Here is a 72,089-nt window from a genome sequence, read left to right as displayed (position 1 = left end):
TGGAAGGATTAATATAGTAAAAAATGGCTATCTTGCCAAAAGGATTCAATGCAATCCTCATCAAAATCCCAACTCAATTCTTCATAATTCTTCATTTTTCAGAGTTAGAAAGAGCAATTCTCAAGTTCATCTGGAATAACAAAAATCTCAGGACACTTAAAACTATTATTAACAGTAAAAGAAGTGGATATTAATTAGCCCAGAAGCCCTGAATATCCAAGGCACAAATTGCATAACAAATGACTCCCATGAAGAAGTATGGAGAGGGTCCTGATCCTGGAAAATATTGATCTAGCATTGGAACGGAATATAAGGACAGAGAAAAAGGAGGGAGGTGATTGGAGAAGGGCTGGAGAAAAGAAGGTTTATTGGACATATGGGGAGGGAGGATCCGGGAAATGGGAAATCATTTGGAATGTAAACAAAGAATATAGAAAATAAAAATATTTAAAAAAACAGTAAAAGAACTGGGACAATCAGTATCCTGGACATCAAGCAGTACTACAGAGCAATACTGTTGAAAACTGCATGGTATTGGTACATGACTGAATAAAATTGAAGACCCAGAAATGATCCTACACACCTATGATCATTTAATCTTTAACAGAGGAGCTGAAACTATCCAGTGGGAAAAAGATAGCCTTTTCAATGAATGGTGCTGGTTCAACTGGAGGCTAGTAGGCAGAAGAATCCAAATCAATCCATTCATTTCTTCTTGTACTAAGCTCAAGTCCAAGTGGATCAAGGATCTCAACATAAAACCAGACACACTGAAACAAATAGAAAAGAAACTGGGCAAGAGCCTTGAGCACATGGGCACAGGGGGAAGTTTCCTGAACACAACACAAGTAGCTCATGCTCTAAGATCAAGAATTGACAAATGGGTCCTCTTAAAATCACAATCTTTCTGTAAGGCAAAGGACAATGTCAATAGGAAAAATGGCAACCAACAAATTGGAAAAAGATCCTTACTAATCCTATATCTGACAGAGGGCTAATATCCAATATATACAAAGAACTAAAGAAGTTAGACTCCATAGAGACAAACCATATTAAAAAAAATGGGGTACAGAGATGCACAAAGAATTTTCACCTGAGGAATATTGATTGGCTGAGAAGTACCTAAAGAAATGTTCAACATCCTTAGACATCAGGGAAATGCAAATCAAAATAACCCTGAAATTTCACCTCACACTGGTCAGAGTGACTAAGATCAAACAACCAGTAGAGAGCAGGTGCTATCCAGGATGTAGAGAAAGAGGAACTCTCCTCCACTGATGGTGGGATTGCAAGTTGGTACAAACACTCTGGAAATCAGTCTGGTGATTTCTCAGAAATTGGACATGATTCTGTCAGAGGACCCTGTTATACCACTCCTGGGCATATACCCATGTGATTCTCCAGCATATAATAAAGATACATGCTTCACTATGTTCATAATAGACATATTTATAATAGGCAGAAGCTGGAATCATACCAGATGTTCCTCAATGAAGAAATGGATACAGGAAATGTGGTATATTTACACAATGGAATACTACTCAGCTACTAAATACAATGAATTCCTGAAATTATTAGGCAAATATGTGGAAGTGGAAAATACCATCCTAAGTGAGATAACCCAATCACAATTGAGCACACATGGTATGCACTCACTGATTAGAGGATATAAGTCTAGAATCTTGGAATACCCAAGACACTATTCACACATCAAATGATGCCCAAGAAGAGGGAAGAACAAAGTATGGATACACTGGTCCTTTTTAGAAGGGGGACAAAATACCCATAGAAGGGGATGCAGAGACTAAGTGTGGAGAAGAGTCCGAGGGAAAGAGTATCCTGAGACTACTCCACCTAATGATCCTTCCCATATACAGTTACAAAACCCAGACACTATTATAGATGCCAACAAGTACTTGCTGACAGGAACCAGATACAGCTGTCACCTGGGAGCTGATAACAAATACACAGTGCATGACAAATACACAGGGGGACACTCTCAGCCAGCCGTTGAACTGAGAACAGTTTCCCAATGGTGGAGATAGAGAAAGCACCCCTGGAGCTGAAAGGGTGTGCAGTGCCACAGGAGGAATAAACAATATGAGCTACCTAGTACTTCTCAGAGCTCCAAGAGAAAAAAACCAGCAACCAGATATACTCATGGTGTTACCCAAGGCTCCAGATGCATAGGCATCAGAGGATGTCCTTGTTGGACATCAAAGGGAGGGGAGGCCCTTGGTCCTGAAAAAGCTCAATGCAGAAGTATAGGGGAATAGCAGGATAGTAAAGGAGGAGAGGGTTGATGGGGGAACAGGGGGAGGGGAGATGGCTTCTGGGATTTTTGGAGAAGCCAAATAACCCTATTAAAAACGGGATAAGAGCTAAACGAAAAATTTTCACCTTAAGAATTTCGAGTGGCTGAGAAGCACCTTAAGAAATGTTCAACATCACTAATCATTAGGGAAGTGCAAATCAAACAACCCTGAGATTTCACCTCACACCAGCCAGAATGACTAAGATCAAAAACTCAGGAGACAGCAGGGGTTGGCAAGGATGTGGAGAAAGAGAAACACTCCTCCACTGCTGGTGGGATTGCAAACTGGCACAACCACTCTGGAAATCGGCTTGGCAGTTCCTCAGAAATGTCACCATGACACTTCCAGAGGACCCTGATATACCACTACTGGGCATATACCCAGAGGATTCCCCGGCATGCAATAAAGACACATGCTCCACTATGTTCATAGCAGCCTTATTTATAATAGCCAGAAGCTGGAAAGAACCCAGATATCCCTCAATGGAAGAATGGATACAGAAAATATGGTATATTTCCACAATGGAATACTACTCAGCAATTAAAAATAATGAATTCATGAAATTTCTAGGCAAATGGTTGGAAGTGGAAAATATCATCCTAAGTGAGGTAACCCAATCACAAAAGAATACACTTGGAATGCAGTCACTGATAAGTGGTTATTAATTAGCCCAGTAGCTCTAAATATCAAGACACAATTAACATATCAAATGATTCCCAAGAAGAAGGAAGGAGAGGTCGCTGGTCCTGGAAAGTGATCCAGCATTGTAGAGGAGTACCAGCACAGAGAAATATGAGGTTGATTGGGGAAGGGAATGAGGGAAGAGGGCTTATGGAACATATAGGGAGGTGGGAACTGGGAAAGGGGAAAGCATTTGGAATGTAACCAAAGAATATAGAAAATAAATAAATAAAGTGTTTCTTAATAATAGTGACCAGTTTGTTCAATTTGTAGTGGTCAATAGTCAACTGTATCTGGAGAACAATTGTGGGTCTTAACAGGGTTAACAAGCCTGAAATTATCTATATAAGAGCAATACTTCTCAGGTAAGGCATCACATAGCCCTCCTATTCTGCAGTATTACTTCTGATAATGATGTCAATGATTCTTTAAGGTGGCAAATGGGAGTGTCTATTTTCTCCATATCTAAATCAATGGCTTGCTTCCCTGAGACTTTCATAATTTCCCTTTTGTAAGACCAGAGCAGAGGTCATTGTAGCTGCTCTGGCTATCACCAACCCAAACAGAAGGGAAAGAGTGAGTACTGTAACAGGTTTAGCAGAAGGGCACATAGGATGGGGGAAGGAACCAGAATACAAAGGTACCACCAGGTGGTCATGTTCTAACTGTTTTCCCTGATGCCTCCTTACTTTGATCCAGTCACCAATCTGGAAGTGGTGAATGGTCTCTGGAATACCTGGAGCATTTAAGGTAGACAGTTTGGGCTAAATCTCATGTTGTCAGATACCTCTTGGGAGGGCCCAGTCGACACCAAGGGAGTTGGGATACAAAACAGGATCTCAAAAGTGTTCAGGTTAAAATGGTAAATGATGTTCCAGCCTCAGAACAGGGCCAAGGATAGGGGCACCACCTGTTTGAGCCAGTCTCCAAGGTCAATTTAGTTAAGGTCTCTTGTAGGGTTCTGTTAATTTTCACACTCTGTCCTGACCACTGAGTATGGTACACACAATGGCACTTCCAATTAGTCTCCAATATCTCTGATAATCCCTGACTTACCTTCGAGACAGAAGTAGGACCATTGCCCGATTCAATTACCTTGGCCACTGCGAAAGGAAAATTTTGTCTAATATATTCTTTAGCTATCATTGTAGATTTTCCTGCTTGGAGGTGAATGTCTTAACCCATCCAGGGAAAACATCTACAAGCATTAGAAGGTATTCATAACCATGTTTTCCTGCCTTAAGTTCTGTAAATTTTCTCAATATATTATAAGCCGTTCTTTCCTAAGTCTTTTGCCCTCCTTACTCTTTGCTGCATAAGTATTCACTTGCTGGCTCAACTTACACTGCTTTGTTATATCTCTGGCACAAAACATGAGTCTTATAAATATGCTTGGACAACCTTTTTAATCCTCTAAATGAGTCCATCTGTGCATTTGGCCTAGTAAATCTTTTGCTTACTTTCTGGGGAAGATAGTTCTCCCTTCTTGTGTTCACCATTATCCTGCCTTGGTAATAGTTGGTAGGGTGGCTAGCAGTCTAAGTCATTTTTTTCCTCAGCATATTCTAAGTTAGACCATTCCTTAGACCAGTGCCCTTTCCCAGTGGATGTCTGTTGCAGGTCCATAACCAGGATATGCTCCTGCATAGCCATTTCTGGAGCCACTTGATCTGCCTAGTTATTATCCACTGAGTCTTTTCCCTTCTGACATCCTGGGCAGTGAATAATATTCACTGTTGCTGGCTTCATTAGGGCATCTAAGAGGTCTTTGGCTTCCTGTTTGTTTCCACTGATGTGAGCAGTCCTCTTGGCATATATCCCTGAGGACATGGATTGTGGCAAAGGCATACCTGCTATACATGTAGATGTTAATTTTCTTGCAGGCTCCAATTTCCAAAGACTTGGTGAAGGCAGTTAGCTCTACTTTCTGTGTTGACATGCCAGGGTTTAGAGGTTCTGTCCAGATGACATTTGTGCTGTCCACCACAGCAGCACCTGATTGTCTTTGAATTTCATGGAGAAAACTGCTCCTGTCAGTAAAGTAGGTAGTCTTGGCTTTCAGCAGGGGTCAGTCAAATTGGTCTCTTCTTTTGTGCCAATTAGCTGATGTCTGTTGGGCAGGAAGTAAATCTGGATCCCCATTTTGGAGAGTATGTCTTAAGCCAACAGGGGGTAGGGACAGTGTGGGTTGACCCTGAATGAATGGGCTACGCAACACATTCTTAGAACCACTGTTCTTCTCGTAGTCCATAAACACATTTTCCCAAGTGGCTTCTTTGACCCAAGATCTTTTCTTGGAAATGTGGCCATTGGCTTGGAGGACTGAGTGCTGATTCCCTCTGTATACAAATAATTGAGTAGATTTCTCCTCAATTGAGTGGGAGGTGCAAATGTTCCATGACCTTCCAAAGCTCCTGAACTGACCCTTTCAGGTGTCACTTGGAGATGACTTCTGCGCAATTTTTCCCTCTAAGAACTGTGTTTAGATCTGTTGCACAAACAGATGTAAATAAAATTAAATTATATAGACAATAAGCTAACAAGAAATTAAAAAAAAACTTTCTGAGAACTATGGTCTACTGCCAATACAATAACAGAACAAGAAATTACACGCACGCACACACACACACACACACACACACACACATACACAAACATAATCTTCCTAGGATGAAAGAAAGTATAAAAAAGGAAGGTGAACTGGTGATACACACCTTTGATCTTAAAACTGAAGAGGCAGAGGCAGAGCAAGAGGCAGGACTTACTTTAAGAGACTGGCCTGGTCTGTCTTGTATATTTTTGCACCAATTAGAGAGATTTTTGTCTCTCATAAATGAATGAATACAGAAAAATATATTCATCCTTGTTTACATGCATGCATGTGCTATGGCTCAGACGGCAAAGCTGCTGGCTGTTAATATCTATGTAAAATATTAAGGCCTAGATGTAATGTTAAGGACTAAGGAAACTATTAAGGCTAGATTGAATGTGAAGGCCTATGTACTATTAGTTAAGGGCTAAATAAATCTTAAATGGCTAGCCTGCCATTTTGTGCTGCTACTAATATAAGAACACTGTCTCATAACTTGTTTCTGCTGTTACTGCCCAAGCTGGTTATATATTCTGTTTGTTTCTGTGTCCCTGGAAACTAGTCACTATAGAAGCCAATTGAAGTAACTACTTTGTTTGTTCTATAGTTATCCCCAATATGCTTGTACCTGAACTGACAACCCAGCAACATTTCCTGCACCCACCTATTTATAAGCTTAATAGTATTTTCTCTTATATGTTGCCTCAGGAATGGACCCCTAACACAAGAGAGACACCTGCATCAATTCAGTGTAGAAACTATTTGGAATCAGACTTCTATTTTGAGTAGGGTTCAAGTAAAGTCTAAGTTCCCAAGACCTCCCTGGCAACTAACCCTCCATATTTGGTAGAAAGAGACATGTATGCCGGTGGGTAACTGACTTCCTGGTTGGCAATCTGAGGCATAAATTTTAGACAAGGCAAATCCCGCTACCACAGCCGAGTACCGCAACTAATATGAGCAGGTTAAGTATATCACAAAGACATGTTTCTAAATAATTCTCCTATCCCTAAGTACAGATTGGTGGAATAAATTGGTATAGATGTGTCTTAATCAGGTTTTCTATTCCTGCAAAAACATGACCAAGAAGCAAGTTGGGGAGGAAAGGGTTTATTCAGCTTACATTTACACAATGCTCTTTATCACTAAAGGATGTCAGGACTGGAAATCAAGCAGGACAGTATACAGGAGCTGATGCAAAACCCATGGAGGGATGTTACTGGCTTCTTCCCCTGGCTTGCTCAGCTTGCTTTCTTATAGAACCCTAGACTTCCAGCCCAGAGATGGTACCACCAACAAGGGAATCTTCTGCCTTGATTAGTAATTGAGAAAAATTCCCATAGCTGGATCTAATAGTGGCATTTCCCCAACTGAAGCTCCTTTCTCTGTGATAATTCCAATCTGTGTCAAGTTGGTACCCAAAATCAGCCAGTGCACGATGTTGGTAGATTTTAGATATAAAATCCCTGTAGGATTTTCACAGTAGGTCGCAGTTCAGTTCTGGAACCTGAATTGTGGCCCTGAATGATAAGTCCTGGAGCAAATGCAGTTCTGGACACCACCCCCCCATGCTGGCCAAGATGACTGATGACTTGATTTTTTTTAGTGCATGTGTGTGTGTGTGTGTGTGTGTGTGTGTGTGTGTGCGCATGGGTGAGCTTTGCGAAGAAGGTAAGGGCATATGACCTAATTGACACCTGATCTTATTAGTGTGTTGAGGGTGGGTCATAGTGTGTGCATATGCTTTTGGGAGGAGGTCAGGCATATTCCCTGACTGCCTTCCTATCTGTCTTTCTGTGAACTGAAGGAAAGAAAAGAAGTTTCATAAGTAGCTGAAAAGCAAGGGTTTTGGAATATGAACAGGAAGCTTAGTGATCAGAGTGACCAGGCCTACTTGAGACTAGCCAAAACAAACATAGCTCTGTTCTTGAGAAAAAAACCCCTAACCCTCCCCCATTGATAAGTTCTGAGAAAGAAATTTTTCAGTCTAAGCTTCTCTGAGACCACCCAGTTCTTCCCCCTGTAAGGAACTTATAAGCCTGGCGCTCTCTCTCAAGGGCTTTTTGAAGCCAGGTGTGGTGTGAAATGAGAAAAATTGACTAACCTAGCTAAGAACAACCCCTTGAGTAAACCAACCGATTCCTGAAAAGATCCATTGTCTTGTATTATACCAATCAGAGTAAGCCAATTAGCCATGTTGCTGGGGACTGCTCTCTGCAAAGTATAAAAAAGTTTGTGCTTTCTTTGTTCCTGGTGGTTGCTGTTGCTTCTCCCTGTGAAGTGGAGCAACCCCATGTGTGTGGATCTATCAATAAACCTCACACTTTTGCAGTGATCTCTCTTCAAGCTGTGGTCTGTCAGGTTGGTCAACTGAGCTGAGACCCTGGATTGTCTCCTGAGTTACAACAGAACCTTGTTTATCTCTGATGCATACAAAAGCCAGATGAAGTGGTCAGATCTAAAATTAGAGTTCTGGATAGCTGTCAGTCTTGCTCTGTGGGTGGTAGGACATGTACCTATAAAAGACAGAAACAGGAAAGGCAGGAGCAGAAGCAGGGTTTTTGATAAGCTTCTGTCATCTATTTTTATGTTACAGATTTGTGCCTGAGGACCCTCCTAGTTACATGAAACAAAAACACCAGTAGGGAAAACCATACCTGTGTGAGCTACTTTTCTCATTTTACTTAAAGGTACTTGGTCATCTCTAAGGTATGCAGATAAACGAAAGCATATTTCCAGCTTTCTTACAAATAAACAAGCAGCCACCACCACCACCACCACCACCGCCACCACCACTACCACCACCACCACCACCAAAAACAAAGAACAAAAGTATGTTGGGATTGTCAATTTAACAGCCACTTCCATCATTGTGGTACACAACTCTCTAAGCTTTTGTGTAATTTCTTTGATGATCTCTTTACCCATACCACATGTGTGGGTATAGATGCTTGTAAATCCATACTATGTCTGTCTGTGTGTCCGTGTGTGTGTGTGTGTGTGTGTGTGTGTGTGTGTGTGTGTGTGTGACCATGGTCAAACTAGGGTCCACCACAGATTTTTGTTTCTAGGATCCTTTTTTATTTCTTGTGCCTGGCCTTGTGTAGGTCCTAGACCACACTTCCTGAAAACCAAAAAAAACCCAAGCCAAACAAAAATCAACTAATGAAACAACTAAGCAAATAAGTATGCCTGCTTGCCTGCTTATCTACACAGAGAAAAGACATCTCGAATCAACTAACACTACCTCGTAAATTGGCCTGTTTTTCTTTGTTTTTTCTTTCTTTTCTATTTTATTACTTTTCTACTTTCCTTTCTTAATATATTTTTATCTTTTAAATACTTTTTTTTAGTGTAACCAGCTCTGGCTGTGTTGGACATACTTTGTAAAACAGGCTGGCCTCAGTCTTGTAAGAGGCTGCATCTGCTTTTCAAATGCTGGGATTAAAATTGTACACCACTATGACTGGCTAAGATTCTCATTTTGTTTTTTAATGAATCTATCATTTGCCAGGCATTGAAGGTAGCAGAGGGAGGTAGATCACTGTAACTTTGCAGCTAGCCTAGTCTACAGACCAAGATACACAAAAGGAATTCCAGCATGACTGATTATATTTATCTTTTATTATGCATTTTAAATGGGAATTAAAAAACTCAAAATGAATGATTCAAAGTCTAGCATTTACAATATTATGCAAAATCAGGAGAAAAATATGAGGCTATGGATGCTGTGAGGATTCTGGCTGCATTTGGGTGACACCATTATGCACATGCAACTGTGCCACCTAGAGTCTGGTAAAGGGAGGAAAAAAATTGACCTTGAACAGTTGGTCAAATGGCCAGCCACCTCCATCTTGGTGACGTTTGTCAGTGGCTAAGATGGCTCCAGTCCACATGTTGTCTTTCATCTTGGTGAGACCAATACACAATGAAGTAACAGAAGAAGAAAGTAGAAACATACTGACATATGGACACAAAACCTTCCAAGGTTTCAAGAAGGAAATGAGAGTTGGTAATGTAAGTGCATGACTTTAATCTAACTGTCCCTAGGGGCCAGAGAGAGATAAGCTGAGTTCCAGAACAGTGAGTTCCACATTCAGAGAAAAATTTCTGTCTTGAGTCTGCCACTCCCCATTCCTCCTCAAAATGATTCTTTCTGTTCTTTCAGATTTATGTCAGAGGAGATCCCCTGGATAATCAAAGTGAAAACATCACACAGATATGATGTAGAAATCTTTAATCCCAAACTGGGCTCCTTATCCAGTCTTAATCATTCTGTTTTTGGTGGTAGACACACAACTTTTACTATTTATAGTAAGCCTTACACAGCAGTAGAAAAGCTAGATAGATACCTATCCCCTAGGCTTATTAGAATTTCCTTTATTTTTCCTTTTTAAAATCAAAAACCTCAATTTTCAGTAACTGTGTGGTAGGATCTCCTAGGGTCTGGTGCCTTCTTCTGGCATGCAGGCATAGGCAACAGAAAGGACACACATACATTGGACAAGAAACAAACTAAGCAAACTGCCAACAAACAATAACAACAAAAAAAAGAGTCTAATTTTCACCCAGGTGTGGGTGGCATTGGTAAGCAAAGCAGACCCCTTTGAGTTTGGGTCTACCCAAGTCTACAGAACAGGTTCAAGGACTGCCTTTCTGTAGGAAACTGATGCTATACATTTCATCATAGGACTGATTTTATTGTGTAACAAGGTTTGTGTAATGATTTGTTTTTTTTTGTTGTTTGTTTTCATTTACTTGACATTCTCTCTCTCTCTCTCTCTCTCTCTCTCTCTCTCTCTCTCTCTCTCTCTCTCTTGCTTTATTTTTCTCTCTCTCTCTTGCTCTTTCTCTCGTTTTGGCTCTCTCTGTGTCTTTCTATTTCCCCCTCTCTATTTGAATCTCTAGTTCAGAAAGATGAAATGTTAATCCATAAATCTCCCTTTTTCCTTAAATTAATATTCTCCACACCCATACACCCCTCCCTTGCATGTGTGTGTGTGTGTGTGTGTGTGTGTGTGTGTGTGTGTGTGTAAGAATAAGTTATGGAGATCAAATAAAGCATATTTCTGGATATACTCACAAATTCCTATGCAATTACCAGCACCAGCAGGAAAGGAAGGGGTAACAGAATTGACCTAGAACAGTAGGTCACATGGCCAACCACTTCCATTTGGTAAGGTCAGTAAGTGGCCAAGATGGCTGTAATCCATATGTTGCCTTCCATCTTGGTGAGGCCAATGTACACAGGAGTGACAGAACAAGAAAGTAGAAACACACTGACATACAGTCGCAGTACCTTCCCGGGGTTCAAGAGAGAAAGGGAAGTTTGTTGTGGAAATGCATGGCATTAATATAACTGTCCCTAGGGGGCAGAGAGGAGGCACACTGTATTCCAAAACAGTGAGTTCCACACTCAGAGGAAAATTTTTCTGTCTTGAGGCTGCCACTCCCCATTCATCCCTCATAATGATTCATTCTACTCTTTTAGATTTATGTCTGAGGATGTTCCCTGGTTAATCAAAGGAAAAACAACACAGTTAAGTTCTAGAAATCTTTAATCCCAAACTGGGTTCCTTAGCCAGCTGTTGTAATACTATTTTTCTGGGTAGAAGACACACAATTTTTATTATTTATAGTAAGCCTTAAACTGCACTAGAGGAGCCAGTTAGATATCTACACTATAGGGTTATTAGAATTCCCTATTTTTTCTTTTTTAAATAAAAAACCTCAATTCTCAGGAGTTGTGTGGTGGGTTCTCCTAGGTTATCATGCCCTCTTCTGACATGCAGGTATAGGCAGCAGAAAAAATACACATATACATTGGACAACAAACAAGCCAACTAATCAACCAACAAAAAACAACAAAAGAGTATATTTTGCACAGCTGTGCATGTGGCTGGGGTAGGCAGGCAGTGCAGACCTCTGGGAGTTTGAGCCTCCCCAACCCTACAGAACAATTTCCAGTGCTGCATTTCTGTAGGAAACTGGTGTTATATATTTCCTTATAGGACTGATTTTACTGTGTCAGGGTTTGTGTAATGGTTTGTTTTCATTTTCATTTACTTGACAGTCTCTGTCTTTCTGTCTTTCTCTGTCTTTCTCTCTCCTTCTGTATCTCTCTGTGCCCCATTTCTGTTTGTCTCTCTAACCCTGAAGTTCATAAAGATGGAATGTGAACCCATAAATCTTTCTTTCTCCTTAAATTCCTGTCCCTTACAGCCCCTCCCTTGTGTGTGTGGTGTGTGTGTGTGTGTGTGTGTGTGTGTGTGTGTGAGAGAGAGAGAGAGAGAGAGAGAGAGAGAGAGAGAGACTAAGTTATGCAGATCAAAGAAAGCATACTTCCAGGATATACTTACAAATACACAAGCAACCACCTGTACCAGCAACACCACGACCAACAACAACAAAACGTGAGAAACAAGAGCAAAATGTATTTTGGGATTATCCATTTCTTGGCCTCTTGCTGCTGATGTAGTAAATCATCATGATTCATGACATTCCAAGCTTCTATAGCACCCACTGCTGCAGCATTCTGCAATTTCTCCTCCATTGACAGAGTAAGGAGACATTCATGGAAGGGAATGGAATTTGTTTCATGTTCCTCTTGGCCCACATGTGTGCGTGTATGTAGCTGCTTGTAAATTGATACTACATGTGTGGGTTTCCATAACAAAGCTAGGATCTACCCCAGATTTTTCAGAGATTTTTAGTTATTTATTTCTTGAGCCTCAGCTTGTGTAGACTTTAGACCCCTCACTTCCTAAAAAAACAAAAGAAAACAAAATCAACCAACAGATAAACAAAACAAACATGTTTACCTGCCTTCCAGCCTGCCTCCCTAGCTGTCTATCAGGGCTACTCAGACAAAAACAACATGTCAAATAAACAGAAACTACCTAAGTCTGTTTTTCTTTGCCTGTCTATCTGTCTGCCAGTCTGTCTGCCTGCCTGCCTTCTCACTCCCTCTCTCTCCCTCTCTCTCTCTCAATCTCTCTCAATCTCTCTCTGTCTCTGTCTCTGTCTCTCTCTCTCTCTCTCTCTCTCTCTCTCTCTGTCTCTCTCTCTCTCTCTCCCTCGGTTTCTTTTCTTCAGACAGGATTTCTTATTAATAATATTTATGTTAACATATTTTTTACCTCATTTGTCTGGTCCTGGCATAGAGAAGTAATTCCAGGATGACTGACTGTATTTATCCTTTATGAAGCATTTCAATAAAAAAATTAAAATATTTGATTCCTCTGGCACTTAAAAACAGAAATAGCAGATAAGATGGTACAAGATATTTTGGGGTGCCCTTTCACCATTCTGCACATGCAAACTGGGTTTAATTAAGTTCTGTTCTGCTAGAGGCTGAGAAAGGAAGGGGAAAACATAATTCACCTGAAACATTATGTCATATGGCTGACCACCTCCATTTGGTGAGGTCAGTCAGTGGCCAAGATGGCTGCAATACACATGTTGCCTTCCATCTTGGTGAGGCCAATGCACAACTGAGTGACAGAACAAGAAATTAGAAACACCCTGACATGCAGGCAAAGTACCTTCCAGGGGTTTCTCAAGAGAGAAAAGGAAGTTGGTTATGGAAGCACACGACTTTCACCTAACTGTCCCTAGGGGGCACAGATAGACAAGCTGAGTTCTAGGACAGTGAGTTCTACACACAGAGAAATATTTCTCTGTCTCAAGTTTGCCACTCCCCATTCTCCCTCAAAATGATTCACACTACTTTTTCAGATTTATGTCTGAGGATACTCCCTGGTTAATTTAAAGAAAAACAACACACAGTTAAGTTTTAGGAATCCTTAATCCCAAACATGGTTCCTTACCCAGACTTAATCATTCTGTTTTGGGGCGGAAGGCATACAACTTTGATTATTTACAGTAAGCCTTAAACATCACTAGAAGAGCCAGACAGATATCTTCCATCTAGGTTTATTAGAATTCCCTACTTTTTTCTTTTTTAAATAAAAATAACCTCAATTCTCAGAGGCTGTATAGTGGGTTCTCCTAGGTTCTGGTGTCCTCTTCTGGCATTGGATAACAAGCAAACCAACTAATCAACCAACAAACAACAAAACAACAAAAAAGAGTCTAGCTTTTGCCCAGAAGTGTACGTGGCAGGGGTAGGCAGAGCAGACATCCATGAGTTTGAACTTACCCAAACCTACAGAACAATTCCAGGGCTACCTTTCTGTAGGAAACTGGTGCTATACATTTCCTCATAGGGCTGATTCTACTGTGTCAGGTTTTGTGTAATGGTTTGTCTTCATTTTCATTTACTTGATGGTCTCTGTGTTTCTGTTTTTCTCTCTCTTTCTGTTTCTTTCTGGGTCTCATTCTGTTCCTCCTTTCTATCTCTCTAACCCTGAAGTTCAGAAAGATGGAATGTTAAACCATAAATTTCAGTTTTTCCTGACTTTCCCTCCCTTACCACTTTCCGTGTGTGTGTGTGTGTGTGTGTGTGTGTGTGTGTATGTGTGCATATGTGTGTGTAAGACTTATTATGCAAGTCAAAGAAAGCACACATATGGGATACACTTACCAATATACAAGCAACCACCTGCACCAGCATCACCACCACCAACAACAACAAAATGTGAGGAACCAGCGCAAGAAGTATTTTGGGATTATCCATTTGTTGGTTACTTGCTGCTGGTTTAGTAAATCATTCGGATCCATGACTCTCCAAGTATTTATAGCACGCACTGCTGCAGCTTTTCTCAATCTCTCCAACATAGACAGACTAAGAATACGTTCATGGAAGAGTATGGAAATTGTTTCATGTCTTCTTGGCCCACATGTGCGCATGTATGTAGGTGCTTGTAAATTGATACTACGAGTGTGTGTTTCCATGACCAAGCTAGGACCCACCTCAAATTTGTTTTTCAGAGATGTTTACTTATTTATTTCTTGAGCCTGTGCTTGTGTAGATACTATGCCCCTCACTCACTTCCTGAAAAACAAAAGAAAACAAAATCAACCAACAGACAAACAAAACAAACAAATTTACCTGCCTGCCTGCCTGCCTACCTATCTCGCTATCAGGGCTACTCAGAAAAAAAGACCTCTCAAATAACAGAAACTACCTATGTCTGTTTTTCTCTATCTGTCTGTCTGTCTGTCTGTCCTTCTGTCAGTCTCTCTGTCTTTCTGCCCTCCGGTCTGTGTGTCTTTGTGTCTGCCTGCCTGTCTTACCTCCCCCTCTCTATTTCTCTCTCTCTCTCTCTCTCTCTCTCTCTCTCTCTCTCTCTCTCTCTCTCTCTCTCTCTCATATATATATATATATATATAAATTCTTCTTTCTTTTATTCAAATAGGATTGATTATTAATGACATTTATATTGATATAAATTTTTATCTCTTTTGACTGGCCCTGGCATACAGAAGGTGTTACATGATGACTGCCTATATTTATCAATTATTAAATGTTTTAATTGAAAAATAGGAAGTTTAAAATGTTTCCTTTGAGCAGGGCAGTGGTGGTACATGCTTGTAATCCCAGCACTCTGGGAGGCAAAGGCAGGTAGATTTCTGAGTTCAAGGCCAGTTTAATCTACACAGTGAATTCCAGGATAGCCAGGGCTATACAGAGAAACCCTGTCTCCAAAAAAACCAAATTCAAAAAATCAAAAAAAAAATGTTTCCTTTGTCACTTAAAAAAAAGTTAGACAGAACTAGTAGATGACATGGTATGAGACGCTTTTGTGTGCCCTTTCACCATTCTCCACATAAAAACTGTGTTCAATTATGTTCTGGTCACCTAGAGCCTGGAAAAGAAAGGGAGAAACAGAATTGACCTGTAACAGTAGGTCACATTGCTGACCACCTCACTCACTGGTGAGATTAGTCAGAGGCCAAGACAGCTGCAATCCATATGCTGCCTTCTGTGTTAGTGAGGTCAATGTGCAACTGAATGACAGAACAAGGAAGTAGACAGAACAAGGAAGTAGAAACAAACAGACATGGAGTCAAAGTACCTTTCAGGGTTTCAAGAGAGAATCAGGATGCTGACCATGAGAGTGCATTCCTTTAATCTTCTAATAGTCCTTGCAGGGAAGAGAGAGAGACAGGCTACTCCAGGACAGTGAGTACTACACTCACTAAAAACCTGCCTCTAGTCTGCCCTACTGCACCCTTTTCAGATTTATGTCTTAGGATCTCCATGCTCAACCAACCAACCTCCCTTCAGACCCTATTATGTGAAGGAAAAACAACATAGTTATGTTGTAGAAATGTTTAATCCAAAACTGGGCTCCGTTCCCAGCTTTGATCATTTCCCAGCTTTTGGATAAAAGACACATAATTTTTATTATTTACAGTAAGCCTTAAACAGCACTAGAAGATCCGGGCAGATGTCTAGCCTCTATGTTTATTAGAATTTATTTATATATTAATTTAATTATTTATTCATCCATCCATTCATTCATTTATTTATTTAAAATAAAAAAAAAAAAAACTCGATTCTCAGGAGCAATATAGTGTGCCCTCCCAGGTTCTGGTCCTCTCTTCCAGCATGCAGGCATATAAGCAGCAGACAGAGTACACAATTACAATGGAAAACAAACAAACAAATGAACAAACAAATAAATAAATCAGAAAAAAATTCTAGTTTTTCTCTGGCTGTATGGGTACAGGCAGAGTTGACTTCCTTGAGTTTGAGGCTATTAAAGCCTATAGAGCAAATTCCAGGGCTTCTCGGGCTACAGAAAGAGAAACCCTATCCTGAGTGCTTGTGTTGGATATTTTTTTTTACATTTTTCTCTAATTATTTACCTGGGTACTGAAGAAAAATTATTTGTGCTCTTCCTTCCTTCCTCCCTCCTTCCCTCCTTCCCTCCCTCCCTCCCTCCCTCCCTCCCTTCCTTCGCTCCTTCCTTCCTTTCTGTCATCCTTTCTTTTGGTACAAAATTAAAGCTTTATATTTTCTCATAGGACTGATTTTCCTGTGTGACAGGACTTGTGTAATGATGTCTTTTCATTTGCTCTGTCTCTTTCTGTCTCCCTGTTTCTCTGTCTCTCTTTCTCTCTCTGTCTCTGTCTCTGTGTGTGTTTGTGTGTGTGTGTGTGTGTGTGTGTGTGTGTTTATGCAAGTCTAAGGTGTGCAGATCAACAAAATTATATTTCTGGGATATACTTACAAATAAACAAGCAACCGCCGCCACCGTTACCACCACAACCACCACCATCAACAACAACAACAGCAACAATAGCAACAGCAAATTTTGAGGAATAACACCAAAATATATTTTTGGATTGTCCATTTCTTGGCCACTTGCTGCTGGAATAGCAAATTATTCTGGCCCATCACTCTCAAAGTTTCTATATCACCCACTGCTGCAGCTTTCTTCAATCTCTCCTCCATTGACAGACTAAGGAGACATGCATGGAAAACTTTTCATATCCTCCTTGCCCCACATGTGAGGGTGTATGTAGTTGCTTGTAAATTAATAGTACATGAGTGTGTGTTTCCATGGCCAAGTTAGGACCTACCCCAGATTTGTGTTTCATTTTTCCATTCTTTCCTAGAGTATGTATTGAATCACTAAAATGCTCCAGAGGTGATGTCTGAAAAATATTGAGTATTATTATTGTGAATGCCAGAGATATTGCCCTGCAAGTGACTGGAATCACCCTTCAAAATTTATGTAATTCTTTGATTAAGAATGGTTTGATGGCAGAAAGCAAGCTGTTTGTAAAAGCAAGAATCGCTTGGCACAGGTCATTCTTGGAGTAGAGGCACACCTATACTCACCAATGTGTCTGTGGAGGCCAGTAGGGCACATTTTATGAGGTCTAAAGCAATTTGTTATTCTACTACAGGGTGCTCTGCATTGCTCTGTTTTGTTTTGTTTTGTTTTCTGGATGACCTGTCAATTGGTGAGAGTGAAATGTTGACGTGTCCACTACTAATTGGTAGGGTTCAATGCGTGATTTCAACATTTCTTTTAGAAATGTATTTACCCTTGTGTTTGGGGCATAGATGTTCAGAACTGAAATTTCATCTTGGAAGGTTTTATCTTTGAGTATATGGTGTCATTCCATTTATTTTTTGATTAACTTTAGTTCAAAGTCTATTTTATTTGATACTACAATGGATAGTTTAGGCTGCTTCTTGGATCTGTTTGCTTCAACAACTTTTATACAGTCCTTTGCTCTGTAGTGAATGTTTATCTTTAGTTGCTGAGCTGTGTTTTTTTGTATGAACCAGAATGTTGGATTCTATTTCTGTATCAATTCTTTTAGACTGTTTTTTTTTTTTTTTGAGGAAGTGCATCTGACTTGAAGATATTAACAACCATTGATTCTTCATTTTTGCTATTTTAATATTGGATGTGTTTGTGTATGTGTGTGTGTGAGTCTCTCTTTCTCTCTCTCTTTCTGTGTGTGTGTGTGCCTTACTATGAGTCCTTCCCTTTGTTTGATTTTCCTGGTATGAAATTACTTATTTCCTGTGTTTCCCGGAGTATAGTTATCTACTTTGGATTGGAATTTTCCTTCTAGTATTTTCTATAGGCCCAGAATTGTGGATAGATATGGTTGAAATTTGGTTTTGTATGGAAATATCATGTTTTCTACATCTGTGGTTGTTGTGCATAATTTCATAAACATGTTAGCTCTTTGCTATGGTGCTATGTCACACTCTCTGACCTCTCACAATTCTCCTTGCTTCAACTGCATCTCAACCATTCCCAAACCTGGGAAAATCAGAAGCTCCTGTCTGAGCTAGACGAGCCTATCTCAGCTAGCATCTCCAAGCAACCAGTTAGTTATCTCCCTATCTTTTCTTTCTCTCCTGCCCACCTTAGCTTTTCAGAAGAAGCACTCTAGGCAACTTAATTACTTTAAAACTAACCAGATAGAATAATTGCTGCACTATTGTCAGAGAACCAATTCCAGCCATCCACTGGTGGTGAAGGCTGCCATTGCCAGCCACCAAAGATCTTACATGGACATAGCTTCTTTCCCAATACAAAACCCGGCCACAATCCCTCCTTGTCCAGACCTGCAGGACAGTCAACAGGGTTACTGGAGCTACCTAGGAAGAGTGGGGGGGGGAGCAAGAATCACAAAGAGGCAGACAGCAAGTCAGTCTTCCAATCAAGCTGTAAAACTTTAATTTTCACACAAGGCGTTATAAAGGCAAGCAAGCAGGTATGGGGAGGGGTGAAGGGGTAAAGTCATTTGTATTCAGGGAACAATCTCAGGGGGCTAGCATCATATCTCAGGAACAGTTTCTCAGAATTGTCTCTCAGGATCTCAGTGAAGATTTGGCAGGTGTAGTAGGAACTTGGCATCATATTTTGATCATGAGGAGGTAAAGTGGAAAGGAGTTGCTATGGTTACTTAGCCACAGGTGAGCTTCATTTGTTTGAGCCCACTCAGGTGATTTCAGCATGTACTGACCATCTAGCTCACATGGCTAATCTTTAAACTAGTACATTTCTTTCTAAAGGCAGCCTAGAGAAAGCAAGCTGGAAATGGCTGAGAGGAGGGGGAGGTTGAGATCTCTGTGAGAATGGCTCCTGGAATCCCTCCTTCTCTGTATTAAAGAGAGCAGAAGTCAGACAACCATTGATGAGAAGCAGATGAGGCACCAATATAATGGAGCAGGGCCTCTCTTAGGATCATACCAGTCTCGCTAACCATCATCCTTCCCTATCCCTGGTTGTCTCTACCAGCCTCTAGAGACCCCTGTCTTAGGTGGATGAGGTCCTGGGAAGTTGCCTGTCATCAGCAATTGCTCAGTATCTTTATTGTTTATTGGTGACTCCAGCCTGTGGGCTCCTTCTGGAGTCCTGGCTGCAATGGCTGTGACAGGAGCACTATCTCTGACCAGGCACTTGAGTATGCTATTTGGGATGTTCCGTAATTGCCGGGGGGGGGGGAGGGGGGCTGGGTAGCCATCTCTTGATCCTCCATAGCCAAACAATGGTAATATATTTGAATAGGCTTGGCTGCCAAGTCATCTACCTGCTTTTTAATCAGGGCAGTGAGGTGTTTAGAAGCCCATGGTCCAAAAGAACATAACAATAATAGACCTACAAAGGGTCGTAGGATACTAGGCAAAAGTGTAGTGAGCCATGGAGAGGTGGAAAACCAGTTTTTATACCAACTTTCATTTTGTTCTTTTTGTCTCTTACATTTTTCTAGTCTTTCTCTGACTGTTTTCATGCTATCTCTTACAACTCCTGTTTTACTAGCATTGATTGCTGTTTTAAAACAAGAAACAAATATTTCATCAGGTTCTTAAAACATTCTTTTAAAATATCTTCATGATTTTATCTTATAACACTTTATTATCACACCAAATCTTTATTGGAGGATGTTAAAACTTTGCTTGTAGAGATTTTACATTAATGTTCTCTTTGTTAAGGAATGGAAGTGAACATATAGAATAAACTGTTGACAAATACTTACGGTAGTTTTCTCCAAGTTATGTCTCTCAATATTTATTTTGCATTTACCTTGAGAACATCAGATGCTAAAATCCTCTTGTGGCAAGCTTAATGCAGTGTCTTAGCCAAAGAATTTATCTTAACACCTTTGAAAAATCATTTAGTTAAAAATTTTAAAAGTCCGTTGTAAAGAGCAAGCCATTTCTTGAGGAAAAACTTTGCAGGATCCACAAAGGAAAAAAAAAAAAACCCTTTAAATCTAATATAATCTTGTATATAGGAGGCAGGCCAGATTTTAATGCCTTCGCAATGTCTTTATATCTTTATTGATCTTTCACAGATCTAAAGTTGAACTTTATTTTGAATTACATCTATATAAATCTGTTAAAAATATTCTTTTAGCCAGAAACTCTCTAGGTGAGGCCTGCAAGACAAGGCCAGACCTACACTCACCAGTCCTTCATGGAGCAGCCTGTAACCAGACCCCATTGTAAGAAGGTCAAATAGCAAAAGAAACCTGTAATATTAAAGTATAACTACAGTTTTTGAAAGCAAAACCCAGTTTTAAACAATCTTTTCTACTTAAAATTAATGGCAAACACATTATCTTCATATTGCAAAGTTTGTTTTTCAGCTTGTATGATTGAATGTATGACAGTTTAACTTATTGAAGAGACATTATTTAAAATCTTATTTCTTATAAGTCTGACTTTTAGGATAAGAACCACATAAACCATTATACCAATTTAGAAATATCTTAGAGGCCAGCTTTAATGGAGTTGTCATAACACCTGTTGCTTAAGATAGCTCTAACCCTGAATTTTTAGTTTTAAACTTACCCTTGTTACCATCATTATACCTTTTAAGTTGTGTATAATAACTTATGAGCTAATAGTCTATAATCAAGACATGCAAAACATTTATACCTTTAAGACCAATTATAAATAAAAATGAAGCAATCACACGAATCTCATAAATTTAAACCAAACACAATTTTTGATTTTCTTTTCAGCTGTAATTTCAAGAGAATAAAGCACTTTGAACCCAATCTTAACCATTGTAGAAAATTTTTCTAGAAGTATTTATTAGTCCTCTTGTCCCAGAACTGCTGGCCCTTTAAGTAGCGGATTTTTTTCCAGCTGTTTTTGACTCTTAATTAAGAATGTGAAGCACCTTATATCAGCTTCCACCTTGTAAACAGCAATTGGCAGGACTGCCAGCAGATAATTGTTTTTTAACCTTTTTTTTTTTTTTTTTACTTTTTAACATCAAACATAAATACAGCAGTCATTCAGCCAATCAAAAAGACAACATAAATTGACATATATATGGACAAGTTTTGGTGCACCAAAGACAGACAATAGACAGAGAAGGAACTTGATGTCCCAAAGAGATCCAAATATCCTAAACAGAACTAAGGATATCTCCAATAGGATCCAGAAGGGGAGCAGGCCATCTCCAGCTTTCCTTTCTTCCCCAGGAGAGTTTTGAAATAGCTTTTAACCATTTTTTTTTTTTGATACCACATCCTGCAGGTGGAAAAACTGCTTTCCTGAAACCTGTTTTTTTCTCTCTCTCCTGTTTAAGGTTTAACTCTTTGATTTTTGTTTCTTCTCGGAATTCTGCCAGAGAAGGAAAGGGAAGCACATTGGTAGCCACTGATAGTTACTCCCCAGCAACCTGCTTTTTTTTTTAAACTTCTGCTGTGTTCATAAAAAAAGAAAGAGGTTTAAAGAATGTGGTATATAGCAGTGGAAGGAATGTGGGGTGCCTAGGCAGACACAAACAGACGTGGTATAGAATAAAGTTTATTCAGAACGTGGGATGAGAGTAAATGGGGTAGTGGAGGCAGAGAAAAATCACAGAGAGTGTAGATAAGTAGAGACCAATCATGACCATGTGGACAGAGGTGGGAGGGGATGAGAGCCCAGGAATTTTTTTACTTTCGGTTTCTCCGGCTGCTGCTTCAGCAGCCTCTGACTTCCAAAGAACAACTTCTCCCCCAGAGAGCTCAGCTCAGGCAAGCTGGATAAATTCCTCAGGTGTGAGCATGCCCTCAGTGGAAGATTCTAAGTGCCAAAGTGAAGGGAGCAGTTCACCCATAGGCTGTGACTGTGGACTTCAATTTTTCTAAAATTTTAAAGTCAAGGGGCTTGTAAGAGTCCTGAATTTAGAATGACCACCCGTCTCTCTAACTCTTCTAGCTCCTTTAAGAGGGCTACTTGCTCCTTGCATCTCTCTACCATTTGTCAGAGAAGAAGTTTCTTCAATGGCTCTTCTGCTGGCAGCTTTCTCCTCCAAGTTGGCTTCCTCCCTGGTGATAGAGTATCAGCACCTGAATTATGACTAGATTTCAAAGTTTGTAGAGAAAGATAGACTTTGGTCTTTTTGAGAAATTAGGGAAAAGAGCAGACATAGAGAGAGACCATTTTAAATGTCCCTCCTCCATAACTATCAGAGGCGGGAGGGATAAGAGAGCACAGAGACAGTGTCCAGACAAGCACTTTGTCAGAGAACTAGATCCTGGAAGCAGGGGGAATTCTGAATAATGTCATTAATAAGAGACCAGTAGTTAAAGGCAATAACTGGAATTTTTTCCCCAGACCAAAAGTTACATAGTAATCTCTAAAACAATTACGTACCCTAGCCCATGTTTTCTTATCTATGGTTCATTCCTCTGGGAACCGGTACAATTTTTCCGACATAATACTTAAGACCCCAAGTGCTTCTCAAAGAAGTATCTAAGATCTCCTTTTCTTAACCCAGCCCCTTGTGTCTCGAGCCTTAAAATAGGCTGAATAAATACTTGCCCCTTGGGGTCTCACCTTCCGAGACGACATTGCCATGGAGATTTTCACCTGGCCAAGAGCAGGAGAGTCAACCATGCCTTGACCTAATCCACTCCTGGAACTGAACTCAAAAGGTCCTTCTTTCTTTCTTTTTTTTCTTTTCTTCCTACGGCCTCCCTCTTCCCAGTCACTCCACAGGTACCTCACTGTTGGGCACCAGAGTGTCCCAACGTGCAGGACAGACAAAAGGGTTCCTGGAGCTACCAAGGAAGGGGGTGAGGGGGCACAAGAAACACAAAGAGGTGGACGGCAAGTCAGTCTGTTTGTAATGGCAGTTATTAAAATGACTGGGACCAAGCCTCCTATTCTTAGATGAGTTGCACAGGCACAATGCCTATCAACGTGTAACTCTTAATTATAAATCTTGTATCAAATATAAATCACAGCAATGAAAACTGTAAATCTTCACCAATCTACAAATTGCGTACCAATGTAAAATTATAACTTAAATTTGCATTAATTATAAAAAGTCTACCAATATAAGAGATGATTATGCAATTCCTTAAGAGTAAATTTAATAACCTATCTCTATTTTCCTACTCCTCTAATTTGTATGATATTACTATATTCCCTTTTTTCTCTTCCAACCTCTTTACCCTACCTAATAAGGAAGGATAGAGAAGACGAAAGTAAAGATAGAATCCCTGAGCTTAAGTTCTCTAGTTCCTTCTCTGTTCAAAGCTAAAAAATTGTAAAGAATCCCTTAAAATGGCAACACATCTATCATTCATAAAATAGCCATAACCATCCACCACAAATACAGGAAATAGGGCTGACAACTCTTCATAATTTTTTGTGGCTGAACAGACATGACAAAATATCTTTTAAGTGGGAGGGGGGATAAAAATAGGATATTTGGTTAGACCATATAAATCCAAGCCAGCAATTGTTTCTAGGCATCAGAGAAAGCTCAGAGCTTGACTGAAGTTCTGATTAGTTCCATCTGAAAGGTTGAATGAGGCAAGACAAACTGGAATCCAAGACATATGTAATCCACGCAGATGGGTTCAGAATATCTGAGGAAGAATCTCATGAAACTGTATCCATTTTTATATGTAAATCTCAAGACAAATTTAAGTACCATTGAGATATCTGCATAGATTGTGTTAGTCTCTGTATTGTGTACATACTATTAACAATGAAGTTCTGCTCCTTGTTTTGGAAAGTGAAAAATAGCTGTCTTCTTTTATCAGCCAATTTTAATAATAACCAATTGTCTTAGTCAGGGTTTCTATTCCTGCATAAACATCATGACCAAGAAGCAAGTTGGGGAGGAAAGGGTTTATTGAGCTTACACTCCCCTGTTGCAGTTCATCACTAAAGGAAGTCAGGACTGGAGCTCAAGCAGGTCAGGAAGCAGGAGCTGATGCAGAGGCCATGGAGGGATGTTTCATACTGGCTTGCTTCCCCTGGCTTGCTCAGCCTGCTCTCTTATAGAACCCAAGAGCACCAGCCCAAAGGTAGTACCACCCACAAGGGGCCATCCCCACTTGATCACTAATTGAGAAAATGCCCCACAGCTGGATCTCATGGAGGCACTTGCCCAACTAAAGCTCCTTTCTCTGTGATAACTCCAGCCTGTGTCAAGTTGACACACAAAACTAGCCAGTACACTGATCATAAGTCTACATGTATGCCAAATGAAGGGTGACACAATGAATCTTTATCTGTCCTGCTTGATTCCCTTGATGTTTTCTAGTTATTCAGGGAGTCTCCCTCTGCCATATCTGATCCATATAATTCTGTACATGGTCCAGAGTCTAATCTCCTTTTCTGTGAAGAGAAAAGTAGAGCCTTTCTTCAAAAATAGCATGTCCTTGAGCAATGCCATCTTCTTCAGAACTGCTGGTCTGAAACCATAAAGAACAGATTTCCTTCCTGCACCTATTTACCCTTCTATCATTCATTTCATCTGCAAGCCAAGTCTTCTGGGACAAAAGCAACTGATCTGTTCAGTCTGCTTTCCTCCCGAACTTCCATTGTCTGGTACCCTCTAAAACTGGATCCCTCACCCATGTATGCAGGCCATGTCCACCTAGTGAAAGATTTCTACAACTCTATGTGTTTCACTGTCTATATCAAGGATACATACCAGACACCTACAACACCAGGATCATTGAGTATAACTGCCCCCCACCCAAATAACTAGTTTAACAGGAACATCCAGGGAGAACCTGATGGCTTAAGGTGCACGAAAGAACACAATAAACAAAATCCAAGGAAATATATCTTGAGAGAACAGCTGTTTTTGATTCATCTTATTTTATTTCCAAGTAAAGCTTGAAAACCCTATTATGAAGCACTTGATGTTACAATAAAGAATTGTTGGATAGAATCATGAAATTATTTTGGAAAAGAAGCTGATGTATTCTTTATTATACAGCAGTTAAACTGGTTATTGCAGACTACTGATATTTGGGCTATGCATGTGCAAACTTTTCTTGCAAAATTGATAATCATTCTCCAAAACAGTAGATGTTCCAATTTGCCTCTTTGTATGCTTTTGTATTTCCTGTAAATTTCTGGATGCAGTCCATAGAAAATGCACTCATTATATTTACAGATGGTTTATTTAATGGGAATTCACCACATGTATTTGGATCACTTGCTTATTCTCTTGACTTTCCCCCTTCTATAACACAAATAATTGATTTACATGTTGAAGCCACTATTTTTGAAATGTTAACAAAGGTTTCAATTTGTATACTGACAGCCAATATATAACTCATGGTTTAAAATTTCTTGAAACTGTTTCTATTTTAGATACATCTAATTCTCAAATTTTGCAATTATTCATGCAAAAACAACTGAATATAAGAGGTCCCACTGTTACTTACTTTATATGACATTTAAGAACTACAGGATTGCCTGGAGCTTGCTGAGTACCTTGACAATGGTGACAAGGAAGATAAATTGGGAATATGTTCCTGATCCAGCTTAGCTTTTCTATATCCCAGATTGGACAAGCCACCTTGCTTCAAGCTTATTAGTCCTTTGGATACAGATTACATGGAGACTGTGGAAAGTGCTTTAGAAAAATTAATCAAAAAGGGAAGTTATAATGACTCTTCTCTTTCCTTTAATATGACTAGTTATTCTAACTCAATCATGGATGTATCTAGAAATCAATCCAATTTTTGAAAATAAGAAAGGGAAATCTTTATTTCGAAGGCTGGTTCTGGACATTTTCAGAGACATATTTTAAAATTCACAACTGACTTGCATGATGTTAGGTTTGCATTGGATAAAATTGGGACTGGGTCTAGATTTCTAACAACTCTTGGTGCATGTGTTAAGGCTCCTATTGTTTTACTAATTGGTCATGATAAAATTACTCTTGTTTCTCCTACAGTATTTAATATAAGTTGTATTGATTGCATACTTTCTAATAGTCTTAGTGTATTGAAACCCAGTATGCCAGTTATAGTCGTTTATCAACTAACTTTTGTTTTGTAGCCTCTGAGCATTACAGGATTTTGGTATTCTAAAAACAGATTGCAAATACAAGAAGTGAATCAGGATTAAAGCAGAAGCAAGATGGTAGTTCCTTGAACTAGAAATGATCTTAGTATTTGCATGTACTTAGAGCAGTATAAAAGCAGGCTGGAGAAAAATACACTTGATTCAGCCTCAGCACTGGCTGGAGTAATGTTATAGTGTTGTCTATTTGCATATTTCTTTTCAATCCTCACTTCCTCTCTTGAGAATAGTTCATTGACTAAGCTTGTCAGGTCCTATGCTGCGTCAATTTTTGAAGTCACGTATTCAGGGATACAGTGAAGGACTCAGCTATTAAAGAGAATGCAGAAAAGGAAATTGGGACAGTGGTTTATAAACCCATGAGAACTTTACATAAACAATTCACAAGTATATATTCTAGTCCAACCATCTGTTTTACTTGCACATGTTCCAAAAACAAGTGCTTGGCTCCCTCTAAATCACAATCCTGCTCTATTTCTGCAAGTAAAATTTAACATAGTCAAGATTTGGGCAACAACCATAGTTCTATAAAGTCCAAAATTTCTAAATGGTATTCTAGACCATTCCATTCATGGATTCATCTCTAATGGGAAGAATAAAATGATCTCTGATAAATAGAAGTGAGTATAATATGGAATTCTGCAAGCAAAGCATGCCCATGTCTCTGTAGACAACTCTCCTAAATATGACATGGACAATAGCCCAATTTGGAGAGAAAGGTATTCATATTATATCTAACACAGGATTACCTTCCCTCTATATTTATTTAAGAAAATCAATACTGATGATAGCCCCGCATAACTGTCTCATAAGCACCAGGACTTTAAGTACCTTTTATTTATTTTGTGTGACTATGAATTCATGCCTCAAATACCAATGATCTCCCTGCCTATTTATAGAACCTCTGTCCTTCAAATCTCTCTCCAAAATAAATATTTCAATTATTTTTTTAAAACAATTAGAAAGATCTGTGGTGTGTTAAATAATGCTTGTGATTTATACCAAATATTTTTACTTGCAAATGTTCATTTCAGTGAATTATTAGTGTGGTTCCAGAGATCTGGCATCAGCTACACTACTAACATATCTTTCTCACCAGAACTTCTGTAAAATATTCTGTAATTTCCCTTCATCATAAAATACTGCAGCTTTTGTTTGGTAGAAGAATTCTCTGTACAAACATCAGAAGTTCATAGGAAAAATAGATTGTCGGGTAGACCTACTCTACTTGCTGAATTTCGGCCTGCTTTCTAGTGGGTGGGTCAGCCCTCCAGTAGCTTTCTTGAATCTATCATACCAGGATCTCCCTTGATTTTCCAAGATGAACAGTAGAGACATATATTCTCCCTGCAGCTGCTGATTTGGATGGGACTGGCATTCTTATACTTTTATCACAGGGGCGAATTTTCCTGGCCCACAACTACAGGTCTGCTCTCTCAATACAAAGCCAGGCATGGTTCAGAGCCTCATTCCTTAGGGCTGTAGCCTGCATAGTGCAGGTCCAGATCTTTTCTATCACAGTGGTGAGAGGTGGGACCAGCTCTCCAGAATGCTGGAGCTAGCTACATCTTTTCAGATCACTCTTTCTCATGCCCTAAGAAACTACCTCTCTCAAAATGCATAGGCAAATGGGAGGGACAGGTCTTCATTGTGTCTCAGCCTGTGCTGAGTGGTTACATCTCTGTGCTATGTCTCTGACATAAGCATGACAAAAGGTAATAGCCCAGAGCAGTAATATTTTCATATCCTTTGGTGGTCCATTTACCATGGACAATGACATAGACCTCTTCTGACACAAGGTCATTGACACTGACATGGCTCTCGGTGGCAGTATAAGACATCACCATGTACTCAAGAAGTAGTTCACATATATAACCTTTTACACTACCCTTCAATTCCCAGTTGTCTGTTTTACTAGTGCTCCAAACATTCCCACTTCTCTTTCTCTCTAAACTTTCTACCACACTTGAACACCATGCTGTATTCTGCCTTCCTGCAGTGCATGGTGATGGGCAATGTCTTATATACAACATTTTTTTTTTTACAATCTTGCTAAGTTTGAAAGAAATGTGGAAGGTGATGTAACTCAAAGACAGGTCATTAAAGAAAGCAAATTCTGCATTATTCATGCTCAATTTACAAAACCAAAAAGAATAAATAGAAGGCTTTGACTACAGGGCATGGTAAGTACAATTATATAGAGTATTGTCCTCAAGAAAAATTTTAATTGTTTCAGAATAACAACAATTCTACAAAAGGTATTGATTTTCTAATAATTCAAAGGATTACATTCCATTGCTAAATTCTACCTGCTGCTATACATGTTTCTCACGTTTGAGAGAAGATGTGTGCTATGTCATAGGTTAAATATTTTGTCTGTATCATTTGAGAAGACCATACTGCAGATTCATTGCCTGCAATTAAATTTTGAGATGATTCATGTATTAGCATGTCTTGGAATCTCCATGTAGAATTTGGAAAGAGGAAAATGTCTTCAGTTCAACAATCTGAAAAACAAGGAATATTTTCATCATTCAGGGATCTGATGCATGATCTAAAATGACTGGATCATGTGTTAGGTGATGAAAACACGTTTTAGGAGGCTTCATTTGTAGGTTATCAATGTCCATTCATTGATGCCAAGCTGCCTGAGCAGCTATCTGTACTTTGGACCTCCATTTTTTGGCCACAACTCTTCCCACTTCCATGAAAAATATTGACCTGGAATCATACAGTTTAGATTTACATCCAGCACCCATGATGCCTTTCTATAGCGCCTCTGGGATAATCCCTGATGCCCTGAGTAGCTTTCTGTCTCTTAGACTTTCTTTGCCTGGATACATCATTGCCTACCTTCTTCAGAATTTCTGATCTGGAACAATAAAGATTACATAATCTTCCTGTACAAATGTATGCTTCTAGAATCCATTTCATCTGTATCCCAAGACTTTTGGTGCACAAACAGCTGATCTGTGAAATCTGCCCTCTTCCTGGTCTTCCATTGTCTGGTAACATCTCTAACAGGTTCACTCACCCAATTACCTTCTATTCATGTGCCGAGGGTCATGTACAACTAGTGAAAATTTTCATAGTTCCCTGTGTTTTATTGTCTATATCAAGGATACATATCAGAAACTTACCATACCAGTATTATTAAGGATAATTTTCCCCCACCCCCACCCCCAATACCTGCTTCAGTAGGAACATCGAGGGAGAACAGAATGGCTTAAAGTGCATGAAAGAACACTATCAACAAAGTCCAAGGAAATATTGTATCTTGAGAGCACATACTAAACTTTAAATTGGAAATGAATAAATTCCTAAAAGAAATACAGCAAAATACAATTATACAATTACAAGCCTTTAAAAGGGGAACAAATTTCTTAAATAAATACAGGAAAATAAAACTATACAGCTGATAGAAATAAACAGAACTCTTGAGACCCTCAATTGGAAATAGAAGCAATAAAGAAAACACAAACTAAGTGAATTTTTAGTTTACCAAAGAGCAATCAGAATGGACCAGAAAAAATCCATCCATAAAATGATAATCAAAACAAAGAAAGAATATTAAAAACTGCAAGGGGAAATATTCAGGTAACAAACAAAGGCATACCTATCAGAATACACCTGAGTACTCAACAAAATCCCTAAAAGCAACAAGGACATCCCCAATAACACACAACTTGTAAAAATCCACTGATTCTATCTCAGACTCCTAAATGAACCAAATTCTCAATGGTAAAAATTTAAATATATACACAGAAATATACACATTCTCTCTCTCTCTTTCTCTCTCCCTCCCTCCTCTCTCTCTCTCTCTCTCTCTCTCTCTCTCTCTCTCTCTCTCTCTCTCTCTTCCACACACACACACACACACGCACACACACATTCACACACACACACACACGCACACACACACGCACATGAATATGCACCTGCACAGGCTTGCACACACATATACACACTCCAACAACACCACATTCAATATAAAAAATAGGAATTATCAGCTACTGGTCCATAATATTTTTCAACATTGTTAATTGAGTTCCCAATAAAATCAGCGGCTAACCAAATGATTTGAAAACATGATCACGCATCCTGTTCCATACAATAAATATACCTCCTCAGAATACAGGGCTGACAAAACGTTTTCCAAGGAAATAGACTAAAGAAGAAAACTGAATAGCCATTTGAATATCGAATAAAATGGACTTTCAACTAAACGTGATCAAAAGATGCATGGAAGGGCCCTGTCATACTCATGGAAGAGAAATATGTCAAGATGATACCTCATTCCTGAACATTTATGTACCGAAAACCAGGACATCTAAATTTTCAAAAGAAATATACTAATATTCTAATCAAACATTAAACATCACACTTAAATACTGTGAAACTTCAACACCTAAATCTCACCAACTGTTCTTGGGACAAAAACTAAACATAGAAAACAATGAAACTAATAGAGGTTATAAATAACAAGGACCTTACTAAAAGCTACAGAGTATTTCACCTATACACAAAGAATACACATTCTTCTCAGCACATCATAAATCCTCCAAAATTTACCATACAGTTTTCCACAAAGTAAGCATCAACAGATAGAAGCATACTTATATAACTTATTGTATCTTATCATAACACCATGAAACAAAGCTGGACTTCAATAAAAACAAAAACACCGGAACACCTGAACAGGTGTGGAAACAGAACAACTCTCTATTTTAGGATATCTTGGTGTGGGAAGAAATAAAGAAAAAAATATGAAACTCTAGTTTTCAATGAAAATGAAGGCACACTATTTTCAAATTCATGGTACAAAATGAAAGCGGTTTTTAAAGGAAGTTCAAACTTACTTGGGCCTTTCCAATTGTTAACTTTCTTGAATTCTGTGGATTTTATCCTGGGTATTCTCTCCTTTTTTGTTTAATATCCACATATAAATAAGTACATACCATGTTTTTCCTTTTGGGTCTGAGTTTCTTCACTCAGGATGATATTTTCTACTTCTATCAATTTGCCTGCAAAAGTAGTGATGTCCTTCTTCTTAATAGCTGAGTAGTATTATATTATGTAAATGAAGCATATTTTCTGTTTCTATTCTTCTGTTGTGAGACATCTTTGGTGTTTCCAGCTTCTGGTATTCACAAATATGGTTGCTATGAACATACAGGAACACATGCCTCTGTAGCATAGTGAGGCACTTTTGGGTATATGCCCAAGAGCGTTACATCTCGGTCTTCAGGTATATTTATTTCCAGCTTTCTGAGGAACCTCCAGATTGATTTCCAAAGTGATTATACCAGTTTGTAATCCCACGAGTATTGGAGAAGGGTTAGTTTTCTCTGCATCCTCAATAACATGTGCTGTCACCTGAGCTTTTTTTTTTAAATCTTAGCAATTCTTATTGGTGTATGGGTGAAATCTCAGGATTATTTTGATTTGTATTTCCTTGATCACTAAGGACTTTGTACATTTTAAGGGCTTTTCAGCCATTTGAGAATCCTTTTTCTTGTGAATTATCTGTTTAGTTCTATATCCCACTATTTTATTTATTTATTTATTTATTTATTTATTTATTTATTTATTTATTTATTTATTTATTTATTTTTGGATTGGGTTGTTTGTATATTTAGCGGTTAGCTTCTTGAGTTCTACATATATTTTGAATATTAGTCCTTTTTCTGATGTCAGGTTAGTGAAGACTTTCCCCCCATTCTGTAGGTTAGCAATTGATCCTATTGACTATATCCTTTTCCTTACAGAACCTTTTCATTTTCGTGAGCTTACATTTACCAGTTCTTGATTTTAGAGCCTGAACTATCTGAGTTCTCTTTAAGAAATTTCCCCTCATGACAATGTATTTAGCACTCTTTCTCACTTTTCTTATAGTACATTCAGTGTATCTGGTTTTATGTTCTTGGTCCACTTCAACTTGAGATTTGTGGAAGGTGACAAATATTTATCTATTTTCATTTTTCTATTTACATTCTTCCAGTAAGACAAAAAAACATTTATTGAGATTTATCTTTTCCATCATATATTTTTGGATCTGAGTCAGAATTGTCCCTGTCAAGGGGAACTGCAGGGATAAAAATGGAGAAGAGCCTGATGTAGAAGATGTCCAGTGACACGCCCAGATTAGAATGCATCTCCAGTGGAGGTTCAAGTGCCTGGCAGTGTTACTGATGCTATAATGTTCCAAAATATGATAGCATGGCATGGCTGCCCTCCAAGAGGCCCAACAAAGAGCTGAAAGAGTCTGATGCAGATACTTACTCCGACCCAATGGACAGAAGCTGGATCCTATGGGTTTGATTTAGGGTAAAACTGGAAGAAGCTTAGGTAGAGGGATATTCCATAAGACCACCAGCAGTCTCAAATACCCTGGACACTAGTAATCTCACAGACACTGAGACACTAACCAAGCAGCATACACAAGTTTGTATGAGGCTCATGACAGTTATATGGAAGAGGACTGCCTGTTTGACTTCAGTGAAAGAAGATGCACCCAACCATTGAGAGACTTGAGGACAAAGGACATGGGTGATCTGGTGGGTTTGGGGAGAGGTGGTGGAGACATCTATTTGAAGATATCAGAGGAGGTATGTTATAGAGAAAGGTGGGAATTAGTGAACTCAGAGTGAGGTATTGTTGGGAATGTAAAGGAAGATTTAATGATAGTTATCATCATCGTTATCATCATCATCATTATCACCATCATCATCATCATCATCATCCATCATCATTATCATTGTCCTACCAAAGCCAATGGGAGACAAAAAAGAATAGTGCATAGCACTGTGTGTTTCTACAGAGGAAGCATAACGTTCTCATACCATAAATTGAAAATATATATGAAAGCGCTAGAAAAAAAAAGAAGCAAACACACAAAACAGGAATAGAAGGTGGAAAATAATCAAAATTAGTCCTCAAATTAATCAAATAGAAACAATGGAAATAATACAAAGAATCTAAAAATCTAAGACCTGACATCTTCAGAAAATCCATAAGAAAAAGAAACTCTCAGTCAAAGTAACTAACAGATAAAGAGACAGACAAAATCATAATGAGCAGGGTGAGTTAATTATAGATGACAAAGAAATACAAAGAACAGTCTGTTTTACTTTAAATATTTATAAAATGGATGGTTTTCTCTAAAGATACCATGTGCCAAACTTAACTCAACATCAGATTAACCATTGAAGAGACATATAACCCCTATGAAATAGAATTTTGAGAATCAAAATTCTCAAAATAAAAAAAAAGCAAAGGGATAGATACTTTTAGCACAACATTCTACCAATGTTCAAAGAAGAGCTAAAACCAATACTCCTCACAATATCCCACAAAATAGAAACAGAAGGATTACTGTCATATTCATTTTATTAGGCCATAGTCACTATGATTCATAAAGAACACCTAGACTAAACTAAGAAAAAGAACTTCACACCAGTATCTTCTATGAATACTGATGTAAAAATACTCAATTAAATGCTTGAAAAAAGAATCCAGAAATACAGCAAAATATAGTTCACCACCATCAAGTAGGTACCATTCTAGGGATGGGCCATAAGTTAAAATCCATCAATGTAATCCAAGATAAAAACAAACAAAAAGAAAAATACCACAAGACCATCACATTAGATGTTGAAAGTTCTTTGACAGAATTAAACCGTCTCTCAGGTTAAAATGCCCTAATGAGTGTTGCTACCAATTCCATCCAGCAGAATAAGGGAGGCTACACAGGAGACTCTTCTCGAGGCAGTTTATTCAGGAACGTTACTTAAGGAAGCCCCCGATCCTAGCCCGTTGCCCCAGTTATATATCCCAGCCTGCACCAATCAGCGACTGCAACATGGAGGCTCATGATAGGATCGAGACGATGGCCCGAGAGTGGCCTAATATGATGTCAAAGGGCGCATGCGCACTTCTCCAGTGCATATGTGACTCTTAAAGGGGAACGTGGGGGAGCGTTACTGAGTCATGTGATTTGGCAACCAGCCCAGGTGCCATTTTGGAGTGGCAGCCATGCCTGCTCCCCACATTTCCTCCTTCTCTATTTTACAAAAATGGCAGAGAGAATGCCTGACTAAGGTTTTCCCATGCAACACTGTTCCTTACCTGTCATCAAGATACAAACAGCATTGGTTTGCTCTCTGTCTTAGGTTGGTAAGATGTCCACGAGATCTTACCCGTCATTGACTACTTCTCTAGCCTGCCAAGCCACACTTGAGGGGATTAACCCACCTCAATAGCCGCGAAGGCTTGCACCATTAGCGCTTGTTATCTCGACTGTCTCGTCCTCATTTTACACAGACACCTCAACATGAGGAAGCTAATCAGAGTCAGGCATATGGCTAGGGACCCAATGCCTGCCCACTCCTTCAGATGGGACATGGCTTTGGTCCTGAAAGGCAGCTATATCTCCATCAAAAGGTAAGGCAGGAAGCATCAGTAGGAGCAGTCCCACCAACAATATCCATGGGTTCATCTTCCTTGTGCTGTGAAATAGGTTGCTTGGCTATTACATACGTCAATCTTTCAGGGATCCACAGTGGTTTGTCTTGATGCTGTGGAAAGACACAAACAGACCCTCTTGCCCAGATTAATACAGGGTCAGGACCATGTCATTTGCCCGTCAAAATATCTTCCACATCATTTGTCCCTTTTCAGTGGTATCAGGATAAGCATGACGCTCAGCAGCGGAGCGCCCTTGTATATCCCATTGAAAAAATTTCAAAGTCAGAAGAGCAAAAGAGACACGTTCTTTAGGGGTTCTGCCTTGGCCAATTCCCCCTTTTTGTTTAAGAAGACATTCTTTGAATGTGCGATGGGCACATTCGATGATACCCTGACCCTGAGGATTATAGGGTAAGCCATGTACTAAGGAAATCCCCATAAATGGCAGAAGGCAACAAAAGATGAAGAAGTATATGCTGGACCGTTATTGGTTTTCAGAGAGCTGGGCATACCCGATGCACTCCAAGCCTCCAGGCAGTGAGCAATAACATGTTTAATAACCTCCCCACTATGGAAGGAGTCAAAAATTACACCAGAGGCAGTATCTATAGAAACATGCACAAATCTTAATCTTCCGAATTCTGGTATATGAGTCACATCCATCTGCCAAACATGCAAAGGGCACAAGCCTCGTGGATTAACACCCAAAGAGGCTTGAGGAAGTAAAGGGGCACAGGAGGTACAACTTTTTACTATATCCCTGGCTTCTTCCCTAGTGATCTTAAATTTAGCCATTAACGTCTTTGAATTTACCTGAAAATTGGAATGAAACTTTTGAGCACAATCAAAAGGAGTGGAATTTAAAAAAGTAAAAATAGAGCAAGAGCCTCTATCTGCCAAATCATTACCTTCGGCCAATGGTCCTGGAAATCCAGTATGTGCTCTAATATGTTCTACAAAAAACGGATGATCTCTTTGCCAAATCATGGCTTGTAACTGGACCAAAAAAATCCCCAATAGTACTTTTGAAATTTATTTGTCACGTAATCTCCAAATGTTTTAAAATATTGACAACATATAAAGAATCAGAAATCAAAGTGAAGGAATCGAGAAACCGTTCAAAGACACACATTACTATTTGCAGCTCAATTACCTGTGGCGACGCAGATGGAAATGAAATAACTACTGATGGCGAGCCAGAAAGAACATAAGCTCCTGCCCCTGTCTTTGAGCCATCAGTATATATTACAGGGCTATCTTTCAAAGGTATGGTGGAAATCCTTTTTGGAAATATTATGGGATATTCTTTAACAAATTGTAACCATGGATCCTTGGGATAATGATTATCAATAGTGCCACCAAACATACAGCGCACTATAGCCCAATCATCAACTGTGGCTGTAAGTACTTCAAATTGTTGAGAGGAATAGGGGATAATTAGACTCGCAGGCTCTGATCCAAAATACTGCAAACATTGTTGAATTCCCATTAATGCGAACTGAGCAACAATGGTAGGATATTGAGACAACGTTTTAGCTGGAGAAATTTTAGGCTATACCCACAAAGAGGGAGCACATTGCCATAGCACTGCTGTAGGCTGTACTTCAGTTGGTAAGAAATATTATGCTAATTTAGAAGTATCTTAGAGGCCTGTTTTTCCTGGGTTGGGTCATGCCATGTGTTGTTTAATATGACTCCAACCCTGAGTTACCAGTTTTAAACTAACTTTTTTGTTACTAATGTAATAATTTTTAATCAAGCCCAATAACTTATAAGCCAATACTCAATAGTCAAGACATGCAAAACATACTTACACCTTTAAGACCAATCAGAAATAAAAATGAAGCCACTACATGAATCTTATAAATTTAAACCAAAGTCTTTTTTTTCTAGCTGCAATTTCAATAGAAAAAGCACTTTGTAATAAACATCTGCCTACTTGCCCTAGAACTTGAGAAGCTTCTGGCCCTTTTAAAAGCAGCTTTTCTCTAGCTGTGCTTGACTGACTCCTAGCTAAATGTAGGGAAGCTTAAATCAGCCTCTGCTGTGTAAACTAAGACTGGATCAAGAGATGGACCTCTAGTAGATGAAGATTTTACCAATTTTTCTTTTCAACCTGAAATAAAGTTTTTACCATTTTTTCAACATGAAACATAGGACAATCATTCAAACAACAAAACAAGGACAGACACATGTCGACAAATTAGTGCACCAAACACAATACATAGAGAGGAAAGAGCACTTGTAACCAGTACTAATAATATCTCCAGTAGGGCCCATAGAGGAAACAGGACGTCTCCATGTTTCCCATTGTCCCTAAGACAGTTTGAATCTATTTTCCTTCTTTCTTTCTCTCTCTCTTCTATGTTTCTAAAATCTGTTATTTTGTCTTTTACTCTTTTTATTTTATTTTATGCCCCATTCCTCTATCCAGTCTGGTAATTGGCAAATCGGCCCTGTCCTAGAAGCATCAAGGTGGTCCTGGGGCTGAGGGCGACTTTCAACTTCACGGACTCCTCTTTCACTTGCTCAAGAGCTGCACTTCCTCTTTCAATCTCAGCTGCACACTTCCCTTCTTGATTTACAAGGCAAGAACAAACGAGCTTCCATATTGATTGTGTAACTAGACATACAATTCCTTGCTCCCTAGCAAAATCTATATCCTTTCCCAACTTATCCCAGCTAGGGAGAGTCAAATGTCCTGAGACAGCGAGCCAGGGAGCAACTTCATTCACAGCCCAAAGAAAATTCTGCAATGTAGATTCTTTCAATTCTAACCCTTTCGCTTCTAACAGGCTCTTAAGCACTGCAAGCAAATATCAACTAGAAGATATGTTACCCATAATGAGTTATAGTCCAATCCTGGAACCTTATTGTCTCTTAAACCGAGAACTTTCACTTGTCCCACTTTTCCGGGAACTTAGCAGCTAGCTGCCCTGACTGTGACAAGTTCTGAGGTCCCTGTATGGGCCACCACTGTCGCTACCAATTCTGTCCAGCGGAATATGGGAGACGGCACAGGAGACTCTTCTCAAGGCAGTTTATTCAGGAACGTTACTTCAGAAAGCCCCCTATCCTAGCCTGTTGCCCCAGTTATATATCCCAGCCTGCACCAATCAGCGACCGCCACGTGGAGGCTCATGATAGGATCAAGACGATGGCCCAGGAGTGGCCTAATATGACATCAAAGGGCGCATGCGCACTTCTCCAGTGTGTACATGAGTCTTAAAGAGGAACATGGGAAAGCGTTGCTGAGTAATGTGACTTGGCAACCAGCCCAGCCGCTATTTTAGACTGGCCACCATGCCCGCTTCCCACAAGTGAGAACAGGGATGCAAGGTATATCCCTAAACACACTAGATCTAATATATAGCAATCAGGTGGCCAACATGAAAGTAAATTGAGAGAATTTTAAAGCAATTTACCCAAAAAGAGGGATGAATGATAAGGATATTGCCAAAGAGAAAAAAATAAAAGTTGACTGTGAAAATAATTTAGGCAAACTTCTAATAGTGATCTAATATCCAAAATTTATAAAGACTTGAAGAAATTGGATAGAAATAATTCAAATAACCCCATTAAAATAGGATATATACATGAAGAGAGAATTTTCAACAGAGGAATCCTTGAGATGCTAAGAATTATTACTCTTCTTAGTATTTTTTTCCTTTTTTTAATTTTCTATATTCTTTGTTTACATTCCAAAAGATTTCCCCTTTCCCAGTTCCTTCTCCCCTATATGTCCCATAAGCCTTCTTCTCTCCACCCATTCTCCAATCACCTCCCTCCTTTTTCTCTGTTGTGGTATTTGCCTACAATGCTATATCAAGCCTTTCCAGGATCAGGGCCCTTTCCTTACTTCTTCATGGGAGTCATTTGTTATGCTAATTGTGCCTTGGGTATTCAGAGCTTCTGGGCTAATCAATATCCACTTATCAGAGATTGCATTCCATGTGTATTTTTTTGTGATTGGGTTACTTCGCTTAGGATGATATTTTCCAGTTCCAACCAATTGCCTAAAAATGTCGTGAATTTATTGTTTTAAATGCTGAGCAGTATTCCATTGTATAAATATACCATATTTTCTGTATCCATTCTTCCATTGAGGGACATCTGGGTTCTTTCCAGTTTCTGGCTATTATAAATAAGGCTGCAATGAACATAATGAAGCATGTGTCCTTATTTCATTCTAGGGAATCCTCTGGGTATATGCCCAGGGTCCTCTGAAGTGTCATGTCTAGTTTTCTGAGGAACTGAGAGACTGGTTTCCATAGTGGGTATACAATTTACAATCCCACTAGTAGTGGAGCAGTGTTCCTATTTCCCCACATCTTCGCCAACACCTGCTGTCTCCTAAGTTTTTAACCTTAGCCATTCTGACTGGTGTGAGGTGAAATCTCAAGGTTGTTTTGATTTGTATTTCTCTGATGACTAATGATGTTGAGGATTTCTTAAGGTGCTTCTTGTCCATCTGAATTTCTTCAGGTGAAAATTATTTGTTTAGATCTGTACCCCATTTTTTAATAGCGTTATTTGGTTCCCTGGCATCTAACTTCTTGAGTTCTTTGTATATATTAGATATTAGCCCTCTTTTGGATGCAGGGTTGTTGAAGATCTTTTCCCAATTTGTTGGTTGCCATTCTGCTAGTGGAAAAAAGATAGCCTTTTCAACAAATGGTGCGGGCTCAATTGGTGGTCAGCATGCAGAAGAATGTGAATTGATCCATTCTTATCTCCTTGTAGTAAGCTCAACTCCAACCGGATCAAGGACCTCCTTGTAAAACCAGACACACTGAAACTAATAGAAAAGAAACTGTGGAAAACCCTTGAGGACATGGGCACAGGGGAAAAGTTCCTGAACAGAACACTAATAGCTTATGCTCTAAGATCAAGAATTGACAAATGGGACCTCATAAAATTACAAAGTTTCTGTAACGCAAGGACACTGTCAAAAGGACAAAATGGCAACCAACAAATTGGGAAAAGATCTTCACCAGCCCTGTTCTTAGTCTTATGGTAAATGAATATCAAAATCATTCCGTGATTCTGTCCACCAACTACCAAGAATGGCTAAGATCAAAAATGGTAGCACATACTGAGTATATTGTGGAGCAAATGGAACACTCCACAATTTCTGATCGGTGTCTAACTTTTACAATCACATTGGAAAACAATTTGGCTGTTTCTAAAAAAAGAATAAAACAAAAAAAAAAACAAAAAAACAAAACAAAAACAGCAAAAAACAGAAAACAAAAAACAAAACCACCACAACAAAAACCCTTAGGAATAGTTTTACCTCAAGGCACTTCAATATTACTCCTGCTAATATACAAATGATACCCTATTATACCACAGGGATAATTGCTCAACTATTTTTATTTTATTGTAGCTTTGGTCATAATAACCAATAACCAGGAAAAAAACCTAGATGTCCCTCAGGAAAAAAAAAAGATACTGAAAATGTGGTACATCTACAGAGTGGAATATTATAGGGATTTCAAAATCAAAAGTATCATGAAAGTTGCATACAAATGGCTGGCATTTGAGAATACCCTCCCAAGTTAAGTACTGCAGAGCCAGATAGACATATATGGTATATTCTCATTTATAAGTGGATACTACCTAGTGAATTCAGGATAATTATACTATAATCTACAGATGAAAAGAGACTGGATAATACACTTGTCCCAATGGAAAATGCATGAGTCTCACTCAGAAGCAGAAACTAAACAGTGCACAGAGGTTGATGGTGAGAGGAATCTCAGTAGGAGAGGAGGGGAGTGAAAGGGAGAGAAAAGGGAATAAGTTCACTAAGGCCTGGGAGTGAAAATGCAAATCACTAGTTGAGGCAGTAAACTGATTCCTATTAAAGCAGGATACAGAGAATTGACAGGAAATTTATAAGCTGCTGTCAGCAGTTGACCAGCCCCTCTCAGCTAGCTTCTCCAAGCTACCAGCTCTCGTACTGGCTTCTCTTTCTCTCCTGCCCACCTTAGCTCTGCAGACAAAGAACACTAGGCAGTATTATTATTTTAAAACTAGCCAGGTCAAACAATTGTTGGGCTCTTTCAGCTAATCAGTTTCAGGCATTGATTGGTGGTGGAGACTGCCATTTCCAGCTATCCAAGAGCTTACATGGATGTAGCCTGTCTCCCAATACAAAACCTGGCCAAAAGTCCTCCTCTTTCTCTGAGTTTCTACTCTTCCTCCTTGGAACCAGAAACTCCAACTTTTCCCTTCACCCAGAAATTGGTCCTTGTTATTTATTTATTTATTTTATTTCTTTTTTTTAAATTTTTTATTCGATATAATTTATTTACATTTCAAATGATTTCCCTTTTCTAGCCCCCCCCCCCACTCCCCGAAAGTCCCTTAAGTCCCCTTCTCTTCCCCTGTCCTCCCACCCACCCCTTCCAACTTCCCCGTTCTGGTTTTGCCGAATACTGTTTCACTGAGTCTTTCCAGAACTAAGGGCCACTCCTCCTTTCTTCTTGTACCTCATTTGATGTGTGGATTATGTTTTGGGTATTCCAGTTTTCTAGGTTAATATCCACTTATTAGTGAGTGCATACCATGATTCACCTTTTGAGTCTGGGTTACCTCACTTAGTATGATATTCTCTAGCTCCATCCATTTGCCTAAGAATTTCATGAATTTATTGTTTCTAATGGCTGAATAGTACTCCATTGTGTAGATATACCACATTTTTTGCATCCACTCTTCTGTTGAGGGATACCCGGGTTCTTTCCAGTATCTGGCAATTATAAATAGGGCTGCTATAAACATAGTAGAGCATGTATCCTTATTACATGGTGGGGAGGCTTCTGGGTATATGCCCAGTAGTGGTATAGCAGGATCTTCTGGAAGTGAGGTGCCCAGTTTTCGGAGGAACCGCCAGACTGCTTTCCAGAGTGGTTGTACCAATTTGCAACCCCACCAGCAGTGGAGGAGTGTTCCTCTTTCTCCACACCCTCTCCAACACCTTCTGTCTCCTGAATTTTTAATCTTAGCCATTCTGACTGGTGTAAGATGAAATCTTAGGGTTGTTTTGATTTGCATTTCCCTAATGACTAATGAAGTTGAGCATTTTTTAAGATGCTTCTCCGCCATCCGAAATTCTTCAGGTGAGAATTCTTTGTTTAACTCTGTACCCCATTTTTTAATAGGGTTGTTCGGTTTTCTGGAGTCTAACTTCTTGAGTTCTTTATATATATTGGATATTAGCCCTCTATCTGATGTAGGATTGGTGAAGATCTTTTCCCAATTTGTTGGTTGCCGATTTGTCCTCTTGATGGTGTCCTTTGCCTTACAGAAACTTTGTAATTTTATGAGGTCCCATTTGTCAATTCCTGCTCTTAGAGCATACGCTATTGGTGTTCTGTTCAGAAACTTTCTCCCTGTACCGATGTCCTCAAGGGTCTTCCCCAGTTTCTTTTCTATTAGCTTCAGAGTGTCTGGCTTTATGTGGAGGTCCTTGATCCATTTGGATTTGAGCTTAGTACAAGGAGACAAGGATGGATCAATTCGCATTCTTCTGCATGCTGGCCTCCAGTTGAACCAGCACCATTTGTTGAAAAGGCTATCTTTTTTCCATTGGATGTTTTCAGCCTCTTTGTCGAGGATCAAGTGGCCATAGGTGTGTGGGTTCATTTCTGGATCTTCAATCCTGTTCCATTGATCCTCCTGCCTGTCACTGCACCAATACCATGCAGTTTTTAACACTATTGCTCTGTAGTATTGCTTGAGGTCAGGGATACTGATTCCCCCAGATTTTCTTTTGTTGCTGAGAATAGTTTTAGCTATCCTGGGTTTTTTGTTGTTCCAGAAGAATTTGATAATTGTTCTTTCTAACTCTGTGAAGAATTGAGTTGGGATTTTGATGGGTATTGCATTGAATCTGTATAGTGCTTTAGGCAAAATGGTCATTTTAACTATATTGATTCTACCGATCCATGAGCATGGGAGGTTTTCCCATTTTTTGAGGTCTTCTTCCATTTCCTTCTTCAGAGTCTTGAAGTTCCTGTCATACAGATATTTCACATGTTTGGTAAGAGTCACCCCAAGATACTTTATACTGTTTGTGGCTATTGTGAAGGGGGTCATTTCCCTAATTTCTTTCTCAGCCTGCTTATCCTTTGAGTATAGGAAGGCCACTGATTTGCTTGAGTTGATTTTATAACCTGCCACTTTGCTGAATTTGTTTATCAGCTGTAGGAGCTCTCTAGTGGAGTTCTTTGGGTCACTTAGGTAGATGATCATGTCGTCTGCAAATAATGATAGTTTGACTTCTTCCTTTCCAATTTGTATCCCTTTGACCTCCTTATGTTGTCGAATTGCCCGAGCTAGTACCTCAAGTACAATATTGAAAAGATAAGGAGAAAGGGGGCAGCCTTGTCTGGTCCCTGATTTCAGTGGGATTGCTTCAAGTTTCTCTCCATTTAGTTTGATGCTGGCTACCGGTTTGCTGTATATTGCTTTTACTATGTTTAGGTATGGGCCTTGAATTCCTGTTCTCTCCAAGACTTTAAGCATGAAGGGATGCTGAATTTTGTCAAATGCTTTTTCAGCATCCAATGAAATGACCATGTGGTTTTGTTCTTTGAGTTTGTTTATGTAGTGGATTTTATTGATGGATTTCCATATATTGAAGCAACCCTGCATTCCCGGGATAAAGCAAAAAATATGGAACGCTTCACGAATTTGCATGTCATCCTTGCGCAGGGGCCATGCTAATCTTCTCTGTATCGTTCCAATTTTAGTATATGTGCTGCCGAAGCGAGCACTGGTCCTTGTTTTTTAATTGAAACAGTCAAGAACCAATTAGGGAACCGGAATCTCTCCCTGCATTTCACCATTTCTGTTTAATAAAAACTAAATAAATGTAAAACCACTTTTTTCCAGATATAAATTGAACAAAATCATAACAAGTAAGAATATTATATTTTATTAAGTACACATGAAATTTAGTCCATAAATTTTCAGTTAGTACTGGATAATTGTAATAAATGTAGAGTACTGAATAAAGTACTGTACCATATTTCCTAGCTGAAAGAATTATGATTGTATCCCAGGATTATGTTTTGATTTGTAGCCTGTAGCATCATTTGAAAACTGTGTCATCAGTATATAAACTCTTTCTATGTTAAGCAACTTGAGTTTGATTATGAGACTAAAACCACTCTTCATCTTCATCAGAAATCCAAGAAAGAATAAATATATGAAAATATTGGAAGTACAGAATATAGCTTCCAAAACAAGACAGTTGACTACTTGTACAGTCTCCTCTTTTTCAGAACCTAAGAGTATCTGTCTTTGGCCTTATGGCCAAGGATCATCAATCTGATAGACTTATCATTTGGAAAATTTTGAAGAGCCACTGACTCTGTCTAGTCAAAGCCAGTAGTCAACTATTCTTTGAAATATATCCTTGTCTGGATAGTATTGTCTGTAGATGAAATGGGAAATTTTTGCCCATTGGCTCTCTTGCCACAAAAGCAACCTTTCTTGGAAGTGAAGATGCTCAAATCTACTTTAAATCAAGAAAGGGGTGCTGTCAGAAGCAGACATATCTCTAGTCAAATAATTTTTAATAATTAAATGGCATTTCCTGTTGTATTCCTTGGACTTCAGATGGCTTTTAAGATTATATACCTAAGCAAAGTATATCTGAACTCTCAGCCCTTATGTATTCTTAGGAATTTCTCATTGAATAAATTAAAAACACTTTATTATAATTAATTCTGTATAAAACATAAGCATGAATTTACTATCTGGCCCTTAACTTGTGTTACTTAATCATCCTAAACTGTTCATAATGGCAGTTATTAAAATGACTGGGACCAAGCCTCCTATTCTTAAATGAGTTTCACAGGCACAATGCCTATCAAAGTGTAACTCTTAATTACAAATCTTGTGTCAAATATAAGTTACACCAGTGAAAACTGTAAATTTTCACAAATCTATAAGTTGTATACCAATGTAAAATTATAACTTAAATTTGCATTAATTATAAAAATGTCTACGAATATAATAGATGACTACGCAATTATTTAAGAACAAATTTAATAACCTTTTCCTATGTTTCTACTCTGCTAATTTGTATGATATATAGTAATATATCCACCTTTTTTTCTTCCAACCTCTTTACCCTACCTAAGAAGGAAGGATGGAGAGACGAAAGTAAAGGTAGAATCCCCGAGCTTAAGTTCTTTAGTTTCTTCTCTATCCAAAGCTAAAAATATTGTAAAGAATCCCTTAAAATGGCAGTACATCTATCATTCATAAAATAGCCATAACCATACACCTCAAATACACTAAATTGGGCTGACAACTCTTCATAATTTCTTGTGGCTGAACAGGGGTGACAAAATATCTTTTAAGTTGGAATGGTATAGAAAATTAGGAGGTTTGGTTAGGCCATATAAAGACAAGCCAGATATTGTTATTCAGTATCTGATGTCTATAGAGCTCAGGGCTTAACTGAAGTTCTGAATATATCCATCTGAAAGTTTGAATGAGGCAAAACAATGTGGGATTCAAGACACAGGGAGTCCACGCAGATGGGTTCAGTATATCTGAGATTAAATCTTACCAAACTGTACACATTTTATATGTAAATCTCAAGACAAATTTAAATACTGTCAAATATCTGCATAGATTGTGTTAGTCTGTGCTTTCTGTACATACTCCTTAAGAATGAAGTTTTGCTCCTTATTTGAGAATGTAAAAAATAGATGTCTTTTTTATGAGCCAATTTTAATAATACCCCATACTAAGTCTATATTTATGCCACATAAAGGATGTAATAAAGGACCTTAACCTGTCCTGTTTCATTCTTTTGATATTTTCTAGTTATTCAAGGAGTCTCCCTCTGCCTTATCTTATCCATATCACTCTGTAAGGTTCCAGAGTCTAATTTCCTTTTCTGTGAAGAGAAAATTAGAGCCTTTCTTCCAAAATAACATGTCCTTGAGCCATGCCATCTTCTTCAGAACTGCTGATCTGAAACCATAAAGAATAGATTTCCTTCCTGCACCCATTTACCATTCTAGCAACCATTTCATCTGTAAGCCAAACCTTTTTGGACAAGAGTAACTGATCCTTGCACTCTGCTCTACTCCTGAACTCCCATTATCTGGTAACCTCTCTAACTTGATCCCTCACCCATGGATGCAGGGTCATGTCCACCTAGTGAAAGATTTCAACAGCTCCCTGTGTTTCACTATGTATAGCAAGGATATATATCAGACACCTACCACACCGGGATAATTGAGGATAAGTCCCCATGCCCCCTCCCAATACCTGCTTTAACATGAACATCCAGGGAGATCTAGCTGGCTTAAGGTGCATGAAAGAACACAACACAATCCAAGGAAATATTATATCTTGAGTATACAGCTATTTTACTACAGTAAGTGCTAGATAGCCTAACACAACCCTAACACAAAAAATATCTTAAATACAATTAGGTAAAGATTCCTTTAAATTGGAAATGAATAAATTCCTTCAAGAAATATAGCAAAAGACAATTACACAATTAGAAACCTTTAAGGGGTAACAAATCTCTTAAGAAATACAGGAAAATAAATTTAACAGCTGAATGATATAAGTAAAACTATTTAAGACTCAAAATGGAAATAGAAGCAATAAAGAAAACACAAATTGAGGGAATTCTAGAGATCGCAAACTTAGGAAAGATAGATATACATAGAAATATACATGAAGTTTACAAAAGAGCAATTAGAAGCGAAAATCCTTCCACAAGATAGTAATCAAAGCACTTTATCTACAGAATAAAAAAGAATATTAGAAACTGCAAGATGAAAATGCAAGTAACAAACAAAGGCAGATCTATCAGAATTATACCCAACTTCTCAACAGAATCCCTAAAAGCAAGAAGGGCCTCCACAAATAACTTAAAACTTGTAACAATCTACTGATGTTCTCCCAGACTCTTAAAAAAGCTAAAATCTCAATCCCCAAAATGGAGAAACCAAGATATTTCAATACAAACTAAAAATTTAAAAATACGTATACACACAAATACACACATTCATTTTCTCTTCCCCTCTCTTTCTATTTTTCACACACACACACACACACACACACACACACACACACACACACACACTACCACCACCACCACAACCACCACCACTACCACCACCAATATAAAAACAACATAGCAATTATCAGTTATAAGTCCATAATTTTTCAACATTGTGAACTGAATTCCCAAATTAAAAAGACAGAGATTAACTTAATGGATGTAAAAACATGACCCTTCATTCTGTTCCATAAAAGAAAAATACCTCCTCAAAATATAGGTTTGGCAAAAAGTTTTCCAAGCAAATGCACTGAAGAAGAAAGCTGAATAGCCTTTGGAACATCTAATAGAATAGATTTTCCAAAAAATTTGTTTGAAAGATATGTGAAAGGGTACTGTCATATTCATGGAGGAGAAAGTTACCAAGATGATACCTCAGTTCTGAATATTTATGTTTCAAGCTCCACACCACCTAAATTTTCAAAAGCAATTTACTAAAAATTTAATCAAATATTGAAGCTCACACTTAAATACTGTGTGAGCACCTAAATGTCACTAAGTGACTGGTCTTGGGACAGAAACTAAACATAGAAAACAATGATACTAATATAAGCTGTGAATAACATGAACTTTACAGTTAGCTACTGATTATATCACCAAAACACAAAGAATACACATTCTTCTGAGCACATCAGGAATCCTTATCCAATAATTCCCTCTTAGATTTCACAAAGCATCAATGGATACAAGCATACTTAAATAACTTCTTGTATCTTATCATAACACCATGAAATAAAGCTGGACTTCAATTATGACACCAACACCAGAACACCTACACAGCCATGGAAACTGAACAACTCTTTATTTAAGCATATCTGGATCTGAGAAGAAATAAAAAATGAACTCTTTCTAGATTTCAATAAAAAGGAAAGCACAATATTCTCAAATTTGTCATACATAATGAAAGCAATGGAAATTCATCCTAACTTGGGCCTTTCTGCTTGTTAACTTTCTTAAATTCTGTGGATTGATTCATGGGTATTCAGTACTTTTCGGACTAATGTCCACATATAAACATGTACATACCATTCATGTCCTTTGGAGTCTGAGTTTCCTCACTCAGGATGATATTTGTTAGTCCTATCCATTTACAAAACTCCTTATGTCCTCATTATTAATAGCTGCGTAGTATTCCATTGAATAATTGAGCCATATTTTCTTTGCATTCTTCTGTTGTGAGACATGTAGTCTATTTCCAGCTTCAGGCTTTCACATATAGGGCTGCTATGAGTGTAGTGGAACACATATCCCTGTAGCATTGTGGGGCATCTTTTGGGTCTATGCTACCAACTGGGTGTTCAGATAGATTTATTTACATTTTTCTAAGAAGCATCCAGATTGATTTCCAAAGTGTTTGTACCTGTGTGCAATTCCACCAGTAGTGTGGAAGTGTTCCTCTTCTCCACATCCTCAATAACATGTGCTGTCTCCTGAGTTTTTGCTCTCAGTTATTCTGATTGGTGTATGATAGAATCTCAGGATTGTTTTGCTTTGCATTTCCTGTTTACTAAGGACTTTGAACATTTTTAAGGGTGTCTCAGCAATTTGAGTCTTCTGTTTTGTGAATTCTCTGTTTACTTCTATTTCTTATTTTTGATTGGGTTGTTTGGATTTCGGAGATTGGCTTCTTGAGTTCTTCATATATTTTGAATATTAGCCCTCTCTCTCATGTGGTGTTATTGAAGATTTTTCCTAATCTTTAGGTTGCCAATTGGTCCTATTGACTATATGCTTTGCCTTACAGAAGGTTTTCAGTCTCTTGAGCTCCCATTTATCAATTCTTTTTCTTAGGGCCATAGCCATTCAAGTTCTATTTAGGAAAATTTTCCCAATGCCAATGAAATTAACACTGTTTCTCACTTTTCTTCTATTAGATTCAGTGTATCTGGTTTTATGTTGAGGTCCGTGATTCCATTGGACTTGAGCTTTATTTAAGGTAACAAATATCTATCTGTTTTCATTTTTCTACCTACATTCTGCATGTAAAACAAGCATCAGTTTTGGAAGATGCTTTCTCTTTTCCATTATATATTTTTGTGATATTGTCAATGAACAAGTGAGAAGAAAGCAATCATGTGTGACAGAGGGTGGGAGGGATCTGGCGGGGGAGGAGAAAGAGAGGGGAAAAGGGGAACATGATCAGTTATTGGAGGACAAAACTGAAATCCTGAGGGACAGCAGAAAGAATAGAAAAAGTCATCCTTGGGAGGTCAGAAGTGTGTATTGGGGGGACATCTAGAATTTACAAGAGACCCTGAAGGTACTAGATGCTCAGGAATCACAGGGAGGGACCATATGAAATGGCCTACGCTGGAGAGAGGTAACTTGTGGAGTCCACCTCCAGGGGAAGGATTTGGTATCAACTGGAGTGATAGGGTTGACATCTCACAGTCAGGAATTTTGACTCAGATTTGTTCCTGTCAAGGGGAACTGCAGGGATGAGGAGGTCATGTCACAGGCCCAGTTTAGAATCCAGGTCTGCTGGAAGTTCCAGAGTCTGATACTGTTACTCATACTCTGGCATGCTTAAAGATAGGAGCCTGGTATGTCTGTCCTTCAAGAGGCAGAACAAACTTCAGAAAGAGTCTGGTTCAGATTCTTTTTTTTAATTTGCTATTTTTTTATTTACATTTAAAATGATTTTCCCTTTTCTGGCCCCCCACTGCCCGAAAGTCCCATAAGCCCTCTTCCCTCCCCCTGTTCTCCCATCCATCCCTTCCCACTTCCCTGTTCTTGTTTTACTCTATACTGCAACACTGAGTCTTTCTAGAACCAGGGGCCACTCCTCCATTCTTCTTGTACATCATTTGATGTGTGGATTATGTTTTGGGTATTGCAATTTTCTAGGCTAATATCCACTTATTAGTGAGTGCATACCATGATTAATCTTTTGAGAAGGTGTCACCTCACTTAGTATAATGTTCTCCAGCTCCATCCATTTGTATACAAATTTCATGAATTCATTGTTTCTAATGGCTGAATAGTACTCCATTGTGTATATATACCACATTTTTTGCATTCATTCTTCCGTTGAGGGTTAGCTGAGTTCTTTCCAGGTCCTGGCTATTATAAATAGTGCTCCTATGAACATAGTAGAGCAGGTATCATTATTACCTGCTGGGGAATCCTTCCGCACCAATTGGAAAGAAGCTGGGGAGCCATGGTGTCGAATTAGGGAAAAGCTGGAAGAAGCTGTGGTGGAAAGAAACTTCATCAGAACACTAGCAGTCTCAAATAGTCTGGACACTGGAGAGCTCAAAGACTCTGACCCACCATCCAAGCGGCGTACACCAGCTGGTATGAGGCCAACAACATTTATACAGCATAGGACTGCCTGGTCTGACCTCAGTGAGAGAAAATGCCCCTAACCCTTGAGAGACTTGAAGCCCCAGGGAGAAGGGTGATCTCATGGGGTTGGAGAGAGGGGATGGAATATCTTCTTGGAGATGTCAAATGTGTTAAGTTATCTGGAGAGGTGGGCAGGAACAGATACAGAGTGGGATATTGTTTGGAATGTAAAGATTAAGTCATCATCATCATCATCAACACCATCACCATCTTCTCAGGAAAACCAATGGGGATAAAACAAATTATTGCATAGTACTGTGTGCTTCCACAAAAGATTTAGAAAGTTCTGATAACATCAATTGAAAAGTATAATTGAAAGCTCTAGAAAAAAAAAGAAGCAAACACACACAAGAGGAATAGAAGGTAGGGAATAACCAAAATTAGTGCTCAAATCAAGCAAATAGAAACAGTGAAAACAATACCAAGAATCTACAAATCTAAGACCTGACTTCTTTCATAAAATCAACAAGAAAAACAAATTTTCAGTCAAACCAACTAAAACACAGTGACAAACAAAAATAAGAATGAGCAGGGTGATATAATTTTAGATGACAAAGAAATTCAAAGAACATTCTGCCTTACTTCAAAAGACTGTTCTCCAAAAATTTAGAAAAGATTAACAAAGTGGATTGATTTTAGAAAGATACCATTCATCAAAGATAAGTAACGATCAGAAAAACTACTGAATAGGCATATAAACCCTATGAAATTGAAGCAGTCATCAAAAGTCTCCCAACTAATAAAAAACACAGAAGTAGATAGTTTTAGCACAGCAGTCTAACAACTTTCAAGGAAGAGCTAACACCAATATTACACTTTTCCACGAAAGAGAAACAGAAGCATCACTGTCATACTTATTCTATGACACCAGAGTCACCGTCATAAAGAAAGCACACCTAGACTCAAATAAGGAGAATTTCAGACCAATATCTTTTATGAATAGTGATTCAAAAGTACTCAATAAAATGCTTGAAAAACACAGTAAAGTTAATATATATCATTCCAGTGACCAACATTAAATTACATTAAATGGAGAGAAATTTAAGGCAATTTAGACATAATCATGTCCAAAGAATAAGGACATTGTCAAAGGGAAAAATAGTGTTTAATGGGGAAATATATTAGCCAAACCTCAATCTGACTAATATCCAAAATTTATAAAGAATATACAAAATTAGACCAGACCAATTCAATTAACCCAGTTAAAACTGGGTACATAACTAATCATGGAATTTTAAACAAATGAGTCTCTGAGCAGCTGAGGATGATGACTGTCCTTAGTAACCAGGAAAATGGAAATAAAAATGATTCTGATATTCCATCTAGCAACTAGTAAGAATGGCTAAGATCAAAATTTCAAGTGATAGCACATACTGACTATGATGTGGAACAAACTGTACACTCTACAATTTCTAATGGGAATCCAAACTTGTACAACCACATCGGAAAACGATTTGATTGTTTCTCAAAAAAAAAAATCTAGGAATAGTTTTACCTCAAGACACTTTGACAAAATACTTGCAAATATACCCAGTGATACCCAATTATACTACAGGAGCAATTACTAAAATATTATTATAGTAGTATGGTTTATAACAGCCAGTAACCAGAAAAAAAAAAAAAAAAACTAGATGTTCCATAGCAGAAATATGGATACATAAAATATGGTACATCTACATAGTGGAATATTATTTGGTTGTTAAAATCAATGGTGTTATGAAAGGTGCATAAAAATGGATGAACCTTGAGAATATCATTCCAAGTTTAGTACCTCAGAGCCAGAAAGACATACATGGTATATACTCACTTATAAATTTATGCTAGTGAGAAATAGATAGGATAACCATGATACAACCTACTGACCCAAAGAAACTGGACAATACACCGGGTGCAAGGTAAAATTAATGAATCTCATCCAGAAGAAGAAACTAAATATTCAAGACAGATTGATGATGAGATAGACCTCAGTAGGAGAGGATGTATTTGAAGGGGGAAAGGTGAGTAAGACATGGGAGTGAGAATGCAAATCACAATCTGAGGCAGTGAATAGATTCCTATCAAAACAGGATATAGATACTGAAATGGCCATCTACAGCTAGCAGAACTCACAGAGGAGAGATGATTCATAAGTCCACCCATAGAAAGTTTCATCTCAAAATTTGGCTTTTCAGTAAGATGTGCAATGATAAAGAGCAAACAGACACTGAAGAAAAACTCAAGCAATAACTGCCTCAACTACAGACCCATTGAATGTAAAAAAATCAACCCCTGATACTAATGGTAATATTCTGGTATGCTTTTAGACAGAAACCTATCATAACTGTCTCCTGTGAAGATTCACACAGCTTTTTCTCCATCTGAATATTCAGACATTATTGCAAACAATGCTAGACTAGAGGACATGAACCTTAGCAGATTGACTTGTATAGGGAGGATAATGTTTGGCATTAGAGTAGGAGAAATACCTTCCTCCAGAGAAAGCATGGGGAGAAAAACTTGTCTTTACTGGGTATAAAAAGTGCTGTATAAACTTTGGAGAAGAGGGATGGGTATTGGGGTTTAGTATATATTTTTGATGGGCATTTAGGTGCTGGGAATGCATAGTTGCAGAAAAGACATTCTAAGTGGTGTGTGGACATAACATGAAAAGAGGAGAGGAAGTGGAACTTCATATACAGCCATGAGGTAATGTCAGTATCTCAAGTGAAGAAGTGTGTGCTTGTGTGTGGTTGTGAGTTTGTAAGGCTAAGTGCACTAGGAAAGAACGTCAAGGACAGGGAAGAACTCAGTCCTAGTACTGATAGGGACAGTATGAAATTATCTATTTGGACATGTTTTGGCACCGCTCTTATTCCATACCCGCTCCCCTGGTTATATTGCTTTCTGCTTAAACCCCCAAATGAGGTAGAATGCTCAGATCAACCCCTGGCCCTATAGCATGGCTCTGTTTTGAACCAGTGAGGTAGAGAAGCCATTGCATCTAAACTGGTAACTTTCACAATGTTGTTGTGGCATTATTCTCTATATCCTTGGGATCACTGGCAGGAACTTGCTCTTATAATTCTGTAACATATTCAGAAGACATATATAATAAACTTCAGTCCTGAATAATATTTCTTAGTCTCATTTTTACCTGCATATCAGTGTCAGGGTAAAGTGTATTCAAAAGCAAACTCAATATATAGAATGGAGCCCTTCATGATTTTATCATGAGGACAGAACAACTGCTCCCATGGAGGCAGTGTCTAGGTAAGGTTTTTCTAAAATGTCTGTGAAGTAGTAAAGATTTGTAGATTTAAACTCAAGATCAAGAGTTAAGAAGCCTGAATCACAAACTCTTGCTTAGAATGTGAATCAAGATGGAGGAGCCATTTTTTTGAGATACAATGAGATCATCTTTCTGCTTCAAAAACTTTCTATCTAGTCAGTATGTTCTAATAATATGCATTGGAATATTTCTCAAGTGAATGAATCCCACCTCAATGTGTCACTGTGCTTTGCTCAAATACTGATTAGTTATGCAGCGAACTCAGTATATTTAGTATAGTTTGGAATAGAAGAGAGTGAGACTATAATGATTCTTCATGATGGAATAGATTAGAACCAGAAGTAAGAAGAATTTATTAATGACATTGTGAGTGGGTATTGGAAACCAGTACTGCCTATGACTTTCCTTTGTTGTTTGCTAGAAAAAATATGTGAGAAGATGACAAACCAAGGGTGTGTAAGCTTTTCAGTGGGTACTTATTGCTGTGACACTGACCATACTTGTTAGATATTCTCCCAGAATACCATGAAAATTGTTTTGCAAATATATCCAACACCTTTCCCTAAATAAAACACAAGCCAGAGTTGTGTTTACAAAGCTTTGGGCCTGTTTGCTGCACCACACTTCTCATTTTCAGAAGTCATAATTGTGGATGTTTTGTGGATGTGATAAGGTTTTTGTTCTTAAGTATGTCTGTAGTAGCATTTTATGAGAGGATGGGACCGGGACAATTATCTGCACTGTATTTTCTGAACTGTTTTGTGTCTTTAATATTTGGTAGCATCATTTAGTAAACAGAGAAAAAGATGAAAGGAAATCTTTCAAAATAATGAGAAAAGAGGAAACTCTAGAAAAATACAGTTTCTACTTCACCAAGCCCAGGAGAAAAATGGAGATATCTTCGTTCTCAAAGAGTTTCTGGATTCTTAAAAAATGCTCTAGTTTTAGCTATCCTGGGTTTTTTGTTATTCCAGATGAATTTGAGAATTGCTCTTTCTAAATCTGTGAAGAATTGGGTTGGGATTTCAATGGGTATTGCGTTGAATCTGTATATTGCTTTTGGCAAAATGGCCATTTTAACTTTATTGATCCTGCCAATCCATGAGCATGGGAGGTTTTCCCATTTTTTTGAGGTCTTCTTCCATTTCCTTCTTCAGAGTCTTAAAACCCAGGATAGCTAAAACTATTCTCAGCAACAAAAGAAATTCTGGGGGAATCAGTATCCCTGACCTCAAGCAATACTACAGAGCAATAGTGTTAAAAACTGCATGGTATTGGTACAGTGAACGGCAGGCAGATCAATGGAACAGGACTGAAGATCCAGAAATGAACCCACACACCTATGGCCACTTGATCCTCGACAAAGGGGCTGAAAACATCCAATGGAAAAAAGATAGCCTTTTCAACAAATGGTGCTGGTTCAACTGGAGGTCAGCATGCAGAAGAATGCGAATTGATCTATGCTTGTCTCCTTGTACTAAGCTCAAATCCAAATGGATCAAGGACCTCCACATAAAGCCAGATACTCTCAAGCTAATAGAAAAGAAACTGGGGAAGACCCTTGAGGACATCGGTATAGGGAGAAAGTTTCTGAGCAGAACACCAATAGCATATGCTCTAAGATCAAGAATTGACAAATGAGACCTCATAAAATTACAAAGTTTCTGTAAGGCAAAGGACACCATCAAAAGGACAAATCAGCAACCAACAAATTGGGAAAAGATCTTCACCAATCCTACATCAGATAGAGGGCTAACATCCAATATATATAAAGAACACAAGAAGTTAGACTCCAGAAAACCAAACAACACTATTAAAAAAAATGGGGTACAGAGTTAAACAAAGAATTCTCACCTGAAGAACTTTGGATTGCAGAGAAACACCTTAAAAAATGCTCAACTTCATTAGTCATTAGGGAAATGCAAATCAAAACAACCGGGAGAATTCACCTAACACCAGTCAGAATGGCTAAGATTAAAAATTCAGGAGACAGCAGGTGTTGGAGAGGGTGTGGAGAAAGAGGAATACTCCTCCACTGCTGGTGGGGTTGCAAATTGGTACAACCACTCTGGAAATCAGTCTGGGGGTTCCTCTGAAAACTGGGCACCTCACTTCCAGAAGATCCTGCTATACCACTCCTGGGCATATACCCAAAAGATTCCCCAGCATGTAATAAGGATACATGTTCCACTATGTTCATAGTAGCCCTATTTATAATTGCCAGAAGTTGGATAAAACCCAGGTATTCCTCAACAGAAGAGTGGATGCAAAAAATGTGGTATATATACACAATGGAGTACTATTCAGCCATTAGAAACAATGAATTCATGAAATTCTTAGGCAAATGGATGGAGCTGGAGAACATCATACTAAGTGAGGTAACCCAGACTCAAAAGATGAATCATGGTATGCACTCACTAATAAGTGGATATTAACCTAGAAACCTGGAATACCCAAAACATAATCCACACATCAAATGAGGTACAAGAACAAAGGAAGAGTGGCCCCCTGTTCTGGAAAGACTCAGTAAAGCAGTATTCAGCAAAACCAGAACGGGGAAGTGGGAAGGGGTGTGTGGGAGGACAGGGGGAGAGAAGGGGGCTTGTGGGACTTTTGGGGAGTGGGGGGTTAGAAAAGGGAAAATCATTTGAAATGTAAATAAAAATATATCGAATAAAAATATTTATTAAAAATAAAAAATGCTCTAGAGTCTGTATACATATGAGATTCTCTTACACTTCTCTCATGGGTGATATTTTATAGGGAGCAGAAACACAACCTTTATTCATGGAGCACTCTTGGGATTCTGTGGTGCCTAGTAGTGGAGCAAAATGGTGCTTTCTTCATATATTTAGCAGCTGGTAACCAAAGAAAGATGCAGAGATTTCAGTAGATATACTATTTTTCACTTTGATTTCTCTCATACAACACTCCTACCATGGTTTTCATAATGGACTAAGGGGATTTTCATCAAATACAGAGCTCTTCTGAGACCAAATATTGCCTTGCTTCTCAGTGAAATCTTGCCAATATATAATACCTAACCAATGGTCACTTGAAGACAAAAACAAATACATTCTTGTTCCATTTCTGTGTGTAGAATGTACCATCCTGCAATGTGGTTATTATGTAGGAGGTTGGTTTGGTAACTTATCCCTGTCTGCAAGGTGCCCTCTTAGACTGATTCCTGCATGGATCTATTTTACTTGTTTGGGTTATGCTGACATTGCTTTTATGAGGAAACTGTCTTTTTAAGAAGTACTCAACATTATTCCATAGTAATACATAGGTAATGAGGAGGGAATCTATGAGACACTCCCTCAACTGCACTTTACTATTCTCTGCGAGGAAACACATAAGTTCACGAAACAACTGCAACATCCCCTGGGAGTCTGTTAGCACAATAGCTGACAAAATTTTTCATGGATTTTATCAAAATAGATGTACTGCAACCACCATGGAGAGTGAAGGGGAAGAATTACATCTGTTACATTTCAGAGGAGCATGCCACAACCTAAAGAGTAAAGAATCTTGGAATTGACCAAAAGCAAGGAAACATGGACTCAGAAATAGGGTTCCTGGTGCTAATCTCATTTCTCTCTGATCACACTACTAGAAGTCCAGAATTCCTCTTCTAATATGAGTTCCTAGCACAAACACTGTTAGTTCTATATAATTTCAAGCAGTAGATAGATGAATGGTAATATGTAGAATAGATCATACCCTGCTGTAATATTACTGCTATCTCGAGAAGAGGAGATTATGTGAATTGAATTTCTGCTGTAACAATGGCAGTAATGATAAGTTGATTTGTGAATTTGGAGTGATTTCAACAGTACTACATTCTTACAGAGATGAACAAAAGTGGTTAAAAACAGTCATACTGTTTTAATGTTGGTCATTTCTTTGTAAATGAATGGTGAACTTAAACCACTGTAAAAGATTGCAGAACAACTGGAGAACAGTTTAATTGGAAGGACAAAGAAATTAACATCAGCAGCACCAAGAGCATGAGTGTGGATAAAGACTTTATTCCCCTGAAGTCCAGGTCCACAACCATTATATTAATGCCTTTGACATAATATTTATGTAGCAACCGTTGATTTGATGCAAGATGCCTTGAACTCCTACTTAGTGCCTCTAGCCATGGCTATTTTGACCCCCTTTAAGACCAGGTAAATGATTGTGAAACTGGAAATTCTAGACAGCATTGCTCTCCATCTTTTCATACTATTCAAGTCCTATTTTTATTACCATATCTCATAACTCTTCAAGACTGGTTTTCTCTATTGTTTCAAAATATTTGTTACAGGACCTTCTTCCAACATCTGCAATAGAGATGTTTGTTAATATTGACTGTGTCCTGTAAGGAATCATGGTATACACTGAGTAAGCAGACAGCAAATAAATAGGAAAACTGACCACGTAATCCCATTTAAATGTAATAGTGAAGACCTGAGAATTCATGATAAACTAAACTATGCACATGCTATTACTTTCCATTTTGGTCCTTGATGTCTTCCAAATTCAGAGCTTTGCTTTGCTTTTCAGCGTCTTTGCTTTAGATAATAACATAAAACATTTATAAAGTCTAGACATTCCCCACATTAGTCCTTATAAAAATTTATCCTACATAATTGCCATTGTTCTTGGTGAAATAACAAGACAACTGGACATACATATGACTTCCCCTGAAGGCAATTAGATTAGTTCATCTCACTCAGGCTTCTTACTGGGAAACACTGAGGAGAACAATCCTATATGGACTCATGAAGAGATAAAGCTTTCTAGGTTCTAAAGAGTATGGTAATCTATGTGCAGAAGATATATGTGAGGGGACTCAAATTTAGTAATGCAACTTAGTGTGTCTGAGCCTGTGATTAGTTGCAGATCTTATATTCTCTGGCTGGGCCACTTTAGCTGAGTCCTTCCTAGAACACAGGTAACCAATAATCTAGTTTTCACATTATAGAGTAGAATTAATGAAGGATTCACACAGAGGGAAACTGTGCTATGGAACTTTCTGTTCTTGCTCTGCATCTGCCATATCCAGCATTCTGATATTCTAAGTTCTTCATTTATGGAAACCTTTCTTCTGGTGCTGGAAATATGGTTCTGCTAATAATAAGACTTGGTGCTTTTGCAGGGGACATAGGTTAATAATTACTTTGGCTGCAAACACGATAATTTCTACGAATAAGTCTTTTTTCCTATACTTGATTCAAAAAATATTATTAGAACATACACACAAGTACATGTACACGCACAGGCACACACACACTGCAGAAATATATTCCATTTCAAAACACTCATAGAAGAAAATTGAAAAAAATGAAATATAATAAGTAACATTACAAGAATTGAAAAGAAGAGCATTCCACATCTCTAAGTTTGTCCACAAGAGCAAATTTACAGAGTGAATGTAAAGAAGTTTGGCATTGCGGTCATAGATATTAAAACTCAGTATCTGGGAACTTTGTTTCACCTGTCTCCATGTATGCATTTATGTCTGCAAGATTGAAAAGCGAGTATTAACTTTCTTTAAATGTGCATATTTCTTGCATTTTCCTTCCAAATATCCACGATAGTAACACCCCCCTATGTCTTCTCCAAGTCCACATCAGAGTATTAGTGTCTTTCTAACCCACTGTCAAGAACTGCGTTAGAGCTGGTCATTAAACAGTGAGCTAGTATCAACTCAAATGTTCTTCATGATAGTAGAATTGCATTCTCTTGTACCATACACACAGTGTTATGTTTCTTCCCCAAACAAAAACAAAAACAAACAAACACAAAAAATCATAAGTCAATCCTCCGTGCATTTATTACATTGGATTTACTGTGTTTTTATTTTGTGTATCACTGTCATTTGCAGAAGACTTCATACCTCCTAAAATAAGGTTTCTCTACTGTAGTCTACATGCAGTTTCCTAAAGATCATTTTTTAAGTATGATAAGAACAGTGACTGAGTGCTACTCGACCATGAACTGAAAGAGATTAACCTGTCTCTTTGACTATTGCAGACCATATTATACATTGTCAGGAAAGAACCTTACCAAAATGAAATTTGGTATTTCCTTTTCCACCAACTCTCTAAATTCTTTTTGTTCCAGAAAACCGTTATGTCAGAGGGGGTATAGCTCAGTGGTAGAGCATTTGACTGCAGAAAACCGTTATATCCCAAACGCACAGTTTATTTGTAGAATATTTTGATGAGGTCCATTACTTTACATTCCATTGGGGACAAACTTTGGTCCATATTACACTGTTTGGAGCACGGAAGTACAAAAGCTGTAGGGAGGAAAAAAAAAAAGAACATCCAATATTCCTGGACCTGTCTTTTGGGAAGAAAGAGTCTAAAGAATGTGAAGAAAATCAAATAAAATGAAAGTCATTATTCAAAAATTGTTGAGGAAGCTTATTAATCACATACTAGAGATACTTTGTCTCTCTAGAATATGATAAAAGGTAAACTGTTTTGTAGCATAACAATATTAGAAATTATAAATACATCAACAAACCAGTCATTATCAATTGGAAGGGTTTCCCTGAGGAAGAATGTTAGGTACAGGTAAAAATAAAATAAAATAAAATAAAATAAAATAAAATAAAATAAAATAAAATAAAATAAAATAAAATAAAATAAAACAAAATAAAACAAAATAAAACAAAGTAAAGTAAAGTAAAGTAAAATAAAATAAAATAAAATAAAATAAAATAAAATAAAATAAAATAAAATAAAATAAAATAAAATAAAATAAAATAAAATAAAATAAAATAATAAAATAAACAAACAAATGGCAGAAGGCATGCACCAGCCTGGGCAATCTTGTGTTCACTTAAAAAACCTGAGGAGTTCTTGTCAGAGATGGTGTAGGCCAGCATTTATACGCAGGCTGTGCATGGATACATGACTCTCCCAGGAAAACAATGACTCACAAGTGAATAATATAGTGAACCTGACAAGGATGTAAATGGGGAAGGACTGAATTATCTGCTTCTCTATTTGTCTCTCTGTCTGTCTTTCTTTCTGTCTGTATATTTATCTATTATTTGTCTATCTATCTATCTATCTATCTATCTATCTATCAATGTAATTATTGACTCCTTTGTCTATTTATAGTCTATCTGGTACAAAATAAATATGCTGGTCAATAAGACAAAATAGAAGAGCTAGACATGGATTTCATGCAACTATATTATTGATTTAATTTTTGAGATTTTATTTATTTTAAGAGTATGTACTTTGCCTGGTTATATATCTGTGTGTTGTGTAGATTCAGGGCTCACAGGGACCAAAACAAAATATTGGATCTTCAGAAACTGGGATTACAGTTTTTTTTAGCTGTCATATATGTACTGGGAGGTGAACCCATGTCCTCAGGAAGAGCAGACACTGGTTTAATTTATTTATCTAGGCCACAGCCACTCATATCTGGGTTTTCTTTTTTAACAGATTATTTTTTTTAGGTAATCCTTTTATTTTATTTTCACACTGATGACAGCCTCTAAACTTCCTGTCCTCCAAGTCTCTCATAAATACCTACTGTGATTCCTCCTTCACCTCTTTTGAGAAGTGCAAGACCCTGCCCCTGCTCCCATGGTTACCAACACACGCTGGCACATCAAATTAATTGCATAACTAGGCACCTCGTTCCCCTCTGAGTACAGAAAATGCAGCCCAGATAGGGGTAAGAATCAAAATGCAGGCAACAAAATCAATGATGACTCATGATCTAATCGTTAGGAGACACACATAAAGACCAAATTTCTAAAATCTTCATATGCTTACAGTCTTAGTCTCAGTGCATGAATGCTCATTAGAGTGTGGTTAAGTATCTATGAGCCTCATTGTGCACAGAATAATTGACTCTGTAGGTCTTCTTGTGGATATACCTACTTTTCAGAAGCTGCTAAGAATGCTAATAGGGGAAATTAGGTGAGTTTTACAAATTATACAGAGAAACTGGCTATTTGCATGTAGCATAATTAAATGCTTATCTGCCCTACTGATCAATAATCACTAGATCTTGATGTTATATCCCAAACTCCTAACTATTAGAGGAAATGATCAGAAAATATCTCTGAAATATGAGGATAAGCAAAGAGAATATAAACAAAATATTGGTTGATCAATAAATAATGTCAACATTTGAGAAGTGGAATATCAGGAAATAAAAATGAAACTACCTATGCAACAATTCATGATAATAACTGGATGAAGGCGCAGCATGCAGTGTGGGAGAAAATTTGGTTGAACATGTTAGCAGTATCTGACTTCTAAAAGACATATTAACATAGCTGTCAACAAAAAAAAAAAAAAAAAAAACAACCCAAAGGATAAAGAAAACAGGTAAAAATAGAAAGGAATATTCTCAATTGAGAAATATAAAAATATGTAAAATATATGTTTAAGTTTGTGACATAATTTGGAATTTGAAAAATGCAAATTAAAATGATTTCAGCATCTCATTCTTATTCTAACCATTATGCCACTATATTTAGGAAAGCAAGAGACAAAGAGAGGTTGGAGGGTGGGGAGAGAAGGATGTTTTTCTTTACTCCTGATAAGTGTGTGAACTGGAATCACAATTTTGAAAGTGCCTGTGGAAGCTAGATTATGATTCAGATAGTCATTAAAGATAAATCAGAACATGGAATGATCTGTGCTTTTGGATCCTTTAGAATAACATATAAAATAATTTTCCTCTTACAGAAAGCAAATTGCAGATTCAAATTAATCCCCATCATCAAATTTCCAATACAATTTCTCACAGAGCTTGAAAGAATAGTTTTCTTCTTCATTTGGAAACCACAAAGTCTCCTTGATAGATTAATTAATCCTGAACAATAAAGTGCTGCTGAAGGTCTCACTCTTCATGATTTCAAACTATACTACATAGCTATATTAATAAAACCTCTATAGTACTGGTATATAATTTCAAGATTCTCTGATCATTCAGCTTGTCTCCTTGGAATGTGGTGCTCCCATGGGAAAACTAATATCAGCTCATTACACCTAATTCCAAATATGGTGTAATGCTGGAATGAACAACCAGTCTCTCTTATAAAACAAGGGAAAATTGATAATGCCTCTCTTTATCTATAGGGACCCAGACCAAAATCTCTTAGCAGATACATGGTGAATTTAGAATTTGCTTATACAAATTCGAAATGGAAAGAAATTTGAATGGAGTTAAATATAGGGAAGAATATTAAATTAAGAGAAAGGGAGATAAGATAAATAAGTTTACGTTGATAATAATCTTCTAAAAGGGAGAAAGAAATGGTATAAATGCGGACCTTTAATCTCAACATTTGGGAAAAAGGGAAATAGATTCCTTGTGAGTACTAGGTCAACCTAATGTACAAAGGAAATCCATGTCAGACTGCATTATACAAAGAAACCCTCTCACAATAAAAAATAATAACTCTTTAAATTGTTTTATTTGTTTTTTCCGATATAATTTTATTTACATTTCAAATGATTTCCCCTTTTCTAGACCCCCACTGCTGAAAGTCCCATCAGCCCCATTCCCTCCACCTGATTTCCCACCCAACCCTTCCCAGTTCCCTGTTCTGATTTTGCCCTATACTGCTTCACTGAGTCTTTCCAGAACAAAGGGCTACTCCTCCACTCTTCTTGTACCTCATTTGATGTGAGGATTATGTTTTGGGTATTCCAGGTTTCTAGGTTAATATCCACTTATTAGTGAGTGCAAAACATGACTGATCTTTTGAGTCTGGGTTACCTCACTTAGTATGATGTTCTCCAGCTCCATCCATTTGCCTAAGAATTTCATGAATTCATTGTTTCTATTGGCTGAATAGTACTCCATTGTGTAGATACACTACATTTTTTGTATCTACTCTTCTGATGAGGGATACCTGGGTTCTTTCCAGCTTCTGGTAATTATAAATAGCGCTGCTATGAACATAGTTGAACATGTATCCTTATTACATACCGGGGAATCTTCTGGGTATAGGTCAGGGATAGTGATACCCCCAGAATTTCTTTTATTGTTGAGAATAGTTTTAGCTATCCTGGGTTTTCTGTTATTCCAGATGAATTTGAAGATTGCAGTTTCTAACTCTGTGAAGAATTGAGTTGGGATTTTGATGGGTATTGCATTGAATCTGTATAATGCTTTTGGCAAAATGGTCATTTTAAATATATTAATCCTGCCAATCCATGTGCATGGGAGGTTTTTACATTTTTTGAGGTCTTCTTCCACTTCCTTCTTAATTGTCCTGAAGTTGTTGTCATACAGATCTTTCACATGTTTGGTAAGAGTCACCCCAAGTTACTTTATACTGTTTGTGGCTATTGTGAAGGGAGTCATTTCCTCAATTTCTTTCTCAGCCAGCTTATCCTTTGAGTATAGGAAGGCTACTGATTTGCTTGAGTTGATTTTATAACCTGAAACTTTGCTGAAGTTGTTTATCAGCTGTAGGAGTTCTCCAGTGGAGCTTTTTGGGTCACTTAGGTAGACTATCATATCATCTGCAAATAATGATAGTTTGACTTCTTCCTTTCCAATTTGTATCCCTTTGACCTCCTTATGTTGTCTAATTGCCCAAGCTAGTACCTCAAATACAATATTGAAAAGATAAGGAAAAAGTGGGCAGCCCTGTCTAGTCCCTGATTTTAGTGGGATTGCTTCAAGTTTTTTTCCATTTAGTTTGATGCTGGCTACTGGTTTGCTTTATATTGCTTTTATTATGTTTAGGTATGGGCCTTGAATTCCTGTTATTTCCAAGACTTTAAGCATGAAAGGATGCTGAAATTCGTCAAATGCTTTTTCAAGATCCAATGAAATGACCATGTGGTTTTTTCTTTGAGTTCGTTTATGTAGTGGATTGCATTGATTCATTTCCGTACATTGAACCAACCCTGCATCCCTGGGATAAAGCCTCCTTGATCATGGTGGATGATCGTTTTTATGTGTTCTTGGATTTGTTTGGCAAGAATTGTATTGAGTATTTTTGCATCGATGTTCATAAGGGAAATTGGTCTGAAGTTCTCTTTCTTTGTTGGATCTTTGTGTGGTTTTGGTATCAGTGTAATTGTGGCTTCGTAGAAGGAATTGGGTAGTGTTCCTTCTGTTTCTATTTTGTGGAATAGTTTGAAGAGTATTGGCATTAGGTCTTCTTTGAAGGTCTGATAGAATTCTGCACTGAAACCATCTGGTCTTTCCTTTTTTGGATAGAAGACTTTCTATGACCCCTTCTATTTCTTTAGGGTTATGGGACTGTTTAGATGATCTATTTGGTCCTGATTTAATTTTGGTATTTGGTGTCTGTCAAGGAAATTGTCCATTTCCTCCAGATTCTCCATGTTTTGAATACATGCGTTTGTAGTAGGATCTGATGATTTTTTGGATTTCCTTAGTTTCTGTTGTTCTATCCCCCTTTTCATTTCTAATTTTGTTAATTTGGATACTTTCTCTGTGTCCTTTGGTCAGTCTAGCTAAGGGTTTATCTATCTTATTGATTTTCTCAAAGAACCAGCTCCTAGATTCGTTGATTCTTTGTATGGTTCTCTTTGTTTCCATTTGATTGATTTCAGCCCTGAGTTTGATAATTTCATGTCTTCTAGTCATCCTGGGGGATTTGGCTTCTTTTTGTTTCAGGGATTACAGGTTTGTCATTAAGCTGCTAGTGAATGCTCTCTCCATTTTCTTTTTGGAGGCACCCAGGGCTATGAATTTTCCTCTTAGCACTGTTTTTATTGTGTCCCAAAGATTTGGGTATGTTGTGCCTTCATTTTCATTGTATTCTAAAAAGTCTCTGATCTCTTTCTTTATTTCTTCTTTGGCCAAGGTGTCATTGAGTAGAGTATTGTTCTGCCTCCTTGTGTATGTGGGCTTTCTGTTGTTTTTGTTGCTATTGAAAACCACTCTTACACCATAGTGATCTAATAGGAGGCATGGGATTAGTTCGATCTTCTTGTATTTGTTGAGGTCTGTCTTGTGACCAATTATATGGTCGATTTTGGAGAAGGTACCATGATGTGCTGAGAAAAAGGTATATTCTTTTGCTTTAGGGTGAAATGTTCTATAAATATCAGTCAAATCCAATTGGTCCAAAGCTTCATTTAGTTTTACTGTGTCTCTGTTTAGTTTCTGTTTTCCTGATCGGTCCATTGAGGAGTGTGGAGTGTTGAAGTCCCTCACAATAATTTTGTTAGGTGAAATGTGTGCTTTGAGCTTTAGTAAAGTTTCTTTTACGAATGAGGGTGCCCTTGCATTTGGCGCATAGATGTTCAGAACTGAAATTTTTATTGGCGGATTTTTCCTTTGACCAGCAAGAAGTGTCCCTCAGTGTCTCTTTTGATGACTTTATGTTGAAAGTAAATTTTATCAGATATTAGAATGACTACTTGGGCTCGTTTCCTGAGACCATTGTCTTGTAAAATTGTCTTCTAGCCTCCTAGAAACTCTAAGGTAGTTTCTGTCTTTGACATTTAGGTGTGTTTCCTGTATGCAGCAAAATGTAGGGTACTGTTTCCTTATCCAGTCTGTTAGTCTATGTCTTTTTATTGGGGAATTGAATCCATTGATGTTAAGAGATATTAAGGAATAGTGATTATTACTTCCTGTCATTTTTTATGTTATTTTTATATTTGAGTGGTTATCTTCTTTTGGGTTTGATGAAGGAAGGTTACTATCTTGCTTTTTCCAAGTTGTAGTTTTCCTCCTTGTATTGGAGTTTTCCTCCTATTATTCTTTGCAGAGCTGGGTTTGTGGAAAGATATTGTATAAATTTGGTTTTGTCATGGAAAGTCTTGGTTTCTCTATCTATTGTGATTGATAGTTTTGCTGGGTATAGTAGTCTTGGCTGACATTTGTGTTCTCTTAGAGTTTGCATGAGATCTGCCCAGAATCTTCTAGCTTTCATGGTCTCTGGTGAGAAGACTGGTGTGATTCTGATAGGTGTTCCTTTATATGTTACTTGGCTTTTTTTCTCTTACTGCCTTTAACATTCTTTCTTTGTTTAGTGCATTTGGTGTTTTAATTATTATGTGGCGAGAGTTATTTCTGCTCAGGTCCAGTCTGTTTGGAGTTATGAAGGCCTCTTGTATATTCATAGGCATCTTTCTCTTTAAGTTGGGAAAGTTTTCTTCCATAATTTTGTTGAAGATATTTGCTGGCCCTTTCAGTTGTAAATCTTCACTCTCATCTATACCTATAATCCTTAGGTTTGGTCTTCTCATTGTGTCCTGGATTTCCTGGCTGTTCTGGGATACAACCTTTTTGCATTTTGCATTTTCTTTGACTCTTCACTCAATGGTTTCTATTGTATCTTCGGCATCTGAGATTCTTTCTTCCATCTCTTGTGTTCTGTTGTTTATATTTGCATCTATGGCCCCTGATTTCTTCTCAAGGTTTTCTATATCCAAAGTTGTCTCCCTTTGTGATTTCTTAGTTGTTTCTACTTCTGTTTTTAGATCTGAGATGCTTTTGCTCAGTTCCATCATTTGTTTGTTGGTGTTTTCCTGTAATTCTTTAAGGGATTTTTGTGTGTCCTCTTTCATGACTTCTGCCTGTTGACTCAAGTTCTCCTGCATTTCTTTAAGGTTTTGTGTGTGTGTGTGTGTGTGTGTGTGTGTGTTTCTTCTTTATTGGCTTCTATCTCTTGAGCCTTATTCTCCTGCATTTCTTTAAGTGATTTTTGTGTTTCCATTATACGGGTTTCTAGCTTATTCATGTTCCCCTGTATTTCTGTTAGAGATTCATATATGTCCTTTTTGTGTTATTCTAGCAGCTTCATGACCAGTGATTTTAAATCCAAATCTTGTTTCTCTGGTGTGTTGGCATAAACAGGTCTTGCTGATGTTGTAGAGTTTGGTTGAGATGCTGCCATATTGACTAGATTTCTGTTAGTAGCGTTCCTGCATTTGCCCTTTGACATCTTGTTCTCTGGAGTTAGTTGGTCTTGTCTCTGGCTGGTGTTTGAGCCTCCTTAGGGGCTCTGGGGCTATTTATGCAACACTGGATGGCTGGGTTTCCCCTGTAGCAGATTGCTGATGTGCTGTCCTCCTCTTGGGTGCCCTTGCAGCCTTAATGTGCTTTGCCCCAGATTGTGTCTATGAACCAGATGGTGCCCATTTGCTCCTTCAGGAAGTGCTGAAGGGTGTATGCTACAAGGACCTTTTCCCGTGTGCTGATCACTTGGCTGGGAAGCTGATCTCCCAACCGGGTTGGTGCATACAAGGCTTGCCTTGCTGCTCAGGCTATGAGTCTAGGCAAAAGCCTGGGAGGCAAAGGTCGGAGCCAAGTTCCCTCAGGGTATGAGTATTAATTGGGTCTGTTAGTTGGCCAGGATGGTGGGTGTGCGGATGCTCCTTGAAAGTTACAGGATAGTCTGTGGGGCTAACAACCTCCTGGCTGGGTTGACACACAAATGGCCCACCGAGCAGCCCAATTCTTGGAGTCAGTCCAGGGCCTGTTCGGGCCTAGACCCCTGCTATGTTACCCTCAGGCTATGCCTGTTAGCCAGCTTTGCCTGCCAGAACTCTCTGGAGTCCTGTAGGCAAAATGCCAGTGCATGCTCACTGGGCCGGGGCAAAAAACCTCCTGGCTGGGTTGGCACCCCGATGGCCCCCCTAAACAGCCCAGGGCCTGGGTACAGGCCAATGCCTGTCGGGCTTAGACCCCCGCGATGTTGGCCTAGGGTTATATTTGCTTACCTCAGTCTCTTTGATCTCTCTGGAATCCGAGAACCAAGATGGAAGCAAGTCTCTTGTGACTGGCAGGAGGCAGAGTTCTGAATTCGCTTCTGTGCAGTGAAAGGCACCGTAAATCCGCCGCTGCTTGCAGCACGGCTGGCCAGCAATGGCCAGAGGTTGTGGGCACAGGTCCTGCCTGGACCCTGTGACCTTGGTTCCACTGCTGATGGCCCTTCAGCTGGACCAGCCACTGCTGCCGCCGCCCTCCTATTTTATTTCTTTTTATTTATCAAAAGGAAGTTGGCCTTAAGTTCAGTGGTATGATGATGTTACTCAGCTTCCATGAGAGAAGCCAAAATAAAGCAGACTTATGTAGAAAGGTGGCTGCAAATTTTGATCAATCTATAATTTTTATGACTCCAGAATGCTAGGCAAAGGAAATGCTATACTGGGAGACAAGATCTGTATCTGTGTTAACAAGAAAGGAGAAAAGGCTCATTTCAAAGTAATAAGGATCAGATTTAGTAGAGGAAAACCCTCTGAAGTTCTTGTCTGCAGATAAGAGAAAACAAGCAGGATGAAATACAGTGGAAGTATATAGTGCTAAGATATTTATTTTAACTCTAGAACTAATAGAAACACACACACACACACACACACACACACACACGTGTGTGTGTTTGTCCAGAAAGAACTTCACATTACATTACCAATAAATCTTGTTGGCTACATAATTTTCCTGACTTATTCCATACTATCTTTTCATATGGAATGAATTGAGGCCTATGTTTCAGTTTGATTCTATGATGAAACTAACTGCTAAAGAAAGACAGTTGTCTTTCACCTGCACAAATAAAGAGCAAAAAAAATAAATAAATAAATAAAAAATAAAAAACCAAAACATTAATTTACCTGTACTCCCTGTGTATGTGAAGCAAATATCCTTATAGGACCATGAGTTTCTAATAGGGTTTATATGTTGCAGAACAAAAGAACAAAAGTGCATCCCTGACAGAATACACCATCCAGAATGCTGAGATGTTTAGATCTTATATTCTAGATCCCTGTCTCAAATTGGTGCTGTTTCCAAAGAAGTGCTTCTGGAAAAGTTTCACTAAGGAGTGCTAATCCCAGATGATCTTGGTTCACCCAGCTTTTCATACTCTTACTGTAAGAACAGTAAGAATATCAATTATGCCTTGAACTTTCTTAACATACAGAAACTGGATAGCAAATGCTACAGCTAGTTTCCTTAAAACTAAGTTTTTTCCTACTTTCTTTTGTGCCTTAAACAGGACTCCTTTACCTAACTTCAACAGAAAGCAATTATAGGAATACCATCACTCGTCCCTTAAGTTGGGGTTGATGCTTTTAGTCATTTAATATATTTTACCTATGTTTTCATTTTAAGGAATTATTTATAAATAATTATGGTCTGGGACAGGGAGGAAAATAAATACGGAGTTTAGACTCAGGGATTGATATCTTCCCTTTTTTCATTATAATTTTTATCTCTTAAATAAGGTAAGGGGCTGAGAATAAAAAGTGGGCATATAGAAATAGTATTAAAAAATAGACAAGAAGAGGTATAGACTGAAACTTGTCTTAAAACAAAACCAAATAAACAAGACATAAGACAAAATATTTTTTAGTTCTAATTGTAGGAGGCCACTGAAGTCAGACATGTCTTTCTCAGGCCTGAGCGGAATCAAGGTGAGAGCATTAGTCATGGAAAGTGGTCTGGTTAGTCTGGAACTGTTGCTGATGACTGTATTCAGAGCTCTTGATGAAACACAGTGTGCTGTCCTATACTTTAGATTAGATTCTTCGTGAAGGTGAGGTTGTTTATCTTTTTTGGTTGCTTAGCATAACCTGCTTTATTTTTTTGCTGCAAAATGCTTTACTATATAACAGCTATGTAACTATACATTAAATGACACCTGGTCAGAATCCTGCCTTATCTCCATTTCTGGCATCTCTTGCCAATAAGTCTCCACTCTACCCCTCAGGCACATCTAGAATCTGCAGATGAGTTCATATTATCTTATTTTAGTTGAGGCCTTTAAATTTTTGAACAGAATCGAGATTATATTTTGTTTAAAGTTTTCAATGCTATAAATCATTATATACTGATACACAATTTAAAATTAATTCTATTGCAATATATATGTTTCAACCCTTGTATAGTTATTAAGCATATACAAATCATTTCATGATTTAAAGTTTAGTCCTAGTCTTATTGCTCGCTGCTGATTCAAGATCTTAAAGAAAATTGAGTAATGCTAGCTACTAGACAGGTGAATATAAGGTTTAAACATCTCAGCATGGCCATATCAGATATCAATCTAGATCATCACAGAAACATACATACTGTGCGGAATAGCTAATAGAGAGCTGGAGAGGTTTGCTTGGTCAGCTATGCCATGAATAGGTAGATGGTTTTCAAAAGCATGAGAAATCCACAGAATATGCCATTCAAACTTATTTCATTATTAAAAAAAATTGATTCTGAAACAGATCGGCCCTTGACAATACCCCCATTCAACTTCAAATAATATGACAAGGATCAATAATCTCCAAGTGGTGTTACTTAAATTGTGTCAAGATAGCCATTGGACAAGAAATGCTCAAACTTCATCTACAGAGTGCTGTCCAGAAAGAAAAAGAAAAAAATGCAATTGAACTAGGATAGCTGATAGGTAAGCTCTCTCAAGTCAGAATATGCTAGCATTTCAAAATTCCTGCTTCACTTAGGGTATGTCAGATATACTAGACCATAGGTTGAAGATGGATGCTCCTATATTATACACAAAACATTGCAGACTGTCAAGACAATGAGCTGTCTCTGACATTTTGATAATTTGTAGAATCTATGTTTCTGCACTTCTTAGATACTCAGATAATATTTATATCTTTTCATGTCTCTGATAGAGTTGAAGACTAGATAGTCAAAGTGTAAATATAAAGCTTGAATATCTTTTATATGAAAAGTGAATTATAAAGGCAGAGTATAAATATTGATTTGAGAGCTCTTACTTTACAATGCCTTGCTGCCCTATAAACTCGTCTTTTTTTATTTGATATATTTTTATTTACATTTTAAATGATTTCCCCTTTTCTGGCTACCCACTCCCCAAAAGTCCCATCAGCCCTCTTCCCTCCCCCTATGCCCCCATCAAACCCTTCCCACTTCACTGTTCTTGTATTCCCCTATACTGCTGCACTGAGTCTTTCCAGAACCAGGGGCCACTCCTCTGTTCCTCTTGGACATCATTTAATATGTGGATTATGGCTTGGGTATTCCACGTTTATGGACTAATATCCATTTATTAGTGAGTGCATGACATGATTGATCTTTTGAGACAGGGTTGTATCACTTAGTATGATGTTCTCCAGCTCCATCCATTTTTCTAAGAATTTCATGAATTCATTATTTCTGATGGCTGAATAGTACTCCATTGTGTAAATATACCACATTTTTTTGTATCCATTCCCCCATTGAGGGACACTTTGGTTCTTTCTAGCATCTGGGTATTACAAACAGGGCTGCTGTGAGCATAGTGGAGAGCATGTGTCCTTATTGCATGCCGGGAAATCCTCTGGGTATATGCCCAGGAGTGGTACAGACCCAAAATCTCAGTGCTGCGAAGCTGGAAGCAAGAGGTCAGAGGTTCAAGAGTATACTCCAGTCTTAATATCAGAGAGACTTGTTTCCAAAGGACAGTGCCTCATTATCTAACATAATACTCACAGTGATTTCTTTTTTTTTATTTTGTTTTTTGTTTTTTGTTTTTTCCCCTGTGCCCATGTTCTCGAGGGTCTTCCCCAGTTTCTTTTCTATTAGATCCAGTGTGTCTGGTTTTATGTGGAGGCTCTTGATCCACTTGGACTTGAGCTTAGTAAAAAGAGATAAAA

General features: G+C 38.2%; 1 non-coding gene across 1 annotated transcript; it reads right to left on the bottom strand.

The window, feature by feature from the left end:
* Positions 1–43,456: 43,456 nt before the first annotated feature.
* LOC127683784 (U6 spliceosomal RNA) lies at positions 43,457–43,563 on the bottom strand. The gene has a single exon (XR_007977589.1). It is a non-coding gene; the product is annotated as a U6 spliceosomal RNA (small nuclear RNA).
* Positions 43,564–72,089: the final 28,526 nt, after the last annotated feature.

The sequence above is a fragment of the Apodemus sylvaticus genome, chromosome 4, assembly GCF_947179515.1.
Source record: "Apodemus sylvaticus chromosome 4, mApoSyl1.1, whole genome shotgun sequence".
In the NCBI taxonomy this organism is placed as follows: Eukaryota; Metazoa; Chordata; class Mammalia; order Rodentia; family Muridae; genus Apodemus; species Apodemus sylvaticus.
Note: the sequence above shows the minus strand (reverse complement) of the source record. Positions and strands in the feature narration are given on the sequence as shown.